At 34.4% G+C, this 61,776-nt stretch overlaps 1 protein-coding gene across 4 annotated transcripts; it reads left to right on the forward strand.

Annotated features, from left to right (window-relative positions):
* The first annotated feature begins 11,668 nt into the window (after positions 1-11,668).
* On the forward strand, positions 11,669-58,823 carry Sppl2a (signal peptide peptidase like 2A). 4 transcript variants are annotated; one of them, XR_013438784.1, is made up of 17 exons: positions 11,669-11,968; positions 26,818-26,937; positions 27,359-27,541; positions 28,013-28,102; positions 28,557-28,690; positions 32,672-32,823; positions 35,921-36,017; positions 36,488-36,589; positions 37,732-37,813; positions 38,356-38,430; positions 42,076-42,132; positions 42,323-42,376; positions 42,973-43,075; positions 47,425-47,502; positions 49,467-49,627; positions 51,272-54,528; positions 55,836-58,823. XR_013438784.1 is itself a non-coding variant. In XM_078049622.1 (16 exons), exons 1-16 carry the CDS (start codon positions 11,684-11,686, stop codon positions 55,908-55,910), a joined length of 1,848 nt encoding a protein of 615 aa, XP_077905748.1. In that variant the 5' UTR covers positions 11,669-11,683; the 3' UTR covers positions 55,911-58,823. The 4 variants fall into 4 exon arrangements, 3 of the variants coding, with proteins under 3 accessions (XP_077905748.1, XP_077905750.1, XP_077905751.1); XM_078049622.1 differs by lacking the exon at positions 51,272-54,528; XM_078049624.1 differs by lacking the exons at positions 42,323-42,376; positions 51,272-54,528.
* The last annotated feature ends 2,953 nt before the right edge of the window (positions 58,824-61,776 follow it).

The following is a 61,776-nucleotide window of genomic DNA, read 5'->3' on the forward strand; positions in this document are numbered from 1 at the left end:
TTCTCAGCATGGATTCTTCTAAAAAATAGACCATATATTATGTCACAGGGCAAATCTTAGCAATTACAAAGGAGTAGAGATACTACCATGCATTTTATCTGATCATAATGGAATGAAATTGGAAATAAATAATAAAATAAGAAAGAAAAAATCCTACATCACATGGAGAATAAACAATATGCTACTGAATGAACAAAGGGTTACAGAAGACATCAAAGAGGAAATTAAAAAATTCTTAGAGGTAAATGAAAACAACATATCGAAATCTCTGGGACACTATGAAAGCAGTACTAAGAGGAAAATTCATTTCATGGAGTTCATTCCTTAAAAGAAGGAAAAGCCAACAAATAAATGACCTCACACTACACCTCAAAGCCTTAGAAAAAGAAGAACAAATCAGCAGCAAATACAGTAGAAGGCAAGAAATAATTAAAATCAGAGCTGAAATCAATGAAATTGAAACGAAAGAAACAATCGAAAAAATTGACAAAACTAAAAGTTGGTTCTTTGAAAAAATAAATAAGATTGATAGACCACTAGCCACGCTAACAAAGAGAAGAAGAGAGAGAACCCAAATTACTAGCTTATGGGATGAAAAAGGCAACATCACAACAGACACTTCAGAAATATAGAAGATAATTAGAAATTATTTTGAAATTCTATACTCTAATAAAATAGAGGATAGTAAAGGCATCAATAAATTCCTTAAGACATATGAACTACCCAGATTGAGTCAGGATGATATAAACAACCTAAACAGACCAATATTAAGTGAGGAAATAGAAGAAACCATCAAAAGACTACCAACCAAGAAAAGCCCAGATATACAGCAGAGTTTTACAAGAATTTTAAAGAAGAACTAATACAAATACTCTACAATCTATTTCAGGAGATAGAAAAAGAGGGAGAACTTCCAAATTCATTCTATGAGGCCAACATCACCCTGATTCCAAAACCAGATAAAGACACTTCAAAGAAAGAAAACTTCAGACCAATATCCCTAATGAATTTAGATGCAAAAACCCTCAATAAAATTCTGGCAAATCGAATACAAAAACATATCAAAAAGATGGTGCACCATGACCAAATGGGATTCATCCCTGGGATGCAAGGCTGGTTCAATATACGGAAATCAATAAATGCTGGGAGAACTAGAAATTCATATGCAACAAAATGAAATTGAATCCTTTTCTCTCACAATACACAAAAGTCAACTAAAAATGAATCAAGGAAATAGGAATCAGACCAGAGACTCTGCGTCTAATAGAAGATAAAGTTGGCCCTAATCTTCATCACGTGAGGGCAGGCCCCAGATTTCTTAATAAGACACCTGTAGCACTAGAGTTAAAACCAAGAATCAACAAATGGGACAAATTCAAACTAAAATGTTTTTTTCTCAGCAAGACAAATAATATGTGAGGTGAATAGGGAGCCTACATCCTGGGAACAAATTTTTACCCCTCAAACATCAGATAGAGCTCTAATCTCTAGAGTATACAAAGAACTCAAAAGTTAAACAAACAAAAAACAAAAGCAAATAACCCAATCAACAAATGGGCCAATGACTTGAACAGAAACTTCTCAGAAGAGGATATACAATCAATCAACAAATACATGAAAAAATGCTCACCATCTCATCAGAGAAATGCAAATTAAAACTACTCTAAGATACCATCTCACTCCAATAAGAATGACAGATATTATGAAGTCAAACAACAATAAGTGCTGGCAAGGATGCAGGGGAAAAGGTACACTCATACATTGCTGTGGGATTGCAAATTGGTGCAGCCAATTTGGAAAGCAGTATGGATATTCCTTGGAAAGCTGGGAATGGTATCACCATTTGGCCCAGCTATTCCCCTTCTTGGACTATACCCAAAAGACCTAAAAAGAGCATACTACAGGGACACAGCCACATCAATGTTTATAGCAGCACAATTCACAATAGCTAGAATGTGGAACCAACCTAGATGCCCTTCAATAGATGAATGGATTAAAAAATGTGGCATTTATACACAATGGAATATTACTTAGCACTAAAAAATAACAAGATCATGGCATTTGCAGGCAAATGGATGGCATTAGAGCAGATAATGCTAAGTGAAGTTAGCCAATCTCTAAAAAACAAATGCCGAATGTCTTCTCTGATATAAGGAGAGTGACTCAAAATGGGATAGGGAGGAAGAGCATGAGAAGAAGACTACCACTAAATACGGAAGAAAAGTGGGAGGTAAAAAGAGGGAGAAGGGGAGTTGCACGGAAGATGGAAGGAGAACCTCATTGTTATACAGAATACATATATGATGTGATGAGAAAAAGAAAAAAAAAGTGTGACACATTAGATTGGATAGAGAGAAAGGATGGGAGAGGAGGGGAGGAATAGGGAGGATAGGAAGGGCAGCAGAATAGAATAGACAATATGATTGATGTATGTACATTCCATGTATGTAATACATTTTGTTGTCATGTATGACTAAAAAAAATAAAAATAAATCGTATGGTAAAAAAAAATAATGAGTCAATCTCAAACTCATAGAAGTTGAAAGAGTTCAGGGAGTAGTGGGGGAAAGGGGAGATGTTGCTCAAAGTTTCAGTTAGACAGTAAGTTAGTAAGTTCTGGTGATCTGTTGCATAGCCTAGTGACTATAGTTTAATAATAATGTATTGTATGGTGGTGCACACCTGTAATCCCAGCTACTTGGAAGGCCAGGGCAGGAGGATTGCAAGTTTAAGGGCAGCCTGAGCAACCTAGCAATACCCTGTCTTAAAATAAAAAAATAAAAAGGTCTAGAGATATAGTTTAATAGTAGGGAATCCCTGGGTTTAATCTCCAGTACCGCAAATGATGATGATGATGGTGATAATAAAAATGATAATGTATATTTCAAAATAGCTCAAAGAATAGATCTTTAAAATTCTTACCATAAAAATGATAAGTATTTAAGTTGATGGGGATATTAATTAGCCTGATTTGATTATTCCACTGTGTGTGTATATATAATTTATTTATTTATTTGTGTGTATTGAAACATTGTATCCCATAAATATGTACAATTATTATTTGTTAATTAAAATTTTTTAAAAAGAAAAGAAGATGGGATGCTTTATCCCACTTTGAGAGAAGAACAAAGAAATGAGATCTGATCCATTGCCTTCTTGGCTGAAAACTCCTAGAAATTCTTTGAGTTCTCAACTCTGGACGTATAGTAGTGAGCTTTTAAAATATACTGAAAGATGGGCACATTGGCATGCACCTATAGTCCCAAATACCAGGGAAACCGAGGCAAGAGGTTGGCTCAAGCCCCAATTCTTTTGAGGGCAGACTGGCTAATATAGAAAACTTCAGCTTTAAAAAAAAATTTCAAGTGTGTGTATGTGTGTGTTTCCTGGCCTTACTCCAAATCAAATTGGAAACTTTTGGTGATGAAGTCTGGGCAAAATATCATTTATTCTTTTATTGTTTTTTACAGCTTTGTTGAGGTATGATTAGCCTACAATAAACTGCACATGCTTAAATCCTACAATTTCGTGATTTTTATGTAAGCATGTATTTGTGCAAGTATCACTCTAATCAAGATAAAAATTTTTCCAAGATGTATCCCATCTTTCCTTTCATACCCATTCCTAGGGGAATACTAATCTTCTGGTTACTATAGATAAGACTGCAATTTCTAGAATTTCACATAAATGAAATCACAAAGTATACACTATCTTTTTGGTTTGTTTTTGTTTACTCAGATTAATGAGATTAACTATATTATTATATGCATCAATGATTCATTCATCTTTATTGCTGAGTAGTATTCCTTGTATGTAAAGGCTAAATTTTCATTCATCTGTGGTGCACTCTTAATGATTTTGCATTACTATAATTAAATACCCAAGGTTGAGTAGTATCAACCTCAGTTCTGGAGGTTCAAGGGTATGGTGCTGGCATCTGCTCAGTTTTGAGAAGAACCTCCTGACAGATGGCATCATGGCAGGAACTCCTGTGCAAGGAAGAGATCACATCATCGGAAAGAAAGGCAAAGAGGCTGGGAAGTGGCCATGATTGTTCTTTTATTAAAACTTTCTAGGGAAAACTAACTCCTGAGTCCCACAAGACCTACGTGAATCCTTTCTGAGGGCATGCCCCCAGTGACCTAAGGACCAGCCCCCCATTAAAGTTCCTCAATGCCACTACACCAAGGACCAAACCTCCAACACAGGAACCCTTGGAGCAAACCACACCTAAACCATAGCAGACTGTTTACAGTTTTGAATTACTACAAATAGAACAGCTTTAGGTCATCATATACACGTCTTTATATGGACATATAATTCTATTTCATATACTCTCACTTCTTTTGAGAAAAGATCTAGAAATTAAACAGGTGGATCAAATAATAGGTATCTGTTTAACTATAAGAAATTGCCAGTTTTCCAAAATACTGATACTATCTTACATTTCCATGAGCAGTGTATGAAAATTTTTATTCCTCCATCTCATTGTTAATACTTGGTGAAGTAAATCTCCTCATTGTAGTCATTCTTTCAGGTGTATGATATCTGTGTATTTAGTTAGTGACTAATAATGTTGAACATCTTTTCATGGGCTACATGTCCTTCATACACATTCTTTGATGAATTACATATTCAAATATTTTCTTCTTTTTTTGTCTTTTTACTGAGTTATAAGCATTCTTTGTATATTCTGGATTCAAGTTTTTTGTTAAATACATGTTTTGTAAATATTTTCTCCCAGTCTAGGGGAGCTTTCATTCTCTTAACAGTATCTTCCAAAGAGCCAAAATTTTTATTTTGGTGAAGTTTAATATATTGATTTTTATTCATTCTTTTATAGTTTTTTTCTTTTTGTATCCTACTAAAGAAATCTTAAGGTAACTAAGATTATTTATTGTCCTTTATTTTCCCTTAGAAAATTTTGAATGTTAGCTCTTACGTTTATGTCTCTAATCTATTTTGGATGAAGTTTAGAATATGACATAGAGGTGAGGATTGAGTTTCATTTTTTTGAATGAAGGTATCCAGTTGTTCCAATAGCAGTTGTTTGTTGAAAAATTATCCTTTTTCCATTGAATTTCTTTGACACCTTTCTTGAAAAAAATCAATTGGCTACATGTGTGTAAGTCTAATTATGGACTCCCTTTGCTGTTTTGGTAGTCTATATTTATACCAATACCACTCTGTCTCTATTACTGTAGTTTTAAGAAAATATTGAAATCAGGTGATTAAATCCTCAAAATTGATTCTTTTTTTTCCCCAAAAATTGTTTTGATTATTCTAGTTCCTTTGTATTTCTGTATAAATTTTGGAATTGGCTTGCCAGTTCCTATCAAAAAAGCTAGCTGTTGTTTTTATTGGGATTGCATTATTTTGAAAAATCTATTTAGAAAGAATGATACTGAATCTCTCAATCCATAATCATAGGATACTTCCATGTTTATTTAGGTCCCCTTTAATTACTCAAAGCAATGTTTTGTGGTTTTCATTGTCTTGATCTTGCACATCTTTTACTAAAATATTATTGAGTATTAGATTTTTTTTATGTACTGGTAAATATTTGGTATTTCAATTTCCTATTGTTTGTTGCTACTATATACGTATATTGATCTTGCAGTATTGATATGGTGAACTACATAACCTAATTTACAAATGTTGAACTAATCTTGAATTTTAAGGATGAACTCTAATTGGAATTGACATGTTTTTATTTTTATATTTTGCTGGATTCAGTTTGCTAAAACTGTTAAGGATATTTGCATCTATGCTAATTAACAATTTTGGTCTGTAGTTTTTTTTTTTTTTAAATCTGGTTTTAGCATTAGGGAATGCAGTTTTCATAAAATGATTTGGAAACATTCCTCCCTCTTAATTTGTTTTTTCTTTCCTTCCTTATATATTTGATGAAATTCATTATTGAGGTTAAATGGGCCTCGGGTCTTCATTGTGGGAAAGTTTGTTGCTGTTTTTCTTGTTTCTTTCTTTCTGTACTAGGTATGGAACTCAGGGGTGCTTTAAGTTGGCCTTGAACTTGGATCCTACTGCCTCAGCCTCTGGATTACCCGAGGTCACAGGCATGTACCACCACAGCAGGCTTGTGTTTTTTTAAGAGACAGGGATTGCTGTTTTGCTGAAGGCTGGCTCCAAGCCCCTATGATCAAGCAATCTCCCTTCCTCAGTGTCCTGGGTAGCTAGGTGCAGGTGCATGCCACAGCACTTGTTTACAAATTTTATTTTTTATAGATAATATGACTATCATTAATATCTATTTCTTGTACATTAGTTTTTTATATACCTTTATTTTATTTATTTATCTTTATGTGGTGCTGAAGATCAAACCCAGCGCCTCACACGTACTAGGCAAGAATTCTACCTCTGAGCTACAACTCCCAACCCCTAAACAATAGTTTTTGTCTTTCAAGAATATCTTCATTTCACTTAAGTCAGATTTATTGGCACAAAGTTGTTAATGATATTTGTTATTCTTTTAAAAATACCGTTAGGATCTTTAGTACTATCCCTTCTCTTGTTACTGATATTAGTAATATGTATATTATTCCTTTCTTTTCTCTGATCAGTTTGGGTAGCGTTTCTTCAATTTCATCAGTTTTCTTAAAAAGCTGGTCTTTCGGCTTCACTGATTTTTTTCTACCTTTTTTTTTCTATTTCATTTATTTCTGTTAATATATTTTTATTTACTTTTTCTGCTCATTTTGGATTCAATTTTCTCTTTTTTTTTACAATTTCTTAAGGTGAAAGTTTAAGTCATTGATTTTATAGGTTTATATATCTATTAAAAGTGTTAAGTGCTACACATTTGTTTTTAAGCACTTTTTAACTTTAGTTGTTTCCTGTAGTTTTTGATATGTCATGTTTACATTTTCTTCAAAATATTTTCTTAAATCCCTGTGATTTCTTCTTTTACTCATGGGTTATTTAGAAATGTGTGTATACTTTCTAATTAATTGAAGATTTTCCAGTTACTTTTCTGTTACTGATTTCTAATTTAATTCTGTTGTAGTTAGGAAACGTATTTTGTATTATTTGAACCCTCTTAAATTAATCAAGATTTGTTTTATGGCTAAATAATTTACTTAGTAAAGGTCCTTCTTATACCCACCAAACAAAAATTTTTTTAAAAGTAAGGGTCCTGCATACACTCAAATTTATGTGTTGTTGGGCTGGGATTGTACCTCAGTGTTAGAGTGCTTGCCTGGCACATGTGAGTCACTAAATTTTATCTTCAGCACCACATAAAAAGAAATAAATAAGATAAAGATATTGTGACTATCTACAACTAAGAAGTAAAAAATAAAATAATTATGCAGTTGTTGAGTGAAATTTTTTGTAAATGCCAATTAGATCAAGTCTTCTGTATCCTTAATGATTTTCTGCCTATTTGTTCTTTCAATTTTAGAGAGATATTGAATCCTTTAACTATAATTATGAATTCATCTATTTTGACTTCCAGTTTCATTAATGTTGGAGCATAGGGTTTGTTTTTATCTTAATTTCTCAGATTATTCTAATATGTAGCCAGACTTATAGGGAAATGCTATAAACCAAAGGTTCTCAAATTTTAGAGTACATTAAAATCACTTAGGGCTTATTAAAACAGATTGCTAGGCTCTAACCCCAGAGATCTGGGAGTCTGGGATCCAGCCCAAGAATTTGTGTTTCTTGTAGTTCCCAGGTGATGTTGACACCATTATCAGGGACCTGGTCCAGAGGTCATACTTTAAAAATTCTTGGCTAAAAGACAGTTTCTCTTAGAATGTTGCGTGTTAGAATGATCTAGAAAGCTTTGAAATAATCCTGATGTATAGGCCACATCCAGACCAATTAAATTCAGGATCTGAATCTGGGGGTGGGAGGTGGGTAGCAGGACTAGACCTGAGTATCAGTATCCTTTTAAGTTCCCTGTATGGTTCTAATAAGTAGCCAAGATTGAGAATCACTTTCTAGACTACAGTAATTATCCATTTGCCCAGGAAATTATTTGGGGCTTACTACCACTCTTTTTTAGTGTTCCTTGTGTAAAAACACTATTCAGGGACTGGGGCTGCAGCTCAGTGGCAGAATACTTGCTTAGTACATGAGGGCACTGGGTTTGATCCCTAACACCACATAAAAATAATATAATAAAGGCATGCTGTCCATCTACAACTACAAAAAAATTTAAGAATACAACACTCTTCAGTGCTAACAAACAACAGATTGTATGAATGATCTAGTGTGAAGAGCTGGGTACTAGGTTTCAGTTCCTTCTCCTTGGCTGTCAACCTGGCAGTTTCCTCTTTTGCAAAATGAAGCCAATATTTCTTATTCATTTCCTAGAAAATAGAAATTTCCTGACAACAAATAACATCCTTTTTTATCATTGGAAAAATAAATTCTATTAATTAAGTATATTTACAAATCAAACTAATTTTTTGTGGGGCTGGGGTTGTGGCTCAGTGGCCGATTCGATCCTCAGCACCACATAAAAATAAATAAATAAAATGAAGATATTGTGTCCATTCATTACTAAAAAAGGGGGGGGCTAGGGATGTGGCTCAGTGGTTAGGCTTCCCCTGGGTTCAATCCCCAGTACCAAAAATTAAAAAAAAAAAAAAACCAAAAAAACCCTAATTTTTGTTTTTTGGAGGTACTGGGGATTGAACCCAAGGGTGCTCTATCACTGAGCTACATCGTTACCATTTTTTTTTAAAGAGGAAAGCATTTTTATTTATTTATTTTTAGTTGTACACAATACCTTTATTTTGTTTATTTATTTTTTATGTGGTGCTGAGAATCGAACCCAGGGACTTGCAAGTGCTAGGCGAGCGCTCTACCAATGAGCCACAACCCCCGCCCACCCTTTTCATTTATTTATTTTTGAGACAATGTCTTACTAAATTGCTGAGGCTGGCCTCAAACTTGAGATCTACCTACCTCAGCCTCCTGAGTAGCTGGGATTACAGGTGTACACCACCATGTTGGCTCAAAATGATCTTTAATCTAATGATATTATTTTACTCTATAGTTTCTGAAGAGAAGAAAAATATTTACTAGAAAAATCCAGTTACTCTTCATCCTCTCTAATATTTGTAGGGAAATTGATGTGTAACAAATGTGTACTACAAAGAAACCTTAGTAGCCTTTCCAGAAGTTAAATCATTGAATGAGGACACTTTAGTGTTCCATTAACTCTTTCATTCTTCACTTCATCTTTCACAGGAACTTTGACCAAGGAGAAAGCATTCTGATAACAAGAATTATTACAACAGTGCTAACACTTTTGAGCACAGCCTTCTATTTTTCTTCTCCTTCTCTATCTCGTTCCTCCTTTTTCTTTTAATTTTCAGAGTAACTTTATTCACATTTTATAATTCATGAATTTTTTTACTTATTTATTTATTCATACTGGGGATTGAACTCGGGGATGCATAGCCGTTGGGCTACATCCCCAGCTCTTTTTAATTTTATTATTTATTTCTATTTTGAGACAGGTTCTTGCTGAGTGGCTGGGATTATAAGCATGCACCACTCACTGTGCCTGGCATCATGACATTTTTACAACTAATGAGGTAGGTAGGACAGATATTGGTGTCAACATTTTTTCAAATGAAAAACCTATGTAAAGAGAGACTGCACATGGAACTAGCCTGTAACACAGGCAAGTTCAAAATTTTTACTAATAAAGGTGAAGAAAAATGTAGCAGAAAACCCAGAAATCTTCAGATAGCTCCAGGAGTCACGTTAGAGACTTACTAAGCAATGGGCTACAAGAATAAACATTTCAAGGGAATATTTAGAGATGAAGTCATCCAGTTCATCAAAACCATTTTATAAAAGGGGAACTTGGTTTGCCATTGGAAGCCAGAACATATGAAGAGTCCAGATTGACAGGCAGGATTCCCAAGTTCTTGGCTTTACCATGACACTAGATTCAGACCAACCCAAGTAGCCATAACCTACATACATTTGCACTTCAATATTACACAAGTATTTCAAACTCACATCCAGAAGTATTTTGCCTCCTTCAGCTATTCCCTCCCTTTTTGTGCCAATCCATCTCAATAGATAGCCCAGGGAAGAATCCTGGGAATCATCCCTCTTTCTTATCCCACCTCCTCTCAGTTACCAAAATCTGCTCCAGATCTTTCAGATCCATCTTCTCCTCCCCATTTCTTCTGCCATACTCTTGTATCAGATCCTCACTCTGCGCTGCCTTGGTTAAGTTTCTACAGTTGTCTAACAGGTCTCCCTGCTTCTACTTCTTGCCTTGTTTTAATCCATTTGCCACCCTGCCAATCACAGAGAGCTTCCAAAACAGAAATTGTATGTCATTGCTCTATTTACTATTCATTTTCTCTCTACCATTCATAGGATGAATCCTAACGTCCCAAGCAGTCCCAGTCTACTGTGATTTGGCTTTTGCCCTCTTCTCACATTTCATCTTTCATCTGTCACAGCTTCAGCCAAGCTTAAATTTTGTAGTTCCTCCAATGCCACTTTTGGCTTTAACCCTAGTGTTTCACTGTTCCTGGAAGTGCCCCCCTTCCTCTACCCTTTGCCTTGCTAAAATTATCTCGCCCTTCTAGACTCAGCTCAGGCTGGAATCTTTCCTGGCACCCCATTTATACCTCCTTTTAATACTTCTTAGCACCTTGTGCAAACAAAAGAGTCACTATGAAGTGTGTTGGCTCACACATCTGTGTCCTTCATACTGGGAGATGGCAGTGTTTGGTATGAAATAGTCATCCAACAAATATTTGAGGATCTACTATTTGCCAGATTTTGTAGGTGTAAGGCATACAGCAGCAAAGTAAGGACACTGGTTGCTATCAAGTGGTTTGCAACATAATAAATGAATAAATGGCTGGATAAACAAAGATATGTAAGAGAATGAAAAATACTATGCAGAGAATTAAAATAAATCATGATATGAACGCAACTAAAGGCTTCTTTAGATTGGGTATGTCAGGAAGTTCCCTCTGGGGAAGTGACATTTAAGCTAAGTGAATGCCAACAAGTCATACATTGTGAGTTTTAGAGAGAAGGGCATTCTAGCAGAAAGGACTACTAGCGATAGGGCCAGAAGGATCAAGGAAGGAAGGAAAGACCAAAGAAGGACCATGCTTCTTAATGCACAGGAAAATAATGAAGATGGTAACGGAGAGGAAGGCCAGGGCCAAATTATGTAGACTTTCTAGGCTTCTTTTTTTTTTTTTTTTTTTTTTTAAGATGAGGACTCACTATGTTGTGGGCTCAAGTGATCCTCCTCCCTCAATCTTTTGAATAGCTGGGAGAGTAGTATGTATGGACTGCAGGTGCAAGCCACCATGCCCAGCCAAACTAGAGTTTGTATTTTATGCAAGCTGATGAAGAATGACATGATCTGATTTATATTTTTAAAAAGATCACTCTGGGACCATCGGGTAAGGAGCTGTCTGGAGGCTGGCTGAGACCAGTTTGGAAAAAGACAAACGTTGGTGGCTTGGATAAGGTGGTCGCAACCTTTGGGAGTGAGTGAACAATTGGGAGGTATGTGTGTGAGTTAGAATGGCCAGAAACTACTGATGGGCTAATGAATTAAGGATGACCCGTAGATCTGTGGCTCCAGGACCTGGGCAGTTACTTCCAGGAGAAAGGGCTTGAGAAGGTCCCTTGGCCTGCCCGGGGTCTGGCGGGAGTGATGGTCAGACAGCTGGACACTGGCACGCCCAGACCCGCAGAGCGTGGCCGGTCGCCGCCGGGACTCAGAGCCCCACGCGGGGCTTTCCGCGTCTCCCGGGCGGGGCCGGAAGAGGAAGTCCGCGCTGCTGTAGCGGCCCGGCAGCAGCCGCGGTCCGGGCAGAACACTGCCACTGAGGCACCCGCAGAGCGACGCGGAGGCTGCGTGCCCACCCGTACGATGGGCCCGCAGTGGAAATTGCCCGCTTCCGCCGCCGCCTTGATGTGGGGCTTCCTGCTGCCGCTGGTAAGTGGGGCGGGCGGGCGGGCGGGCGTCGGGCCTCCCCGGGGCGGGGCGGGGCCGGAGGGCAGGGGCGCCTTCCCAGCCCCCTCCGCCCGCCCCACGGCCCCGCCGGGCCTCGCTCCGCGCGCCGCGGCCTGCTTTCGCTCTTGGTTCCCCTCACCTGCCGCCGCTCACTCCGTCCTTCCAGCCTCCTTTTTATCCCTGTTTCTTCCATCACCCTGTTCCCTCCCGACCCATCAAAGATATCCGCGCAATCCCTTTCACGACGTTGACCTGGGTGCCTCTCTAATTTTCCATTGTGTAGGCATTTTTTTTTTTTCAATTGGCATCTAGGTTTTATTGTCTGGCCCATTTTACCTCCTATTAACCTCTTTCCCCTGTGAATAAAGGCCCCTGAGTGCTTAGCGGTTCAAGGACTGCGCTTTTAATTTAATTGCACTAATTCAGCTTATTTGGTTATTATTATTATTTTAGTTTTTCCTTACCCCTCTTAGTTCCTTCTTAGTCTTTGGGGGCCTATGTGATTCCTTTGTCAGGGTTTGTTTAGTTTTGTGTTGTAATAGTAATAATTTAAAATAACTTAAAATAACAAAGTAATGCCTTTAGTGGTTTTTCAGTTGTCTGTTTTAAAGGCATGAAATATCAGCTAAGAGAAGGAAAATACACACAATAAGTGCTCCCAAGTTTGTTTTCATAATTACAGAAAATAATGTTTTAAAATTAATCATCAAGTGATATGAGGTTCAGTGGGTGATTAGGGGGTCATTGTTCAGTGTTTCAGTTTTTGTGCCTATTGGCTTTCACTTAGGGAGTTTCAAGTTGAGAACATTTAAAGGTTATTTATATAAGATCTATATGCTGTATGTCTTTCTTTTCCATTAGAATGTGTAACTTCTCTGAGAGTATATTTTGTCTACTCTCCAGTTTAAAAGGTTAATAATTAGTGAATATATTCAAAATGAAAGTGCTTTAACGTTTATTAAGAAAATCTAAGCCACAAAGTGTTAAATGCCTTTGATGTATTCATAATTTTGCTAGGTAACATTAGAAACCCGAATGAACTTATAAAAATTGTCTTGAGGGAGTGCGAAAATACATTATAAAATGAATATCAAAGTAGCAGCCTTAGTCTGGGTTTTTGAGGTGTTTGCTGTGTAATCAGATCATATCTATCCAAAGGATAGTAATTTCAGAGAGTATGTAAATGTACACAAACTTATAACCTACATATAAAACTTAGCAAAGTGTGTTTGCACTAATTTTTATTTGAATTGTTTAAGCTGATTATATCTATATGTAGATATTGATATAATCTCATATTCCCACTATAGTTAGCCTAATAATACATCAATTCCTCATAAACTCACATTGAAATTCTTACCAAAAGCTCTGAACATCTCACCAGAAAAATATAAGGAGAATATTCACAATTTTGTGGGCTTCACAAACCTAAAGGTTATCCCTGTTCTAAATTGTAACTAGCTTGTGTCTCCCACACTCTAGATTTTAGGATATTTAAGATTGTACCTCTGTATGATATCTTACCATATTAATCTTGGGTTCTGTACTCTTCAGTCCCAAGATTGTTGTGGGAATTAAGTAACATTGTTTTTTACCCCACAAGTATTTGGTGTTCATTTATTATATGGTAGGCACTGTTAATGACTGTGAATAAGTCGACAAAATCTTTAAATTGTGAAGGTCTTTTTCAATTCCAGCTATTATTTTAAATTCTTTCTTGTTTGTTTGCCTTTGAATTTATTTTCTTCCTGAAGCTTCCTTCCTTCAATCCCCTAAAATGGTCTCTTTTCATTCCTTTTCTTTTTCTCAGCAGAAGTTCTCCTTCCTTCTTAATGAATAGCTAGTTTTTTCCTCCAGCACTCACTATCTGAAGTCTTTTACCATTTTCTCCCTGAAGCCCTTGTTTTTTTCTTTTTCCTAACTATAGTTGTAGGTGGCCTAAGTTCATTTGGATTAATGATGCCAACTCAGTCATTTCATTTCTTCTTTCTAGGCTTTTGAAGCTGGTTCTTCTTTCCGTTAGTCAGGGCCAACATCTTCATCTAGAACAGCACATAATTTTCAGAAACCATTTCCACTTTTTTGAAGAAGAGGCAGAGGATTTAGTATTGAAAGGCCATTAAAGATCATTTAATCTGCCCTCCTCATCTTGTTTTCTTCCTATCAGAGTGACCTCACTGTATATTTGAACTTAAGCTATAGCGTATTTAGCCATTTTAATTTTTTTATTTGGTTTGGTTTGGTTGGTTTGGTTGGTGGTCCTAGGGATTGAACCCAGGGCCTTGCACATGTTAGGCAAGTGCTCCATCATTAAACTAGATCTCGGCCTTTTTTTTATTATATTGAAATAGGATCTAGCTGAGTTCTCCGTACTTGCGTCAAACTTTCTATCCTCCTGCCTCAGTGTCCTATGATTACAGGCATTTCCTGGGATTACAGGCATGAGCTACCACACCTGACTTTTATTCTGATCATCTTAGAACACGTTAAACATTTAGGTCTAGAAATAAAAAGAGTTCCTAGTGGGTGGTTAATTCTGTCTTGACCTTGCCATAATTCTGTTACATGCTTTTCCTTCCCCAGTCCCAATTATTAGACCTTTATCTCACAGAGTCATAGGGTATTTTTTCAGAGAGAACAAGTGATGTTTAATTTGTATCTGTTTTTTAAAATTGCTTCAAAGTTCTCTGAAGAACCTTCAGTATTTCTCATAATGTTTTTCATCAAAATTTTCTCTACTTTAAAGATTTTGAAGTATTACATAGCTGTTTGAAACTACTTAAATGAGGTGATAATTAGGAACCCAGGAAGAAAAATCTCTCTGAAAATTTACATTCTTGGGCCGAGGATGTGGCTCAAGTAGTAACGCGCTTGCCTGGCATGTGTGCGGGGCTGGGGATGTGGCTCAAGTAGTAATGCGCTTGCCTGGCATGCGTGCGGGGCTGGGTTCGATCCTCAGCACCACATAAAAATAAAATAAAGATGTTGTGTCCACCAAAAACTGAAAAATAAATATTAAAAATTTCTCTCTCTCTCTTTCTCTCTTTAAAAAAAAATTTATATTCTTTTTGTACACTATCCCAATTCAAATAATTTTAATTAATTCTTTCTTTTCTGTCCTCTTCTCCCAACCTCCAGGGGAAAGATGTTACTCAAGCAGTCAAGTTACTCAAGACATGCTAAGCTTCTGTGCTATATAATGAATATGAATATGGCCCCTCCCAAATTCATATGCTGAAGCCCTAACCCCCAGTGTGAGGGTCCCCAGGGTGGAATCTTCATGATAGAATTAGTGCCCTTCTAAGAAGAAGCTCTGAGCATATTGTTCTCTCTCCTTAGCATGTTAAAACATAGTGTGAAGGTGGCTATCTCCTAGCCAGGAGGAGAGCCCACCCTAGAAACTAATCCTTCTGGCACTTTTATCTTATACTTCCAGCCTCCAAAACTGTGGAGAAAAAATAATTTCTGTTGTTTATGTAACCACTCTGTGGTATTGTGTTGTGGCTGGGTGAGCCAAGACACCTTTTAGTGCCAAGAATGAGTACTCAAAGGTACTATTGTAACAAATATCTAAACACATAAAAGTAACTTTTGGAGTAGATAATGACAAGCACTGGAAGAATTTTGAGGTGCGTGTAGAAATATGAACAAAAAAGTCCATTCTGATGAGGTCTGAAGTGGAAATGAGGATCATGTTATTGGACTGTAGATAAAAAGCAGCCTTTGACAAAAAGAGCAAAGAACCTAGCTAAGATATGTTCTAGTGTTTTGTGGAAGGTAGAACTTAGCGAGTGAAAAAATTGAACATTTTTTAAAATTTTTATTTCTTACATACATGACAATAGAGGAATACATTACAATCATAATTATCCATTCACAGCACAATTTTTTGTATCTCTGTATATAGAGTATGTTCATGCCAAATTATGTCATTATACATGGGCTATCTTATTTTTTTTTTGCATTACAATTCTTAATACACTTTTATACCACAATTTATCATATCTCTTTGTATTATAAGGTATGTTGATAAAAATTGAACATTTATATGAGATTTCTTATTAAAGTAATGAAGAAATAGGTTGCTTAATCTTGATTTCTTATAGTAAAATATGAAAGGAGAAGTGAATTGAAGAAGGAATTATTAGCCGGGCATGGTCATACATGCCTATAATTCTAGCAACTCAGGAGGCCGAGGTAGGAGGATTGCAAATTCAGAGCCAGCCTCAGCCACAGCCAAGCACTAAGCAATTCAGTAAGACCATTTCTAAATAAAGTACAAAATAGAGTTTGGGATGTAGCTCAGTGGTTAAGTGCCCTGAGTTCAATCCCAAGTACCCTCTCCAAAAAAAGAAGGAATTTTTAAGCAAAATGGAACTAGAACTTGAAGATTTGGAAAATATTTAGCCTATCCATATTTAAAAGTGAGAAATATATTTCTGAAAAAAACACAATGTAGTTGAACAACCATTTGATGAAGAGTTATAGGATTATATAAGCAGAAATACTGCTGGTTTGATCTGAAGGGGATGGAGACAGAGATGAAATGAAGAAAGACTGTCACACATTTTGTATTTGACAAGACAATGCAATAGAGCTATTTGGCTATGAATGTGCTATTTTACCAGAAAAGGGAAAAGTGAAAGTGAAGGCTATTTAGAGATCATTAGGTCTGTCACCTTGGTTTCAATAGGTCAGATGTCTTCTACGCAGAGTCTTTGGGGTGCATAACAGCCAGTGAGTCATGAGGTACCTGCCTTAAGTTGTGAGGCAATTCCCTGCAGAACTAAAGAGTTAGGGTCATCCTAGAGAGCCATGGCCTGGAAGGTGGGATATCAAGCCCATGGATTATTCTTGAACCTCAAGACTTAATAGAACTTGCCTTACTCAGTTTGGGACTTTGTCAATACCTATCACCACTTCTTTCCTTCTATTTTTTTTCTTTTGGAATGAGAATGTCAATTCTATGCTGGTACCATCTTTATATTTTAGAAACAAAATTTTTTTTTCTTAGTTTCACAGGTTCAAAACTGGAGCATAATTTTACCTTGGGATGTATCATACCTTGATTCTTACCCATATCTGATTTAGATTTAAATAAGTCTTCAGACTATAGGCTTTTGAGTTGTGTTGGAATATATTAAGATTCGGGGGGCTATGGAGATGGATTGAACATTTTTTGTCTGTAAGAGGACAAGAATTTGGTAGTTAGAGGTGAGCTACTGTTAACTGAATTGTAACAAATTCCAAATTTGTTGAAATCCTGACCTCCGATGTGACAGTATTTAGGCGTGTGGCCTTTGGGAGATAATTTTGGTTTAGATGAGGGTAGAACCTGAGCCCTCGTGACAGGATTAATGCCCTCTTAAGAAGAAATACAGATAGTTTAGTCAATTTCTCTCCTCACTATGAGGACCCTGTGAGAAGATTGCTGTCTCCTAGGTAGGAGAAAAGCCTTCACCAGAAGCTGACTCTGCTGGAACTTTGATCTTAGAATTCCATCCATCAGAACCATGAAAAAACAAATTTCTGTTGTTTAAGCCACCCATTCTACAGTTATAGTAGCCTGAGCTGTCTGGTTTTGTCACATTCCTCCTTTTACTTTCATGTTCTTCATGATTTTTCTCTTACCTTCTTGCATCTGAGATGTCTGAATTTCCTCATCCTATTGTCTGCATTCTAATTCACTCATGGCTGTGTATCAGTAGTGTAATAGCTACATGTAAATCTCCTTTGAAATGCAAAATAATTCTGAAAAGGCTCATGAAGATTCTGGCTTGTCTCAGATCATAGAAATTCCCCCAAAATGGGACTAGACTCAAGTCTTTCAACATGTTTTCCACTGAATTATGCAGTTATAATTTTTTTCTGAGTCTAAAATAGAACACAAGATTTATATGATGAATTATGAATCTTATTTAGAAAAAATTTAAAGCTAGGAAAAGTTATGTTTAAGTTTGATTTTTTTATTTTTTCCTAAAAAACCACCAGAAGGAATAGGGATGTAGCTTAGTGGGGGATAGCTTTCCTGGCATGCAGAAAGCCCTAGGTTTGATTGCTAATACCATAAAAAACAAATAAATAAAAACACCTGAATTGGATCTGTTTATCAAAAGTTAGGCCAGAAAGTCTCCAGGTATAGTCTCTTCCCTTCTCCTACAATGAAAGGAAGGGAGAGAGGGAGGAAGAATTTTATTACCTTTAATCATTACATATACCCATTACAGTAATGCTTATTTGACGTTCTCTACTGTCTCCTGTACACCTCATAAACTTCAGGGTCTTGAATGAATGAATGACTACCTTGTCTCTTCCCCACACCCTAGTACCTCTTAGCCTTTGCATTACATGTTTCAGATCCTCCAAATGCAAGAAATGATCCTAGCCTTGCTTTTCCCATGGCCCACAGACTATTCTGATTCCCTGTAAATTTCTATTTGATGCCTTAGCTCCCACTCAGCCTCTATTTAAGTAATTAAGATTATGCTTAATATTCTGTGTGTCTGGGTCTGGTCACTTTCAGTGCATCATTTTTATAATCCTTGAATACTGGAAAAAAGACTGGAAACAATGTAAGAATGTAAGTTGGCTAGATTATATAAATTATTAGAGAGGAAAGAGTGATCAGAAAGTTATTTAGGCCTGATTTTAGAATATGTGTGATTCAGACATAACAGTCCCAACTCTACTTTTTCTCTGAGTTCCCTTTCAATTCTTTTTTTGTTGCTATTGATTTAAAATGAATGTCTTTGTAAAAGAGAAAAATGTTTGTAAATAAGAGGATACTTCCTACATTTAAAGAGTAATGGGTATATAACTGTTCCTTCTCTGCATTTACCAGTAATTATATTGCCACTTTATATATTCTTGTTTAGAAAATAGATTTTATTTGACATGAACTGGGTATCATTTGAGATTGTGAGAGTAGTAGATAGCTACCCTAGAGTGGTACACCAGGACCCAGTAGTATGTACTGAGGAGTTTTAAATGAACACATAGAAGAAATGGAACCGGAGGTTGGAGTATAGCTCAGTGGTAGAGCACATGCTTACCATGCACAAAGTCCTGGGTTCAACCCCAGCATAAAAAGAAAAGAAAGTAATGGGGGAACTGTTTGCCAAAATACAAACTTTGGTTGTATCAGCTAACTGCAGATGCAGTATCTCTCATCTTTTGAAAAAATTCTTAAGAGCACTCTTGTACTGTCTAGAAGACTAATGTCTTTCATTGTTATTCATAATAAACTCTTTAATCATATACTTTAGACCAACATCAGAGCATCACCTGGAAGCTTGTTAGAAATGCATAATCATGCTAGAAGGAAGCATGATTAAGACCCACTGGATCAGAATGTACACTTTAATAAGAACATTAAAGTTCAGCAAGCATTGATCTGTATACTAAAAAGAAGGAAATGGTTACACAAATTGCTAAGTATAATATTCAAGAAAAAAGAAAACCATACATAACTAATCTGGCAGAGCTTTTGAGGAAATTAAATATTTACAGGGGGAAAGGTTAATAGCTTAATATGTATCAGGTGAAAATTGGAAAACATGTAGAGTCCTGGAAGAGCTAAAAGATGGCATGGATAATGGAGTAGGGGGTATTATGTTAAATATAACTAGAGAATTGTTTTTAATCTTCACAATAAGAGTATAATTTCTTGACTTGTATTTCCTTTTGTAGCAGCTTTACTGAGATATAACCCACATACTTTACACTTCACCCATGTAAAGTATATAATTCAGTGTTAGTATATTCACAGATATTTATAACTATAACCATAGCCAATTTTAGAACATTTCATCACTTCAAAAAAGACACCCAGTAGGTAGAGTACAGAGGCTGTTTAGAGCATTTAAATGGTTCAGCATAATACTATAATGGTGGGTATGTGTCATTATATATTTGTCCAAACCCATAGAATGGATGTGTAGCTTTCAATCACTGTAACAAAATAGCTGAGAAAAAATCATCTTGTAAGGAGGAAAGATTTATTTTGGCCATAGTTTTATAGGTTTTAGTTCATGGTCCTTTGGCTCTATTACCTTTGAGCCTTGACAAGGAAATATATCTTGGCACAGACTACACAACAGAAGAAATTGCTTATCTCATGGTGGTCAAGAAGCAGAAAGAGAAGAAGGGGCCAGTATCCATATATCCCCTTTAAGGTCATGCTCCCAGTGACCTAATGTTCTTCCACTAGACTCCTCCTCCTAATAATGCCACAAGTTGGCAACCAAGCCTGTAGCATATATGGATCTTTGGGGGACATTTAAGATTCAAACCACCCAGCAGCTCAGGAGACTGAGGCAGGAGGATTGGAAGTTCAAAGCCAGCCTCGGCAATTTAGCAACGCCCTAAGCAACTTAGTGAGACCCTGTCTTAAAATAAGTAAAAAGAGCTAGGGCTGTGGCTTGGTGGTTAAGTGCCCCTGGGTTCCAGCCCTTGTACCTCCCCTGCAAAAAATTCTAAATCATCACATTTTGCTTCTGGCCTCCAAAGGTTCATGTCCCTCTCAACACAAAATGCATTCAGTCCATCTCCAAGAGTCCCCAGTCTTAAATATTCCAGCACTGCTGAAAAGTTCAAATCCAAAATCTCCTCTGAGACTCAAGGCAAACTCAACTGTGAACCACATACAGAAATTAGAAAGGTACATATTTCCAAGATACAGTGGCAGAGGATAAACAGTCCCATTCTACAGGGAAGAATAGGGGCATAGAAAGAAAGGGTCCCATCAGGGAAAATATTAAATCCTCTAGGTCTGATTTCAGAATCTGGGCACACAGTAGCATACATGAGCTCTAAAGGGCTTGGATAGCCCAGCCCCTGTGACTTTGCTCCCTGCAACACAAATATTCTCTTGGGCTAGCTCTGCTCTCAGCCTGCAGTTTCCTTAGCAGGCATTCCACATTCCTGGCCTATCTTACTTCGTAAAGTCTCCATCTCAATCTTCAGCTTCTGTCTCACACCTTTATGCATTACCCTGTCAGGCTGCTTGCAGAGACCCTGACTTTACTATACACTACCTAGCCTCCCAGCCTTTCCTTTGAGATTTCAGTGGAAGATTCTGTGATCTTGTTACTCTTGTATTTCTCAATGCCAGCAAAACCAGCACCATTTGGGCAATGCCAAGGTCTGTTGCCAGTGGGAGCCATACCTAGATTGTCTTGAATCATGGCTGCAGCGTGTCCTGACTGCTGAACTGTCAAAGGTCTTGAATACAAAATGAATCCTGAGGAGACAGTCTCTAGTGGCCCTGTGCAAATGGGGTACTCCAAGGCTCACTTCTCAGGTTAAAGGTTTATGCTTTTACACCTTTGAGCCTGTGATGGTTTAGTTCCTGCTGATTTCTGAGATGCCCTCCAGGCATCTTTGCTATGTAAATTATTTGGCTGCTTTTTAATGATACTAAATCTCCCCGCAGTTTTAAACACACTTTTCTGGCCAAACTTCAAGTTTTTCAAATCTTTCTGCTCTATCTTCTACTCCCAATTCTAAATATGTATTTGGCTAAAAGCAGCCAGTAATACCCATGGCACAGTCTGCAGTGCTGTGCTGCTTTAAAACTTCTGCCAGATTAATTAGTCCATAACTTTTAAACTGGGTCTTCTACAAAGTCTCAGGGCACGGACAACATGTAGACCAGTTCCTTATCAAAATGTAACATAAATGACCTTTCAGTCCAATTCGCAGTACAGTCCTCATTTCCATCTGAAACCTGTGAACCTGGCCTTCTACCTTTCTGTCGGCATTATGGTCTTATGAGCATTCACCAGAATTACCAGTTAAGCTCAGTTTACAGCATTTTAAGCTTTCTGTTTCCTGCTTCTCCAGACTTTCTAGACTCTTCCTGCAGACCAACTCCAAAGGCTTCTGAACCACATAATCAGGTATAGTTAACACCAATGACCCCACTTCTTAGTATCAATTTTCTGTGTTAGCTTTGACTGTGACAGAAATACCTGAAAAAAAATCAATTTATGAGAATAAAAGATTTATTTTGGCTCACAGTTTCATAGTTTTCAGTACATGATCATTTCGTCCTGTTGCCCGTGGCAAGACAGTACACCATGGCAAATGAATCTGCTCACTTCATGGTGGTAAGGAAGCAAAGAGGGAGTGGAATGGAATGGACTGTGGTTCCAATATCTTCTTCAAGACCATACTCCTTCTGACCTAGCTTCTTTCCATCTCCTAAAAGTTTTCTACCTCCTAATAACATGATAGGTTGGTAACCAAACCTATATAGCAATATGGGTCTTTGGGAGTCCTTTAAGATCCAAATTATAACAATGAAAAACAGCACGAGTGAACCCTAATGCAAAGTGTGGACTTTGGGTGATGATGTGTCAATGAAGATTTATATCTTGTAACAAATGTAACACTCTGATGGGAGGGATGTTGATAGTAGGGGAGGCTGTGTTTGTGTCAGATAAGGGCATATATGGGAACTCTGTACTTTATGTTTAGCTTTGCTGTGAGCCTAAAACTGCTATAAAAATAACCTTATTTAAAAAGTAAGAAGCTCCATACCCTTTAGCTGTCAGTCTCCACGTTTACATTTCATCAAGCCCTAAGTAACCATTAATCTTCCAACCATTAATCTTTTGTATTTCTTTTGCATCATACAACTACTTGGCTAGGTGGTAGATGTATTATTAGTAATAATTACCATTTACTAAGAACTTAATATCTGCAAATAATTGCATAATATATCTTAATCCTTATGACAACTTTATGAAATCCAGGTGTTTATTGTCATCTCAAAGCTGAGGATATTGAAACTTAAGGTAAGTTAAATGACTTATAACATAGCTAGTAAATCGTGAAACGGGCATTTTATCCTAGGACTCTAATTTCAAACCTCAAGAGTTTTTATTTTTATATTAAAAAATAACATTTTATCTATAATGTTATATATTCTATAACATTACCTATCATATTATAACATAATATCTATTGTAGCAAACTGAATTTTTAGAGCCATGCAATATGTATGAGAAATTTTACCAAGATATTTAAAGATGTAGTGGAAATGCTCAAGTTGTATAGGCCTACTGATGCTCCACATTCATTATTAACCATTTTAAAATTATATGTGTTTATACCTTCATATTTTATATTAGTCTTCTACTAAAATTTGTTTTACCTTAGTAATTTATACATCAATGAGATTTGCTTTTATCATTGACAAATTTTGTACACTTACTTATAGAAAAGATAATAATCCCTCTATAGCAGTAAATCATACTCAGTTTGCACATCTTTGTTCTTCCTTGGACACTTAAAGATTTTTTAAAAATCCTTTAGAGTTTTGTTTGTATAAAAAAACAAAATATTATAGTTATATAACAAGAGGTAGTTTATATTTAGCAGTATGGAAAACCCAATACATTAAATTTTAGAAAAGCTACAGAGCAGTATGTATAGCATGACCCTAATTTGTAAACAAATATATATGTATATATTTATCTTAAATGTTTATGTATAGTTTTGGAAAGATACAAAAGAATGAGTGTGAGGATGAGAGGAAGAAACTTTGTGTGTACCAAATTGTTTTGCCTGAATATTATTCCTTTTATTAATTTCTCTTCTTCTAATCATTAGGGGTTTTGTTTTGTTTTATTCTTTTGTGGTGCTGGGGATGAACCCAGGACCTTGCATAAGCTAAGCAAGTACTCACTACCCCAGCCTTCTCCCTTGCCTTTGCCTTTATTTTCCTCTCACTTTTTCTTTTGATGTGTGTGTGTCTCCTCCACACAGATTCATATGTACAGATATATATATATGCATATATATTTATATTTATATATATACACACACATACATATAAAGGGGCTTTTAGAGAAGTCATTATTTACATAAAAATAGGATTACAATATAAATGCCTCTCTGAAACTTGCTTTTCTTACTACTGGACATTATCTGTTTCTAGAGATAGATCTAGATGTTTCCCTTAATAACTGCATTCTATAGATACTGTTATGTAATCATTCCCTTGCTGGTCGAAGTTGTTGATTTACTTTTTGCTAAAGTGAATAATATTGTAGTCAATAACCTTATACATTAATCTAATCTGTGCATTTATTTACCTATAGGATATGACTCAGGATTCTATATATTTTTTAATGAATACTAATTATAAAAAGATTATACCATTTCAGCAACAGTGCGCACAGTTAAAATCCAGATCCTGATCTAAATATCTTTCCTCTCTAAAAGGAACTTGTGGAATGGCTTTAGCAGATAAAAGACAAAGTCAGCCCAGGATATCTTATGCCAAATAAGCAAGAAATCCTGAAAAACAAATGAGGTCTTCTAAAGAGGATATAAAGACTTAAATAAAAGAGTTAGCTCACTAAATTTGGGGAAATTTGAACATCAAACAAATAATTTTAATTATACTGCATTGAGTTGTTTTTAAAAAATGACTCTGGTGATACTGAACAAAGGTGATAGAGGGGAACAATAAAGCCCTTTTAAAAATATTAAGGCTAAGCAAATTGTCACCTGTCTGTAATCCCAGCTATTTGGGAGGCTGAGGCAGGAGGATTACAAGTTTGAGACCAACTTTGGCAGCTTAGTGAGACACCCTGTCTCCAAAAAAGAGCTGGAGGTGTTAGTTCAGTAGCAGAGCAATTGCCTAGCATATGTGAGGCTCTGGATTTGGTCTCCTGCACTGTTAAAAAAGAAAAAGAAAAACAGGAGAAGAATACTAGCTCATGAATAACAATATTAAAAAGACATCATTTGCCATTTGCCATTCCTAGTATAATATATAAAAATTTTCAGGTGAAAATTTTTATATATTATATCATGAATGCCAAAACCCTGGAGAAATGATGTTGGACACATGGGGCACAGATTGGTCACTTACCAATCACAAAGGGAAAAAAATACTTTTTTTTTTTTTTAAAGAGAGAGAGAATTTTTTTTTAATGTTTATTTTTTTAGTTATCAGCGGACACAACATCTTTGTTTGTATGTGGTGCTGAGGATCAACCCGGGCCGCACTCATGCCCGGTGAGCACGCTACCGCTTGAGCCACATCCCCAGCCCGAAAAAAAATACTTTTGCATTTTAGAAATTCTGCAGTTACTGTCTGAACCTGATAATCAAACTCAGTATCCCTAGTGTTATGGGCCATTTATTTTTGGATGCAGTTAAGAAGTGCCCAATTCACTTATAAAATATTCTTCCCCAAAATGTTTAACCTAAATCTAATCAACTCTCATGTATATCTGCAGATATAGATAGACTCATAGATAATTCTACTATATGACCTTAGGTAGGTTATATTAGTATCTTCTTTAGTGTCAGAACCCTCACTTGTGAATCAATGGCATTGAATCGGATAAATGTAGCATGTAGTAAAATAACATTAGTTCAGCTCATAACATTCATGGCTACCAAGTATATAGCTGAATAAAAACTCTCTTTTCAACATCTAATTACTCTTGTGTAGTTTGATGTTATGTCTCAGAAATTCCCTGTATTTACTTAGAACTAACAGCAAATGAAGCCCTGAGAATGCCAAAAAGTCCTCTAATCGAAAATGTTCAAGCAGCATTTCAGGTAGGAGAGCATAGATTAGAACATCTCTATACTCATTAAGAATAGTTTGAAATGGTTTGACTTGTTTGAAATTCCCAAGGTCAAAAATGGTCAAACATCAGTAATTTCATATGATTCAACCTATTTGTGCATTAATGGCAGAGGCTTGATATATCATCTTTATTTGTCAAGCACTCTTTTTTCTTCCTTATTGTTTTAGAGAAACATTTACTCACAGAAGGAAAGAGGAAGAACCTGTACTGATCCAAGTTTGAAAGAATTGGTGATGTGGACTGGTATTCTAAACATTTTAGGGTATTTCTTCATTTCATAATCTCTCTCGGGGCTGGGGATGTGGCACAAGTGGTAGCGCGCTCGCCTAGCATGTGTGCAGCCCGGGTTCGATCCTCAGCAGCACCACATACCAACAAAGATGTTGTGTCCGCCGAGAACTAAGAAAAAATAAATAAATGTTAAAATTCTCTCGCTCTGTCCCCCTCTCTCTCTCACTCTCTCTTTAAAAAAAAAAAAATAATAATCTCTCTCGTCCCTCATCCGTACATACTATAGTTATTCTTTTCAATCACTTTTAGCCTTTTCTTTCCCTTACTTTGAACTTTGGATTGGTCTTTTTGGATAGGGAGCTGTAGAATTTTGAAGACCTGAATAAAAATAATTTACATCAAATTTGAGCTGGTTCTCTTCTCAAGAGTACTTATAATAATGTAACTTTTTAAAGGCTAGTTAGTAGTAGAATGCAGAAGGTAAGATAGGTTGAGGGATTTAAAACTTTTTCTTCTGGGCTGGGGTTGGTGGCTCAGTGATAGGACGCTTGCCTTGCATGCATGAGGTTCTGGGTTCGATTTTCAGCACCACATAAAAACAAATAAATAAAAAATAAAGATATTTTGTCCATCTACAACTAAAAAGTTTTTTTTTTCTTCTATACAACATGAACAATTAAGTGATAACTCAGAGGAGATTGGAGAGGAAAGTTTCAGGCTGTGAGGCAGGATTGAAGTTATTACCTGATAGCAAGAATCCTCCCTGGAATATGATTGGTATAACCTGTCTTCCTCAAAGAATGAGTTCTGGGCAAATGTGGATAGTTTCCATTTTCCCAACCTGTCTTTTTATTCTCTAAACCAAGAAGAAATAAATTCATTGGAAGACTTAGCCTCTTAAAGAAATGTGGTGAAACCTGTATGTAAACAGCTTTATTAAAAGCCCAATTATTGCCAGTGTGAAAATTATTATTTGTGTCTTAGACAGCTGCCCAGGAAGCAGTCCTGCATGCATCTGGAAATGGCACACATTTACCGTCTAAGGACTACTGCATTCTATATAACCCTCAGTGGACAGTGCTTCCAAGTACCCTAGAAAATGCAGTAAGTAAATCAGAGTTACTTTTTATTTAAAAAAATAAAACTATTGAAAAGTGAAAATGAGTGATAATTACGTTTTAGCGTGTAAACTAATTTAGATACAGGGTCATTATTAATAATTATTATTTTATTGCCTTTGCTAAGTGTTTTTCTCTCTATGAGAGAAGCAAGTTGTGTAATTTTAAAATACCTCCAAACCTCATTGTTTGTCATAAAATATTTCTAATTAAAAAGAGCACTTTTTTGTTCTTAGTGCTGAGGATGGAATTTAGGACCTCATGCGTACTGAGAATATGATCTACATCACTAAGCTATACCCCAGTGCCTAAAAGAACACTGAATTAAATTGATACTGGTGTTTATCACTGAATGCCTGTAGGTAATATGTGATATTTGTCATGTTAAAGACATTTCTTATTTTCAGACTTCCATTAGTTTGCTGAATCTGACTACTACACCACTGTGTAGCCTTTCTGATATTCCACCTGGTGGCCTAAAGAACAAAGCAGTTGTGGTACAATGGGGAACCTGCGATATACTTGAAAAAGCCAGAATTGCACAAAAAGGAGGTGCCGAAGCATTGTTGGTTGCCAATAACAGTGTCTTAGTAAGTTTTAAAACTGTGGCTTCTTTGGAGCTCATGACATGAAATTTTATAGGAATTAAGTAACTTTTCTTGTGTGTGGTTTAGAGACTGATATAAATAATCTGATGGTAGGATTCTTTGTCAGTAAACATTTGGGATCTGATAGGCATTTATTTGAAAAGTTTTGTAGTTTTCTATTCTTAGAATAGAAAAGACTGTGTTAGGAATGTGTATATACAAACACACATATGCATGTGTATGTGAATATGGACCATACACAGATATCATATATAGTATATATTAGCTTAAATTCACGTTAAAAAGATTCATTCTATTTTGAGAACTCATAATGTTAAGAAAGAATTCCCCAAACTTTGTTTTATAGCTAAATAAAGATATAATGTTTACTCTTAATAGAATAGTTTGTATCACTTTTATTCTGTAAATATATTAGTAGTTAATAAGTTTTCATAATATGTATTTTTCTTTTAGTTTCCTCCCTCAGGGAACAGGTCTGAATTTGATGATGTGAAAATACTGATTGCCTTTATAAGTAAAAAAGACTTTAAAGATATGAAACAGGTACATTAGTAATTATAAAGTAGCTGAAATTTATAAATGGTATAACTCTTTAATCTCTGATACTTAGTTTTGATTATTATCTATGGTGCATTTGCTAACAAGAAGCTTAAAAGCCTATGAAGTCTTTATTTGGGAAGTACTTGCCTCTCATTTGACACAAAGTGTCTCAAAGGCTGGCTTTACAAAAAATGTTTATTTGAGTTCTATTAAAATCTCTTTGTGTCATTTTTTTGTATCTTAATTTTAAATCCCTGAACAAAATGATTATATGAAACATTGCACTTTTGAGATTTATAAACCAAAGTATATGCTCATATTTTTGGCTAGAAAATATATTATGTTGTCTAGTCTTCTTGACTGATGTACAGTGTCCATTCCAAAATGACATGTGGAAGATTGCTGCCATATTCCATAATAGAATTTCTGTGTTTTAAATGTCATTTTTGCCTTTCAGACTTTTGGAAGTGACATTACAGTAAAAATGTACTCTCCATTGTCACCTAACTTTGACTATACTATAGGGGTTATTTTTGTAATTGCTGTGTTCACTGTGGCATTAGGAGGATACTGGAGTGGACTAATTGAATTGTAAGTTTAATTAAACTTTTATGTTTTGTGATAAATGGTTTAAAATATTGTAATCATTTTATTTTAACCATATAATGACATTTAAAATCTTCCCCTGACTTCAGAACATAGTGACAATAAAACCAGATTTTTGTTTGTCCTTATTTAAAAAGGACATATAAAGTTTTCACTGAGAAAAAGAGAGTCATAGTTTCCTGTAACTCTTCTGTTGAAAGGGAAACATTAAAGTCACATAAAAAACCCTCTTTTGGGGACTGGGGTTGTGGCTCAGCGGTATTGTGCTCGCCTAGCACATGTGAGGCACTGGATTCGATCCTCTGCACAACATAAAAATAAATAAATTAAGGTATTATGTCCAACTACAACTAAAAAGAAATGTTTTTAAAACCCTTTTGGAAGGTACTTACCTCTCATTTGGCACAAAATATCTCAATTCAACATTCACAAAGGATATTCATTTGTTTTGAATTCTGGTAAAACCTTGGGTCTTGTCTTCTATCATGTCTTATTTGTTTTTTGGTTTTAGTTTTGGTTTTAGTTTTGGTATCCACCCAATGTAAGTAATCTTACTTACATTGGGTGGATACCAGGGATTGTATTTAGGGGCATCAACCACTGAGCCACATCCTCAGCCTTATTTTGTATTTTATTTAGAGATAGGGTCTCTCTGAGTTGCTTATTTAGCACCTCACTTTTGCTGAGGCTGGCTTTGAACTTGAAATCCTCCTGCCTCAGCCTCCTGAGCTACTGGAATTACAGGCATGCACCACCACACCCAGCTTATATATTTAATTGTCTCTCTCAGGAAAGGTAAAAATACTTAATATTCCTAATGTGCCTATTTATTTACACTGGAAAAAAATAAGCAGAGAAGAAAGGAAGTTTTTCAGTTAATTCTGCCTGAGTCATCAACAGTAGGGCTTCATCATTGTACTTATTGATTTAGGAACTCTAAGGATATTAGGCACATAAAAATTCCAAATGTACATAAAATTTGGATTTTCCTATTTATTAGTAACCTAAACACAATCTTCATACAGTTTTTGTACCTTTGGCTCTAGGTTAAAACAGACAATACAGTATAGAAGGATCAGTTCATATTTGTAACTCTGAATGAAAACCTATGCTAAGAGCATATTATTTTACATATAAAGGATAATATATTAGTTTTTGAATTGGTCTATATAGGTTTTATTAAAAAGGGCTTATTTGTAATTACATGAAGCTGAGCTTATTTGCAATTTCTTAAATACTAAAATTTAATTAACTTATATTTAGAGGGAAATCTTAAGAGTTTAACATGTATAGATTGATTTTATATATTTGGAAAGCTTGTTTCAACATATATCACATTTTTAATGTGAATAAGCATGGTTTTTTCATAATTTTCTTCATAAAGTACAGTATGTAATATTTCTAAGCTTTCTAAAATCATCTTCCATATTATTTGATGAAGCTTTATAATTTTCCAAAAGCTACTGATTGATCAAACATGTTTTACTATTTTATATAGATTCTCACTGTACTTCCATTACTATGTAAATTTTTTCTTTTCTAGAGTAGTATTTCTCAAACTGTAGCATGCATGCTGACTATTGGATATCTTGTTAAAATCCAAATTCCAATTTAGTATGTTTGGGATGGGCTGTAATTCTACATTTTTAACAAGTCTCCAGTGATTTTTGCTTGCCTATGGACCATACTTGGAGTTAGCAAGTTGTGTTAGTTAGCTTTGCAACTGTATGACAAAATATCTGAGACAGACAGTTTAAATGAAAGAAAGATTTATTTTTGGCTCATGGTTTCAGAGGTTTTAGTCCATGATGATTTGGTACTTTTGTTTTGGGCCTGTGGCAAAGCAAAATTTTATGGTGGGACATACATGGTATAGAGGCCCAGAAACAGAGAGAAAAAGAGAAAGAAGTGGCCAGTCCCAATATTAACCACAAGGACACTCTCAATGACCTAATTTCTTTCTGTTAGGCCTACCTTCTAAAGGAACTACACCTCCCAAAAGCACCACAGGCTGGTAACCAGGCCTTCATACATGGCATTTCGGGGGTACTTAAGATAGAAACAATCTTACTTACATAGGTGTCAGAATAGACTCCTGCTCATGAAAACTGGAGATTGAAGAGGAGTATATATCAGCTTCTGTATTCATGAAACATGACAGTGGTTGGAAACAAAGGACTTGTTGTGTTGAGTAGCCAGTTTGGGAGAGATGTCCCATACCTGCAGGATTATGAATTTTAAAATCAAGGAGGCTGATTCTAAGAACAAAACAAAGCTAGAAAGAAGTAAGTGTATGAGGGGGCTGGCCATAAGGAATAAGGGAATCTGCATCAAGGAAAAAGTTCTATAACAAGAATTTTTAAAAACATACAGACTACCATTTATCAAGTAAAGACAGAGAATGAGGCTTAGGGAAGGGAAAATTTACCAGAAGAGGACCACATAACCCAAAATTACTCTGCCAAATGAAAGATGTACCTTATGCAAAAAGGAAAGATGCCTTAGTTCCATAGAAAAACTTTTACAAACCAAGCACTGTGATGCACATCTGTAGTCTTAGCTACTTAGAAGTCAGAGGCAGGAGGATCACAAGTTCAAGGCCAACCAGAGCAACTCAGAACCTGCCCCTCCCCCTACAAATAAAAGGAGGGTCTGGGAGTGTAGCTCAGTGGTAGAGCACTTGCCTAGTCTTGGGTTCTAATACCAACACACACACACAAAAAAAAAAAAAAAAAGAAAGAAAAAAGAGAAAAAGAAAGACTTTTAGTAAAGAGTTAAAATCTTATTAGAATGAGATTGTGGTACTCAAGTTTTATAACCTCAGTATGACACAGAAGAAAGGTTATCTTCAATTATTGCACATGGCCCTCAAGCTGATTGAGTACAATGTTTTTGTTTTTGTTTTCAGAAAAGGATTATTTATTAAGGGAATACAATGTTTTTTTAAAAGTGAATTGTAATATTTTAATGTGATATAAATCTAGTATAAGCTTTGTTCCAAGAAAATCTTTTTAATACACTGAATATGAATGTATAAATCATTATTATGATATATATGTGTTCTATGATAAAAATGTCTTTACATTTGTTTGCAATGACAGATACCAAAGGTTAGCAATACATACCACATTATTGAAATTTGTGTTAATGCCCTGTCATTCAGTTCTACAATTCCAAGATAGGTACTGTTGTGTCTTGGTACCAACTCTCTCTTTGCCCATTTCCGTGGCACCCTCCCTGGAGTCACAGGGTGGCCATCCCAGTAAATAGTTTTCTAATAAGAAAGTGGTATGCTGGTAGATAAATAGTTGCAAATGTGCAGTTTGATAAAATAAACTTTAATTTTTTTTAACCTAAAGTTTGTATTGAGTCCAGACTTAAGAGCAGGACCAGGACACATCCAAGGGGAATTAGAGTTTAATAGAACAGTATTGAGGGGATTAGAGCTGGGAAAGTATATGGTAAGTTCCATGTAACTGGGAAGAGGCAATGAAGTTGATTCAACAAATGATACTTGACAAATGACACTTAACTACTCAGCAAATGATATACCTCCTTTCTCTATCTCAGTTCCCTTCCTCTACTGTGTCCCCAAATATTAATAAATTATCATCTATTTAACAGTTTTGCCTGGGAGGGTGGCTGCTTTTTCAAAAGTTAGTGGTTAGGAATAGATCCTCTCTGGAGGGTAGAATTATGTTGGGGTTTTTATAGTTAGAATCAAAACTAAATTGGGGTAGATCTTGAAAATAACTGTACTTCGGTGGGGAAGGGGTGCTGGGGTTGTGGCTCAGCAGTAGAGCACTGGCCTGGCATGTGTGAGGCACTAGGTTTGATCTTCAGCACCACATAAAAATAAATAAATAAAATAAAGGTATTGTGTTTAACTACAGCTAAAAAAAAATTTTTTTTTAAATAACTGTGCTTGGTAGAACTTTGCCAAAGTTCCTATGTTTGTTTATGCAGGGAAAACTTGAAGGCAGTGACAACGACTGAAGATAAAGAAATGAGGAAAAAGAGGGAAGAATATTTAACTATCAATCCTCTTACAGTTGTAATATTTGTGGTCATCTGCTGTGTTATGATGGTCTTGCTTTATTTTTTCTACAAATGGTTGGGTAAGAAATTATATTTTATGTTTGCTACTTTTGGTATATATTATTTTCATTTACTTTGCCTGATTTATCTATTTGTTTAAAGCATTCTATCTGAAAAAACTTTAGTCAACAATTTGGGTATTTTGCCAAAAGTGCTCCATCTCTATTACTCTGAGATATGAATACTTGTTCATAGATGACTTGAAAGAATGGCTCTGATTCCTGAATTTCCCTTTCTGCAGATTAGAGATGATAGCCCATTATCCAAGTTGCAGACTAAGGATTTCATGTTGGCTATATTTAGCTACATGGAATAAAAGATTATTAAAATTACTGATTTGTTGCCTCTGCTTACTCCCAAGGTGTAGTTTATCCTTTTTTCAATTTGCAAATCAAGATGCTGTATTGCTTAGATTTTGTTTTACTTACACAAGCAGTTAGGATCATACCATATATGAAGACACAGAGGTACTTGCCTACATGGTCTAGAAAGTAACTGGTACTCTTTTTCCTTTAAGAAGGCAGGTGTAAGAACTGAATGAAATAGCTTGCTCTTTCCCTAGACAAATCATATTAGTGGTCTGACAGGGTGAAAATTTGCAATTTCTGGCCAGTATACTGTACAAATAGGAGGAAGACCAGGAAAAAGGGGAGTGTTCCTGATGAAAACTAGCAAAAACCCTTGTAAAAACCAGTAAATGCTTATTTGGAGATGATCAGTATAAATTTCTGGACCAGAAAACTGAGGCCCTACTATTGATTTCAGTTTATTGTTCAGTTACTCCTGAGTTGCGGCAGCAATTTAAAAAGTAGGCAGGACGGATATGGTGGGATACCTGTAATTCCAGTGACTCCAGAGGCTGAGATAGGAGGATCATAAATTTGAAGCCAGTCTCAGCAAGTTAGTGATACCCTATCTAAAATAAAAAAATTAAAAGGGCTGGGGCTGAGATTGTGGCTCAGTGGTAGAGTACTTTTCTAGCAAATGTAAGGTATTGGGTTCGATTCTAAGCATCACGTAAAAGTAAATTAAATAAAGGTCCGTTGGGGCTGGGGATGTGGCTCAAGTTATAGTGTGCTCACCTGGCATGCATGCGGCCCGGGTTGGATCCTCAGCACCACATTCAAACAAAGATGTTGTGTCTGCCGAAAACTAAAAAATAAATATTAAAAAAAAAAAATAAAGGTCCATCAACAACTAAAAAAATTTTTTTTTAAAAAAGGACTGGGGATGTGATTCAATAGGCTTAATTCCCAATTAAAAACAACAATAAAAAAAACTAGCCTGGTAGCATTCCATGATTAATTAATTCCAATGATTAAAAAATAATCATTGTGAGTATTACTCATTTCAATCTGTTGCTGAGAGATTGAGTACTAAAATTATTTTTATATTATGTTGAGATTGAGCAGCTGAGTTTAGTAATCTTATACCTGGCCTTCAATTTTTAATCTTTGTCTGTCCCTCAGTTGATACATCAATGGTTTTTGGACAGGAAAGATATTCTCTACACTATCTTAAAGCACATTTTAATTTTCGGTAAGAAATTTTCTTAAACTCACTGCTATTTAAAAAGTTGATTCTGTTTATAAATGTAATTTCTGATATAGGAAGATCATTCAGCTTTATAGTTACTCTAGGACACAGGATTTAATTATGACTCTTGCAATACCTTGAGTCACGATGTTGCAAGTTTTTGTTTTCTCAGAATTGTTCCTATGGCCAAAATTGCTGCCATTTCTTAATATACTAACTGAGTTGTACTAAATTGCTGAGGCTGTCCTTGCCATTTTATATTAAAAACATTGTTTTAACAAAGCGCTGCTCAAAGATGAGTTATGTTAACCAAACTCTTCCTCATACTTAATCATTTTCTAAGATACAGTACAATATTGAATGAAGCATTCAAATTCACCAAGAAGCATGATTTCCACCAGTGTGTTAAAATTTGGGATTAGGCAATTTTGATAGACGGCTTACCAAAATCAGCTTGGCAGTCTATCTTCCTACTCACATTACCACACATAACCAATAATAAAAATAATACCATAAAATTTATTTATGTGCTAGATAATATTCTAAGCACTTCATATATATTAGTTATCTAATACTCACAATAATCCCAAAATAGGTATTATTAAATTTTACATTTCAGACATGAGAATCAAGGGACTAAAAAAGTGATTTATCCAGCATCACCAGTCAGAAAGTGGCTATTCCTAAATTGCAGTGTCTAGACTAGTCTTTTTCTCTTACAAATAAAGCTATAGTTTTGTGAAATTAAGTAGAATTCAAAAAAAATCAGGTGCAATTTTTGTTTGTATTATGAGATTTTTGAGGAGGATCAGCAAAGTTTTATATATATACATAATTTTTTTTTTGTACCAGAGATTGAGAGCCACATTCCCACCCCATTTTATTTTTTATTCCTGAAACAGGGTGTCACTAAGTTTCTGAGGCTGGCTTTAAACTCAATCCTCCTGCCTTGGCCTCCCAGGTCACTGGGATTACAGATGTGTGCCATCATGCCCAGCAAATGTCTTTAATTTTAAATAATTCTCAAATAAGTATGAATAATATAGTAAAACACTCATCAATCTTAACTACCTGAGTATCATATTGTAGCAAAGAATTTTGTTTAAATCTATTTGGTTTTACCACAGGTCAAGTTATTATAGATGAATTTTCCATAGGAAAATGTAGATAACATGGTTTGTGTTTATGGCAAGTGTTCATTTCCATCTCTAAGTTGCATTTAAAAAAATGTTTCTTAGTAGCTTATTAATTCTTCTATTCCTTACATTTAATTAAATATTCATAAATATCTATACCTCACTTCATAGAAACCTTTAACATATATCACTTTAATTATTAAATGATAAAAAATGCAGGGCCACCTTCAGCTCCTTAAGCAGTCCTATCCATGTATAAAGGAATGTAAAAACACATAAAATACCCACTCTTAAAATTCAAGAACTAAATATATTTAGTTTAGTAACTAATTCAGATACTAATATATTCACTGGATTGAAAGTATCATAATTTAGTAAAGAAGCAAAAGAATTAATATTGCTTATATATTTTCTTCTCACATTACCTTCTCTTGTTTTTTTCTAGTTTATGTTATGATAGCAATTTTCTGCATAGCATCAGCAATGAGTCTGTACAACTGTCTTGCTGCATTAATTCATAATATACCATGTGGACAATGCACGTATGTATCTCTCATGCCAAATGTTGTTATATTATTATTTGTAATTTAATATTATACATAGAAAAGTAAGAGTGTTATTTTAAAACCTGTGTAGTCCAATCTGTGTTGGATCTATGCTGTTTATGTTTAAATTAAATTAATTAAAGTTATAAAAAATAAAAAAGTTATATAAATAAAAAAGTTATATTAATTAAATTTTAATGTTATATTTTTTTAAACTTAAGTTTTAGTTCCCCAGTCTCATACATTTCAAGGATTCAGTAGCCACATGTGGACAGTCACCACCACAGTAGCCACATCACCACAGAAAGTTCTTTTTCACTAACTATTACGTCTCATTTGTTTAAAGGCTTCTGAATTGTTATTTCAGTCACTTCTTGTGATTGGTTAATATTTGGTAATTTTTTATACCAAGTGAACATTGTACATCATTGGTAGCATAAACTAAAATATTTTAATCTGTGTTTTAGGATTACTTGTCATGGCAAAAGCATTGAAGTGAGACTTATTTTTCTCTCGGGACTATGCATAGCAGTAGCTGTTGTTTGGGCTGTGTTTCGAAATGAAGATAGGTATGAATACTCACTGTATTTGATTTTAGATTTAAGGATGGATTATTTTGTAACTTGCCATAATACTTATTCATTATGATTATTATAGAATTTGTTTTCTTTTACATTCACATGGTGAACCTAGGGGCACTTAACCACTGAGCCACATCCCCAGCCTTTTTTTTTTTATATTTTATTAGAGACAGTGTCTTGCTGATTGCTTGGGGGCCTTGCTAAGTTACTGAGGCTAGCTTTGAACTTGCAGTCCTCCTGCCTCAGCCTCCTGAGCCAATGGGAACAAGCTACTTTTTAATGAGCAGATCTTATGCTAATGATTTGAGTTTATATAGAGAAGAAAATGTGAATTATGATCAAGTACCTCAACTTCAAATATGTACTTAATTGTGATATAGCTACATAATGGGGTATAATATAATTCTAAAGAATGAAGATCTCTATGAATTGATATACAGTGATTTCAAGATATATTTTTAAGAGAAAAGAGCAAAGTACAAAATAATATATATGGTTTGGTACCTTTGATGTTAGATAACATGAATAGGATGTACAAGATACCTGTCCATTTGCAGAAAGAAGAGGGTGTAGAAGACATCTGTCCTTTGCAGGAAGAAAATCCAGAAAAATATATATATACTTAGGTTAATTTAATGACATACTAAGAAAAGTAATGATGATCTAAAAGATTTAATGTTTTAAAATTCAGAAAACAATGTTCATAAAGTTTTAGGTAGCTTCATGTATGATTACCAATTGATAATTTTGTATGTCAATTTCTGATAAAGTTGCATAGCTCTCACTTCCTTTATGTTCAAGCTGTTTGAATGTATACTAACACTAGTGTCCTTAGTAAACAGCTATCTTTCTAGAAAGAAATGTATGTATAAGCTCAAAGACTTATATACATTCCCCTGAAGTAGCCTTTCAACTTTTTCTTAGTATAATGGTATTCTTTATTCTGCTAGAACAGTGAATTACTAAATGGAGAGGATAAGCGGGGGTTTTTGTTACTGTCATACTAGGTGTTTAATAATCAAGCAGACAAACCGTAGCTATTGAGTAATATTACTTTAGTGATCTGTTTCTTTGAAAAGTTTCATCTAAACAGCAGGATAAAACAATAAGGCAATATCTTTTGATTCTAGGTGGGCTTGGATTTTACAGGATATTTTGGGGATTGCTTTCTGTCTGAATTTAATTAAAACACTGAAGTTACCCAACTTCAAGGTAAAGTGTATTACTTTGCTAGTTAAAATATTTTTCCTTTTAAAAAAACAACTTTATTAAGATATTATTTTCAAACAGTAAATACACCCATCTTTAGTATACTGTTTGTTGAAATTTTACAAATGTATAACTTTATAACCACCATCCCACTAAAGTTATAGAACATTTCTCTTTTCTTTTCAAAAATCTCTATCATGCCCTTTTGAAATTAATCCTAATCCCCAGGAAAAGGCAACCACTGATTTGTTAGCTAAAATATTCATGGATCTAATGTGCCCAGTTCATAAAATCCTTATCAGACTAAATGTCACAGGGAAACATTTCTTTGATTCAGTGATTTTTTTTAAACAAATGAGATAAAGAAGAAAAGGATTCTAATGTGGATTGTAGAACAAAAGTACACATATATTAGTAACTAAAATATATCTTTAAAAACAGCATTCAACGGTGTTTCATGTGCTTATTTATATTTGCAAAATAATTTGATCTCTTAATGTAGACATGGGAAATTTGATCTTTAAATTTATTTCTTTCCTCAACAGTCATGTGTGATACTTCTAGTCCTTCTCCTCTTCTATGATGTATTTTTTGTTTTCATAACACCATTCATCACAAAGGTATGATCATTTTTTAATCCATGAAGAAGCGTGTTAAAACATGAGAATCTTAAATCTGCTTATAGATTATTGACTTTACAGATGTTTTCCACTAAGTTCCAGTTCTTTTTTAGAGAATTGTCACTGAAATACCCTCTTTTAATAGAGGGTATTTTAATAGAGGGTATTAATTTTCAACCTTTAATTCTTTATGTTAGATTTTTTAAAAATCTTCTGATGTAATAATGAGAATGTTTGCATTTTTTCTTTCTTTTGAAAGTAATTTTTCTTACATAAGTTAGTAAATATCTACTGTAGGGAGTATAGTCAGTAAGGAGGGAGGGAAGAAGAGAGAGAAAGAGAGAGGGAGGGCAGAATGGATAAAGGAAGAAAGGGAGTGAGGGAAGGAAGGGAGAGAAGGAAGAAGGCAGTGGGGAAGTATGGAAAGAAATGTGTCATTGCTAGTTTAATTTCCCAAGTCCTAGCTCTAAGAAAGAGCAGTGCACTGGAAGTCTGAAAGCCTAGAGTTTAACTCTGTAACTTTGTAACCCTGGGTAAGTGACTTGGTCCTTTCTGCCTCCATTTCCTAATTCATTATGTGAGGAAGTCTTGCTAGCTTTCCACCATTCCATCTTTTGGTTGCAACTGAAAGAACCCAACCTAAGCCTAAAAAGGTCCCAGGTGTGTGTTTAGAAGCTAGGATAGTGTTGACTCCAGGAGAAAATAGACCCATTGCCACAAGCATCCTTTTAGCCTCTGTCCATTTGTCCATTCTCTTAGACTGGTTGCCATGACTGGCAGCTCATAGGTCATATATTCTTAGCTTCACAACTAGTTCCTCAATAAAATAAGAAGTATTGGGTATATATAGTTGTCCATTATTTTTCCGGTTTTTCTACTTTGACCCTTTTCCTGTCTCATGAATATGTTATTATTTATTATTTAGTTTTCTACAATTTCTCTGATTTTATTTTCTATATCATCTCTTCCTCCTTTATCACTCTTACATATTTTGAATTTTATGTGTACTTCTTTTCTTCCCCTCAGGTGGGGGTGGTTGGTTATTATTATGGTTCTCATTCGCAATGTGGGGGATGCAGCCCAGGTTGCACATACTAGGCAAGCACTCTACCATTGAGCTACACTCCCCAGCCCCTACTGGTTCTTAATCATTTTTTTTAATATTCTGCCATCTGTGAAATCACTATAAAAATCTGCACTTCTAATATTTGCTTTGATGGCATAAGGACAAATATGTGCCCTGTGGGAAGCTAAAACTTCAGCTAGGTTACAAATAATAGTTAACTGTCTTAAATTATCACTTCCCACACTGTTTTACTAGCACATTTCCATGCCTTATTGATGAGCCATTCGATTCATTGACTTCATTGAGCAGTAATAATCTAAAAAAAAAAAAAGCATAGAACTGGTATTAAGGATGATATGTAAAATTGGTGATTTGTTGAAACACTTCTTCAGGTCTTTCTAAAGCTGTCCTGATTTGTGTAAATTTATTTGGTTAAAAAATGTTTTTATGGGATACTGCATCAGAAATATTATAATGAAATTGTAGCATTCTCTCTGCAAAGTCTATAAGTCAGCAGATAGTCCATAGTTATAGGACCCACAGTATAATACACAGTGGATATTGTTAGAAACTATAAGTAAACTTTTTAAAAATAATTTTCCAATTTAACCTTAATATCACTTTATGAATGCCAAACATGTCTTCTAGCAAATGATTTCAGTTCCCTATGTATACAAGGTTTCAGAAATGTGAAGGTGTAGTATAATAATAAAGGTGTCTTTAAGCCTTCTCTCTTATGTGCTTAAGAAAATTTTCATGTTCTTTTTTCATCTCAGTTCCTACTGACTAGGAATGTGATTTCTAGCAATTTGATACAGTGGAAAAAAAGCTGAAGTGATCTTTGGAATTCACTATTGTAGATTTACATTAACTCTTCTCAGTCTGATTTTTTTTTTATTAAGGCTATAGACAGGTAGTTCAAAATGAAAATCAGATAATTATTTGCTTATTTTTGTAGTATTCACTGTAAATTTGAAGAATTAAATATTCAGTATTCTAAACATGTTCTTGACCCATGTATTACTAGACTTTCTAGTGAGTTGGCAGGAACATGTTCTTGACCCATGTATTACTAGACTTTCTAGTGAGTTGGCAGGACAGCTGGCTGTAGGTGTATAGTCATAAGAACCTGTCTTTTTGTAAAATTAATTAATTTATTTTAATTAGTTATATATGATAGCAGAATGCATTTTGATTCATTGTACACATTTGCAACACAACTTTTCATTTCTCTGGTTGTACATGATGTAGCATCACACCATATGTGCAGTCATACATGTATCTAGGGTAATGATGTTCATCTCATTCCACTACCTCTCCTGTCCCCATGCCTCCTTCTCTCCCCTTTCTCCCCAAGAGCCTGTCTTACTTATTGTTTTTTCATCCACCAGCATATACCCTATAGTATCTCTCATATAGTATTTCCTCATATCTTTGAATGTATGGAGGATGTCCATGATGATCTTCAACTAAATGTCTTAAATAGCAACTAAATAGTGAACCAAAGTAAACCTAGCTAGGGATTTTATCTTTCTACTTGGTTCAGGTTATTAGTGAGGTCTTTGAAAATACTCGAGTGATTTCTCATTTGCACCCCACCCACTTGGAAAATATTATAGTTAATCAATCACATTTTCCTAAAATTCAACATTTATCTTTCATCTACCAGTTTAGCTGATATATTTATCATACTGTGAAACAGAAAGTAAGAATTTTATGCATCTAACCTACTACAAAATGTTTCCCCTCTTCACAATAGACCTGACTATCAGAAGAAAACTTTTAAATGAACTCCTCACAGAGAACACATAAAAAGACTTTAGCCAGATACAGGGAGGGAAATTCATCTAAGGTAAATGTTTTGATTGGAACATAGCATGCAGAACTGAAATTGGACAGTATCAGGCTGGAGAAACTCCTCAGGTTCTGTGGGGTTGGGTCTTTTCACATTTGGCTTCATTGTTTTGTTGTTGTGAATAGTCAGAAGGTCAAATATCTATTTATTCAAATAAAGTGGTCTATGTTTGTTACAAAGCTAAAATTAAGAGATCTTAGTATGGCCCTCTTTACTGATATTGCTGAAAATGAGTAAGAACATAGTATATAATATAAATACTATGTATATAATGTAAATACATAGTATATAATATAAATACTAATCTTTTATATAATGAAAGATTAAAATACTTGAAATTTATAACCCATTACAAATGTTAGATATTAATATGTCAGTGCAATCCAGAGCTCATGGTAGTTTTGAATAATCTGTGCCTGCCTTTTTTGTTGTTTTTGTTTCTCCAGTTTCTGGTAATTATTGAGTTTAATAAAGTGTAATAGTGTGATTTTTGTTTGTGATTAGTTCAATTTTTGCTGTTTGCACACAGAGACTGTTTTGAAAAAAGCAGTCTATAGCTCATTTTCAATTACTTTACTTTAAGCCATATACCATAATGTGTAAGTCATTCGTAAATAGTGACAAATTGTTCTTTTTTATTAAATAACTTCTTTAAATAAATAAATAAATAAGATTAAATAAATAAATAAGATTAAATAACTTCTTTAATCTTCCTTCTCTTTAGAATGGTGAGAGTATCATGGTTGAACTTGCAGCTGGACCTTTTGGAAATACTGAAAAGGTAGAAATGGCAACTAAATAGAAATTCCTGTCCAGTGAATATGTGTATTCAGTTAACTTTTGCCTTCCTGTGTAATTCATTGGTCATGTAGTGCATGTTAAGGTATTATAAACTTATTTCTCACAAAATGTAGCCCTTTTCTTAGTTATTCTAGATTATTAAATACCTATTGACTTGGGTTTCATCCTAGAATGTTGGAAACTTTGAGGAAGCCACTGCTCAACCCTCAGCTCCCCATGAGAAAGTAAGGACTGTATTTCAGATATGTTCATTGGACTTTAAATCATACCCTCTGAGACAAGACTTTTCTTTGGGGGAAAAAAATCCAGATTTGCCCAAAAAAAAAATTATTTCAAATTCTGAGTCCTATTCTTGGTAAAAACGAACAAAAAAAAAGTTAGATGTGGGTATAGTGGACTAATATGCTTAATCCTACAAGTATTGGATTTCATTTTCCCAAAACTATAAGTTTATATTTTTCAATTTTTCTTTACATGTAGAGTTTGTTACACATATATGTATGCATACACACATACATATATGCATATATCTACTCATACATATTTTTTATATATATACATATATATATAAATATATACACATACACATGTATGTGCTTGGTTTATGTCCTCTGATTTCATTTTTTTTTTCAATGTCAGTTTGAAAATGTTCTTCATTCTAATGTCTTTCCTTTCTGAAAGAAAGATTGGGAAGAGGTTTATTGGTGGTTTTCCTTCCTGTCTTTCTTCCTTCTTGTTTTCCCTTTCTCCCTCCCTTCCCTCCTTTCCTCCCTTCCTTTCTTTCTTCCTTCCTTCCTTCTTTCTTTTTTTTTTCCAACAGTTACCAGTAGTCATCAAGATACCAAAGCTGATTTATTTCTCAATAATGCATGTGTGCCTCCTGCCTGTTTCATTATTGGGTTTTGGAGACATTATTGTACCAGGTAAGTGATTATAACAATTTTAGTAAAAAATGCTGATGGTTAAAAAATCATCACATGTACAGTATCCGTGAAAATTTACCTATTCCATATTAAGTATTTTTGGCTGTTACTGTAGCTACACTCAGTAACAAGGTAGGAAAAAAACATTTTGAGGGATATAAGATAAAGCCCAAATAGTAAAAATCAAGTAAGATCTTCCATGGCTGAAAAGTATCTTAAAGCAAGCATCTAGGATTAGTTTAACCTTCCCCAATAAAGTATATTTTGTGACCCTATTTAGGAGTTGGATATAACAGTTCCAAACATTTACTTTCTATTACTTTTAGTTTTTAATAATAGTTATGTTTTGGGAAATAGTTTAATTATACTACACAAAGTCATGTTCGAGAGGAGAAACAATAGAACACCATTTTTATGGCTTTCTAACATAAAAAGAAAGTTTTTAGGGAACTCACTCACCTTATCCTTACAGATATCGGAAATGTGCCTTATTGTCCTTATTGGATTACTTATTGAATTAACTTAATCCCAGACAAGTTATGATACAGTTTAGCTTTCTGTGCCAATAGCTGCTCTTGCAAATATGGTGAATGTCCCTAAAACTTGCGGGACTTATATAAGAACTATGACAAGCAACAGTCCCACTAAGTAATACAGTACAAAAAAGGCAAAAATTCTCTGCCAAGGTACAGCAGTATTAGGACTGGAAGCAGAGTGGCCAATTTTCTGAAGGCTAAAACTACCAAGATTGAGATGAGGCATGAGTGTGTTGAGCCCATCTGTGGGTCTAAGAGAATGCTGGCTATTAAGAGATTGTGAACTGGGAAAAGGCCAGTGATCTAGGTCTAAGATTCATCTCTTGTTTATTATGAATAAAATCTTGAGATTATATTCATAAAAATAATATAGTTTAGAAGTAATTAATAGTATTTATCAGTTGGAAGTTCATCCTTTTTTACTATTCTTCCAGTCTTCTTATGCACTAACTACCTGTGAATGAGTAAAAAATACTGGCTTTCTTTTGCAAAAGCCCTTCTGTTTACCTACTAAAACTATGCATATGTGTATGTATGGGTTGTGGGTACAGACAGGAGAGAAAAGCTAGCAATAATACCTTATGAGTTGACATGACGAAGTCCAGTATAGCAACTTAGTTCAGTGAGTTTTCATTCATATTATCCATAAGGAAGGGAATGCATTCTATTGAGTAACCTTATAGTTTCTTGAATATCTTTAAACTTGATATTTAAATATATCATTTTGACTTAGTGTCATACTAAGTGCTATAAGATTTTATGTATAAATTTTGGCATAGAATTGGTAAAAATATTATATAAATATCACATTCTTTCAGTAAATCTCAAATACTATCTCAAACAGAAATATGTCCCTAGGAGCAGAGTTATTGACAGTGATTCAATCTTAAGAGCTGAATTCTAATTTAGGAGGAGGGTTGCAATTTTTTTTTAACACATAGAGATGTGTAAACAGCAAATGTAGTAAAACGTAACAGAGAACTTGTTTTATTAGTTATATGACAGACTAAAGCTAATTAATTCAAGCAACCAGTAAAGATAGTCTAGTTATTCTATGTTTTTTAAGTGGTTGAATGTCATTCTGTTGTTTTATAAAGTATTTATTTAATAAATACAGTATGAGATTTCTTCTTTGGAGAGGTTCAATAAATTTCTTATAAGAAATGGGTTTGGAATAAATTATGTCTGCATATTTTCATGTTTACAAATGAAAGCTTGTATTTCATTGTTGAATTTTTCATATTAAAACTCCAAATCATTTTATGGTACCAGGAAGGAGACTTTTTTATTTTTATTTATTTTTTATTATTTTTTTTATATATTTATTCTTTAGTTTTCAGCGGACACAACATCTTTGTTTGTATGTGGTGCTGAGAATCGAACCCGGGTTGCACGCATGCCAGGCGAGCACACTACCACTTGAGCCACATCCCCAGCCCTATTTTTATTTTTTTATTTTTTTTTTTATTTTTGGTGGTTGTGCTGGGCACTGAACCAAGGGCCTTGTACATACTAGACGAGCATTCTACCAACTGAACTATATCTTTAGCCCAAGGAAACTTTTTTGATCCCAGTTAAATTGCCTTCCTTGATGCCTTTTAAGTATATTTTTAAACATACTTACATATATATTATTTAAATTGACAAAATGTGTATGTATTTATTGTGTTTATATTTTGAAATACATATGCATTATGGAATGGCTTAATCAAGCTAATGAACATATACATTACTGCACATACTGGTTTTTAAAATTACTACTAGTTTTATTTTGTCTACTTTCTTTAATTCATACACCATCACATACTAATTTTTTTGTGATAAGAACACTTAAAGTCTACTCCTAGCAGTTTTCAAGAATATAACACAGGGCTAGTAACTGTCATTACCATGTTGTACAATAAACCTTAGCTTTATTCCTCCAATTTAAGTGAAATTTTTAACCTTTCAGCAATATCTCACCCCAGCCCCTGTTAACTCCCATTTTACTCTCTACTTGTATAAATTCAAGATTTTGGTTGGGGGGGGGATTTTTTGTTTGGGGGAAATTTTAGAGGGGGGTGTGAATACCAGGGATTGAATCTGGGGGCACTTAATCACTGAACCACATCCCTAGCCCTTTTTATTTTTTATTTTGAGGCAGGGTTTTGCTAAGTTGTTTAGGGTCTCACTAGATCTCTGAGTCTGGCTTTGAACTTGTGATCCTTCTGCCTTAGCTTCCTGAGCCACTGGGATTATAGGCATGTGCCACCACACCCAGCTAAACTCAACTATTTTAGATTGAACTTGCAAGTGAGATCATGCAGTATCTGTCCTGTGCCTGGCTTATTTTGCCTAACATAACATCTTCCAGTTTGATTTATATTGTCACAAATGACAGAATTTATTTCTCTTTAAAGTATTTATAATATCTCATTTTTTTCTATATAGCACATTTTTTATCTGTTAATTCATTAATGCACATTTAGATTGATTTTACATCTTGGATATTGTAAATAATGATGCAGTGAATATGGGAGTACACATGTCTCTTCACGTACTGATTTCACTTTCTTTATTATACACCCAGTAGTGGAATTGCTAAATCATATGATAGTTCTGTTTTCTATTATTTGAGGAACATCAAATAATCATTTTTTATAATGGCTATACTCATTTGTATTCCCTCCAATAGTGTGCAATTCCCTTTTCTCCACATCTTCTCCAACACTTATCTTTTCAGTTTTTTATGTAAGCCATTTTAACAGTTCTGCAGTAATATCTCATTGTGGTTTTGATTTGCATTTCTCTCATGATCTGTGATTTTGGACATTTTTTCATCTACCTGTTGGCCATGTATATCTTATTTTGAGAAATGTCTATTTAAATCCTTTGTCCTTTGTTTTGTTTTGTTTTTTGAGACAATCTCTCTATGTTTCTTAGGTTGGCTTCAAACTTCTGGGCTCAAGTGATCATACTGCTTTATACCCTCCCAAGTAGCTGGAACTATAGGCACATGCCACCACATCGGCTTCCTTTGTCCATTTTATTTTTTTTAAATATTTCTTATTTTTTAGAGTTTGTTGGACACAGTACCTTTATTTTATTTATTTATTTTTATGTGGTGCTGAGGATGGAACCCAGGACCTCACACGTAAAGCCAGCACTCTACTGCTGAGCCACAACCCCAGCCCCTCCTTTGTCCATTTTAAAATTGGGTTATGTTTTCTGATCATTGAGTTTTGGGAGTACCACATGTATTTTGGATCAACCTCTTATCACATGTATGATTTTCAGTATTCCTATACCATAAGTTATATTTTCACTCTTGATCATTTCTGTGGCTATGCAGAAGCTTTTTCGTTTTATGTAATCTCACTTGTCTATTCAATATACTTTGTAGTGAAACATTTAAAAAATTTTTTCCGTAACATGAAAGAACAAGTAATAAAAATCATGTTTTTAAACACTGTTTAATGGTTTAGAGAATCTTTTTTTAACTTTTTTTTTAGTTATAGATGGACACAATATCTTTATTTTTTATTTTTATATGGTTCAGAGGATTGAACCCAGTGTCTCACGCATGGTAGGCAAGCACTCTACTTCTGAGCCACAACCCTAGCCCCTAGGGAATCTTTTTAAAATATAGCATTAAATTTTGGAAATCAGTATATCAAACTTTTCCAGAATTTGAGGTACTTTAATGATCTCATAATGCAAAAAGGAAAGTGAAATATAGAACAATATATATTGTTCCCCTTAGTTAATAATTGAATTTGTGTTACTGGTGTTGTTTTAAAGAAATAATGTGGAATTTTTATTTTTGTTTTTTAGGCCTGTTGGTTGCATACTGTAGAAGATTTGATGTTCAGACTGGTTCTTCTTCTATATACTATATTTCTTCTATAATTGGTAAATTTTGTTTCTTCTTTATATATATATATATATATATATATTGAATTGGGATGCCTGAAGAAAAGACAAAGATCTAAAACTTAGGAGTTCCAAATTCTAATTATTTGCCATAAATTATTAATATATATTTTTCTATCAAAAGGGATAATTATACTTTACAATTTATATCACAAGGTTTTGGTGGCTTAAAAAGAAAACTAGATGTATAATGCTTATTAAAATACCTGGCACACAAATAGTCAGTAAATTGATTATTACTAGATTTTTTAAAAAAGGTATGCAAAGTTTGTATTTTAATTTATTACACAATAGTATCTCACCTGGAACAGCAAAAGGTAATTGTCACTTAAACCTCTACTTTTATTAATGAGAACAGAGTTAATAAAAGAAAGTAAGCCAAAATATACCCTACTATTTCTTAACATATCAAATGGATATCTTAAAGTTCACACACCAAAGCGCTTTATGCTTAAGTAAATGATCTGCACCAGAGCCAGTTAGATGCTGTTCTAGCAAAGTTTTCAAGTCTACAGTGGAATTAAATCCAGTAAACTAAAAATGTATATTAATATAGTGGGCTGGGGCTGTAGCTCAGTGATAGAGCACTTGCCTCACATGTGTGAGGTACTGGGTTCGATCCTCAGCACCACATTAAAAATAAATAAATGAATAATAAAGATTCTACTCTCCCCTCCAAAATACTTTATCATTTATTTTTTTTAAATATATATTAGTACTAGACAAGGATGTTTGTAAGAATTAGTATCCTGACAACAAGAAAGAACACCTAAGTTAGAGATAAAGAAAAGAATATACAGGAATAAGAAAGCTGGTCTGCAGTCATTAATTATGGTACTCTTTTTTTTTTAAGAGAGAGAGTGAGAGAGAATTCCAATATTTATTATTTAGTTTTTGGCAGACACAACATCTTTTGTTTTGTATGTGGTGCTGAGGATCGAACCCGGGCCGCACGCATGCCAGGCGAGCGCTACTGCTTGAGCCACATCCCCAGCCCCTAATTATGGTATCTTAAAGACATTAATGGGTTAGATTTGACCCACTAATGACCATGACAGGCTAAAGAACACATTGAGGGGGCTGGGGATGTGGCTCAAGTGGTAGCGCGCTCGCCTGGCATGCGCGCGGCCCGGGTTCGATCCTCAGCACCACATACAAACAAAGATGTTGTGTCTGCCAAATACTTAAAAATAAATATTAAAATTTTCTCTCTCCCTCTCTCTCACTCTTTAAAAAAAAAAAAAGAACACATTGAGACAGATTATAGGAGACTTTATCAATTCTTTTTTTAAATTATTTTTTAGTTGTAATTGGATGCAATACCTTTATTTATTTTTATGTGGTGCTGAGGATCAAACCCAGGGCCTTGCATATGCTAGGCAAGCGCTCTACCCCTGGAGCCCAGCCCCAAGGCTTTATCACTTCTGCCGTAAATCTGAGCAACCTGCACCACTTCCCTTATCCTCCATTTCCTCATTTTTAAAATGAGTAACTAAACTGTCTGCAAAGGTCCTTCCAGCTCTAATAGTCCGAGAACTTATGTTCATAAGGAAACCATGAATCGTTATGAAAATTTCACATAATGTTTGGTGTGTGCTTATTAAAGAAGCCTAGGAAATATGTATTTAGTATTTGGAAAATTTTTTTCAAAGCAACCCTTGCTTCCTATAGGTACAGATTGAATTATTTAAAATGTAAACAACTCAACATTCTTAATAACGAGAAACAATTGGTACTTTTTCTTAAGTTATTATATTTTTCCAATTTTAAATTTTTCAAAAGTTCTATAGACTGTCTCTGCTCATTACTATCTAGGAAAACAGTGAAATTATGATAGGAAGTCATTACAAAAGTGTTCTCAAAAATATTTGAAGAACTATAATGGAGGAAATCTACCTTTGGTAGCATGTAGAAATAACTAATGCTTGATATTCTTCTTGCAGCCTATGCTGTTGGTATGATACTTACATTTGTTGTTCTGACACTGATGAAAAGGGGGCAACCTGCTCTTCTCTATTTAGTACCTTGCACACTTATTACTGCCTCAATTGTTGCTTGGAGACGTAAGGAAATGAAAAAATTCTGGAAAGGTAGCAGCTACCAGGTATGTGCTTATACTTAATAATTCACTAAATTTAGCTGGAAGAATATATATGTCTACCTGCTGCAACATCAGTTCTTATCTCTCATTGCAATCTAATGCCAAAAACCTAGTGGGTAACTCAAGACAAAACTACCATCAAACCGTGGGAGGCATCAAAGAAAACAAGATGGCCAGTGATGAAAATAACAAGAACCATACATAATTCTATAAGATAGTAGATGTTGCTCTCACTAACAGCCCCAAGTTCAAATTCTAAATTGAACAAAGATTTTGTGTCAACCCTAATCAAAATATCCCCATATTGTCTTCCTTGTCTTGTTTTACCTCACAGTTAATCAGTAGTACCCCTAATGGCAGAAACTTCTTGGTCACAGTTCTTGAGTGTTTTCCTCTCCCTCTCTATTCTCACTCATTCACTGTGAATGCCAATGACATTGTCACATTTCTGTCTGCATCCAGGTCTGTCTCCTGCCCATCAGACCCATTTATTCAACTGACTGTTCTTTCTTTCTTTCTTTCTGGTGAGTCTATAAGTACTCTGAAATGTCCAACACTGAATTCACGTCCAGCACTTAACATGTCCAATATTGAATTCATCATCTTCTTCCCCAAATCTGTTCTGTCGTCCATTCTTTCAACTCTACTTTCTATGCCTCTCCTCATACTGAATCTATCACCAGACACCAATAATTTTGCCTCCAAATTTCTCTTGACATTGTTGACTTTACTTTAATGTGGGTTACAAGACTCTACAGACTCTCACCCTTGCTTCCTTCTCCAGATGTCACCTCCTGTAGCTCCCCTAACCTCCCTCAACATTATAGCCATCCTGAACTTCAGTTCCTAGCATGTGCCATACTCTCTCCCCTCCAAGCCTTTGAAGATTTGGTTCCTTCAAGTTGAACACATGACTCAGCCTTAAAGTTTCAACATAAATTTAACATTCTTTAGAAAACCTCCCCCAAATTGCCTGTGGCCCTGTCCTGAATTCACAAGCACTAGATGTCCCATTTCTAGATTCCATGGCACCTTCCATTACCAATAAATTTATCACATTTTATTGTTAGTGACTACTGCATTCCCTACTAGACTTTGATTTTCTTCCTTTCTTTCTTTTTTTTTTTTTCTTTTTGGTACCAGGGATTGAATCCAGGGGTGCTTAACCACTGAGCGACATCCTCGCCCTTTGTATTTTTTTATTTTGAGAGAGTCTCGCTAAGTTGCTGAGGCTGGTTTTTGAATTTATGATCCTCCTACCTTAGCCTCCAGAGCTGCTGGGGTTACAAGCATGTGCCACCATGCCAGGCAAGATTTTGATTTTCAAGGAGCCATGAGAATAGGCTTTTTATAACTTATTCCTATCTCATAGATATGCTCAATAAACATTTACTAAATAAAGAAATATAAAACTACTTATAGTATTCTATAGGCTGGATGCAGTAATACCTATAATTCCAGGGACTCAGGAGGCTGAGGCAGGAAGATTGCAAGATTGAGGCCAGCCTGAGCAACTTAGGGAGACTCTGTCTTAAAGTAAAAAATAGAAAGGGTTGGCGATTGTAGCTGAGTAGTAAAGTGCCCTGGCTTCAATCCCAGACACTGCTAATGATTTTTCTGTCAATACCAATGATTCTTTTTTACCAGGGAAAAGGAAAAAAAGAGCAGGGTATTCTCATGCACACCAGCAGTTCCAGCTACTCAAGAGGCTGAAGCAGGAAGATCACTTGAGCCCAGTTCAAGGCCAGCCTGGGCAACACAGTGAGATCCTGTCATAAATAAATAAATAAACAAATAAATAAATAAATAAAGGCTAAGAGGTTCTTTGGGGGGATGTGGCATTCAAAGATTAGTAGTAGAATATGTACTGCAGGATATACTTTTATTTTTTCTTTTTAAATCTTTAAAAATAAAAAATCTGTTCTTGCTTAGTATGTGTGAGTTACTGGATTTAATCCTTAGCGCACACTCAAAAAAAACTGTGTGGGTGTCATCTTCATGGAAAAATTAAAAGTTATTTTACTAGCTTAGTCAAGAACCTTGTGGCCATAAACATATTCTAAGTAGTTTAATATAAATTGAGACAACAGCACTGTGAGGTAAGCAACACAGGTATTATTTATCCAAATCTCAAAAGAAATTACAAGATTTAACCAGAAGAATTCTAAATCAGTGCTTTTTCCAATTATAATAGCCTGTGTTAACTATCTCTTGTTAGATAACAGTACAAATGACACTATAGACCAACCACAAGATGGACATGAACTTTGAACTGTTTCTTTATTGATAGAATTTTAGCCACTCAGAATTTCTCTCATTTTGTTCATGAGACCACTGATACACAGGCATAAGGATGGATGGAGGAGGGAAGTTTGCTGTGATAGGGCAAAGCAGAGGTAATTGCTCCACTAAGTGCCTTCACTAAGGGTTCGGTGCGATGGTCCTGACCTCAGTAGATAAGAGTTTCTCAACACTTCTTAATTTCAATGCAAACAGACTTTACTGGAATATCAGGAACTTCCATAAAGAAAAAACCTTAAACATAACATTTTAGTGTCAAGGTTTTGTTCTAGGAATTTTAAAGAAAGGCCAATCTTGACCCATTTAACCTGAAATGAATGCTCTATTAATGTTATTTAGGCATATCTGCATGTTAGAATATTTTTTATGTGAAAAACCTTAGGACTATTAACTATGAATGGCTCATGTCAGTCTCAAAATTAATTTCTCATTTTAAACGAAGTTTACTTCATAAGGAGTTGGGACAACACATCCAGTATTGTCAGGACAGGGCCACAGGCAATTTGGGGGAGGTTTTCTAAAGAATGTTAAATTTATGTTGAAACTTTAAGGCTGAGTCATGTGTTCAACTTGAAGGAACCAAATCTTCAAAGGCTTGGAGGGGAAAGAGTATGGCACATGCTAGGAACTGAAGTTCAGGATGGCTATAATGTTGAGAGAGGTTAGGGGAGCTACAGGAGGTGACATCTGGAGAAGGAAGCAAGGGTGAGAGTCTGTAGAGTCTTGTAACCCACATTAAAGTAAAGTCAACAATGTCAAGAGAAATTTGGAGGCAAAATTATTGGTGTCTGGTGATAGATTCAGTATGAGGAGAGGCATAGAAAGTAGAGTTGAAAGAATGGACGACAGAACAGATTTGGGGAAGAAGATGATGAATTCAATATTGGACATGTTAAGTGCTGGACGTGAATTCAGTGTTGGACATTTCAGAGTACTTATGGACTCACCAGAAAGAAAGAAAGAACAGTCAGTTGAATAAATGGGTCTGATGGGCAGGAGACAGACCTGGATGCAGACAGAAATGTGACAATGTCATTGGCATTCACAGAGTGAGTGAGAATAGAGAGGGAGAGGAAAACAGGACAGTCAGCCTTTTCCGTGAATTTCTCACATCAGAAGAAGTAATGTTTCTATAGGGTTATCATTAAAATAATGCTGATTTGGAAATATTAACTATTTTTTTTCTACAGCCCAAAGCTAGTTATACTATATTTCTTTTCACCCTTTTCTGAAGTGGTTCAAGAACTACAGGACTCAGTTCCATTGGTTCAATTTTACTCAAAGCCTTAGTTCTAATTAATGTAAATAAATATATTTTTCTCTAAAGAGAAAAATCAAGCAGAGTCATAATTATTTTGATGTATGTAGAACAATTAAGAGGAACCATCTTAGGGGATTTTTGTTTCTTTATTTCTAATATTAAATCAGTGAAGTTAGATTTATATAACTTCCGGTGGGCTATTCTACTCTGGGTAGATAGTAAGTTTTCAGTTTGTTGATGTCTAAGAAATAGTGAGTTTGTCTCTGTTAAATGTCATTAGTACTTTACTTATTTTTAGAAGTCACAAGCTGTAACTGAAAAGTCAGAGTACAGAGATACTTAGAATGACTCTGCTTGAGGATCAACAACTCCAGTTACCTACTTCAGTGAGTTTTGTTAGACTGTTTCTGGAGATTGGTTCAATTCTAAGTAAGTAGAGCTATCAGAAAGTGCCAGGTTAACTGACACAATTTCAAGGGACACCTTTCCAAACTACAAATTGCCTATTTATAAATATTATGAAAATTTATACCATTTTTGCCAATTAACTTTATTATCTATGTTGATGTATTACTAAAAGCTTACTTTAAGTTTGCTATTTGTTTCTACACTGGTTTTATTGAAAATTCAATAAAGAAACATGAATAGGGGATAGATATGCTTACTTCTCAAGAAATTGACTTTGAAAAGTGTTTTACTTCATGTTTCTATATTTAGTGATAAGATTTTAATGCTGGTGAGGTACCTGGGGATTAGGAAGAAGAGACATTTTATAACATAGAATATGGAAGCCCTTATTTCTTTAGGGATGGTTGTTAGAGTAAGCAGGTCTTGTGGAAGAAAGACTTTTTCCAGCATTCATACTTTCAATGCTGCTTCAGTTTTCTCTCCCAAGGGATATGGATATATATATATATATATATATATATATATATCTCACATGTTTTTCCTTTCCTTTCTTCATTTAAATTGTGACTAAAATGAACTGTTCATGGGCTTGGGTCAAAGCTTGCATAGCTTGTGTGAGGCACTGGGTTAGGCTCTCAGCAGTGCATATAAATAAATAAAATAAAGGTCTATTGACAATGAAAATAATTAAAAAAATATTAACTGTTCAGCAGTTTCATCTTATATTTCAAATAGTGAAGTGGTTAATACGTGTTACCTGTCTTAATTTGGCTTTTATTTATTTATTTTTAAACACCACAAACCTGGAAATATGTAAGAGAATAAATAACTCTGAACTACGGTATTATAATTCCAAACTTTTTATTGTATTTAATTTTTTGTTTGTTTGTTTTTGTGGTACTGGGAATGGAAAACAGGACTTCATGCATAATGGGCAAGTGCTTTCCTACTGAGCTACATCCCAATTTCTTTATTCCCCCTTCTTCCCTATAATTCCTGTGTACATGTAACTAAATTAATCTGGAGGTGCGGGGGGGGCACCTTTGGCAAATAAGGACCACAGAACTGACTGGGGACTTGATATGACCCAGAGAATTGACAGGTCTGGGCTTTTTAAGTTGTCTCCATTGGTTGAGACATTGTCACTGAAAGCCTCAGCTCATGTTGTATTCTGTTTATTTGGCAAATCCAAAACCCCCACTTAGAAAACCCCCATTTCTTACTTTTCAAAAAAAACTTAGTGTTCTAAAGCTTTTAGAACCAGTTTACAAAAATAGTGTATCACATTACTAAAATTTAATCACTAGCCTAAAAGTCTTCGAGGATCTTCACGAAAAACAAAGATTTTTTTTTTTTTTTTTAATGTTGATGGTGGTGGGGGATCAAATCCAGGCCCTTATGCATGCTAGGAAAATGCTCTACTATTGAGTTTCATCTCCAGCCCAAAGACAATAAATCCTTTTTTTCTATTTTTAAGTAGTTTTATCTTAAGAACAGGGTAAAAATTGCTGAAAATGTTAAGCAATTTCTTCTCCTTTATTCCCAAATATAAAACGATTTTTATGGGAATATGGGCAGAGCTGAAAAGACCAACTGAGAAAAGCTTAAAGGTAATACTTTTAAAATAGTCTATATAGCAAACATAGTCTTGGTTTTGTTTGCAAGTATCATTTGACCTTTAAGTGCCTGCAAGTTTGTTTTTTAGTAGAAATTTTTGTTATATAATGTTTCAAAAATTCCATGTATCATTCTTAAATTATCTTAAGATCAGTTCAAGGTGTCAATAAGATTACACTGTCCCAGAGCCAGTAGGTATTCTCACAGTGACATCTGGATCTAGTTTTAGATTTTCCATGTATAGGGGTAGATAAAGTGGAATTATGTCCTAGAATAAGCATCAGAAATATCTTCCTTTTGTGGTGGAATTTTCATTGCCATGAAGGGCAGTATTCACGTTGCAAAATGAAAGTAATAGAAGGTCCAAAGAAAACAGTTATCAAATTGGCACTGAGTCACATGTTTAGGCTTCCTGAAAAATTTGTTATTACCCTAACCATCTCCTTATGAGCATGGATATTGAACCAGAACAGTATTACAAAAGGAATGTTAGTTCCATGGAGCCCTCTGTGTATGCCCACTGTGTCTTTTATAGAAACTAGGAATCCTTTTGTTGAATTATTGAATATAGGAGGCAGGTTAAAAGTTTTCATATTCTGACAGCTTTTATTTATTCATGCCTAGATGATGGACCATCTGGACTGTTCAACAAATGAAGAAAACTCAGCAACTACTGATGAACAGATTGCCCAACAATAATATTATATGGACCTGCAATAATGTTATTGATTTTCTACAAATAAGAGTTTGACTTTTTAATTCAATTCCTGAATTGACAATCCAAAAGCATTTTCAATGATGTGTTTGCAAATATATATTTTTATGAGCTGATACAGACAATTATTTCATAGATAATTAAAACGCATTTACTTTTAATTATGTTAAAGTTGTGCCTTCGAATTAAATAAAAGTATATGGTCTGTGTAATTTCTAAGATGTATTGTATACAGTATATTTTTCTAAAAAGAATTTTGATTAATCCCTGTATTTTCCTTACTGAAATATATTTCTTTCAACTCTAATGATAGATCAAAGTGTAACTATCAAAGCAAGATTTTTTGTTAAAGGATTAGACATATTTTATCTCCTCTATAAAATAAAGTATTTAAGACCATGCAAGAAGGCAGATAACAGTGAAAATTAGGACCTCATATCATACCAAGTTTAGAAATATATTATTTGGGAATAAATATAAACATTTTTATACTTTTTCTAAAAATTACAACCCTTTTTTTAAACTTGAGAAACTAAATTACTTCAGACTGCAATGTGTGTTAGAATATTTTTCCAGATATAGAGAAATATAGAAGTTATTTAAAGGACACAAAAACTGAAGTCTAGTTTGTAGTGGTACACCATTATTTGAAGATGTAGCTGGTATTTCTGATCTTTGAAATTTGGTTTTGCTGCTGTTAAGGTTTGATCATTAAAAAAAAAATTCTGATCCAATTATATATTAATATATGTGGCTCACTATGTGTAACATCCTTTCCCCTCCCTGTTACCTTTTTTCTAATTTTCACTTTTTCCCCATAAATAACAACTATTAACCTTGGAAGCATACAAGTACAAGTGTACTTTTGTATCTCAATTTTTCCACCTACAAAATGAGTGGGTTGAACCAGTTATTCACTCTGTAACTTCCAACTTGGAAAAATCTTTTTTATCATTCTTTGTAAAATCTCAGGTGGGGCTTTGAACATTTTCCTGGAAATGCACATTGTTTTTCTATTTTCTTTTATTTTCTCTAAGAAATTTCTAAATGACAAGAGATTGCAAAAGCAACAGGATTTTGCATTTCTGTGAAATAATACACAAAATATGTGAACAGACGCCAGGCATGATGGCACACACCTGTAGTCCTAGATGCTCAGGAGACTGGGGAAAGAGGAGTATTTGAGACCAGCCTGGACAGCATAGCAAAATCCTTTCACATTAAAAAAAAAGTGAAGAAATCTATTCTCTCATTCTAAGACCAATTTAACTTATTAAAAGATAAAATTAATGTCTTTCAAAATGGAACAGACCTTTGATGTTTGCGTTAAATTTAGCATTAGATGCTTTTATTTGTTAACTTTTGCTTAGTAAATTGAAAATAGAGAAACTCCATTTATAGTCAACTCTTCTTTCTACTTAATACAGTTATGGGCCCTCTTATTTATGACAATTTATAAGTAAGAATTGATCTTAATTTTGCCTTTGTTTTATATCAAGTTTGGATTTTTTCAAAGGAATCTAATTTATTTGGCACATTTGATAAAGAGAAGAACAAATTAAGTGGCATTTTAAAATTCTCACTATATTTTCATTTATAATGTCAATAAAATATTTACCAAAATACAGCTTTTTAAGCAAAATTATCCAAACTTTATGATATTCAAAAGCCTCAACTATATACTATGAAAAAAATGCTTTTTTAAAAAACTACATTGAGGTAAGACAATTGCTTGAAATAATTTGATTTCATTAACTAGTAGTTAATATTTTAATTTCTTAATCTAATTTTTACTCCAGGAAAACATTAACTGAAATATGAAATCTGACTTATTGGATACAAAAACTTACGTAATCATTATTTATTAAGGAAGTAAAATCTTGTTCTAGTTACCTATTAAAAGCTTATTTATTTTTTCGGTAATGTACATATTAACTTAAAAAATAAAAGCTTTTTAAACAACAACAAAAAAGCTTATTTATGGGCATGGTAGAGCACTGGCCTAACATATACAAAGCCCTGGGTTGGACCTCCAGTACTACAACCAAAAGGAAGAAGTCTTACTAAATAGAAATAAGGAAAAAAATCAGTGCAGATGCCTGTAATCCCAGCTGTTTGAGAGGATGAGGCAGGAGGATTGCAGTTTTGAAGCCAACCTGGGCAACTTAATAAGACCCTTTCTCAAAATAAAAAATTAAAAGAGCTGGGGATGTAAAGGTAGAGGACCCCTGGGTTCAGTTTCCACTAACACACAAAAAAAAGAAAAGTAAAGTTTTTGGAGTCTCTCCACCCTCAATGTCAACTTTTTATTGAACTTAAACTGTCTCCCTGGCAAACTAGTTCAAAATAGTTATTTAGACCACATATAGGAATATTTTATTTTGGGAATCAAAATGAACAAAGCATAGGGAAGATGAAAATTTGGCTTTAAAAAGTTCTATCATTTCTTCTTGTGTTCTCCTACCACCAATAACTTTTAAGAGGAAGAGATGCTGGGTTTTTCCAAATGTGTCTGAACAACAAGATATGTTATACTTATTAATGTTTACTGTAAAAAAAAATTTACTGCTAGAAAGTCCCTATGAACATTTTTGTGACTTATCAAATAGAACTCAAGTTATCTCAGACTGTGAGACTGATTATTTTTCTATCAGTTTAAGTCAGCAAAAATAAATAGGCTTATGAGGAAAGACCTTGTTGGTATCCTAATGTATTTTATTTCCTTCTAGCTTGTAGATTTTTTTTTACATCAACAATTCCTTGTAAGAGACTGCGGTTTATTACCCTTTTGATAGAATTTGGGCCCCTTTGCTATTGTCATTTGTATATTTGAGCTACATGTCTCTAGAGATTTTGGTGAATGATACATTTATAATAAATACAAAGGAATTTTCCAATTTTCTTCATTCTTTCAATTTCTGCATTAAATATAACCAAAAAATATTTTTATATTTAACTAAAAAATATTTGAACTAATTTATTAAGTTTGGCCTCCAATTTTAGCCTGATAGCCAGATGAAATTTCAGAAACATAAGAATTATATTTCAGACTAGTGGGAGGTACTGGTTTAAAGAGGCTTTATAGTTTTCCATTGGTAAGATTAAAAGTTGAATTTATTCAAGATGATGATAAATGATCAATTTTACAGTTCAAAAAATTCATTTTCAGTGCCCTGTTTACCTTAGAAGATAATTCTAAAGGGGGTTATATGAGGGTAATGCAAATAAAATGCTGACTATAAATCACTTTATGCTTCCTGGAAGAAAAATACTCTGTGAATTTCAAAAGATCTGAGTCAAATTATTCAACTTTGAAATATGAGTATTGTGTTTGATCACTGAATTTTTAAGGTAAAAAAAATTGATAGTAATATATAGGCCTTAATATAGCAAAGACTGGAAATATAAATTAACATGTTTAGTGTTTCTATACTTAGGACAGCCTTTATATATGAAAATGTTCATTGGGGGTTAAATTATTTTAGTTGTACCTTAGTGGCAAATAAAGTACAACTAAAATAAAGCAGAATTTTAATGTCATCATGTGGTACTTTGATTAAACAAAAAGTATTGTAAACAGCTTTTCTATTCCTTTGAAATATACTTATTTTTAAAATATCTATAGTTCATCCACTTACATTGCAATATTTCCCAGTAAGGCAGACAAGTCAATGTAAATTAGTTGGCTTTTGCCTATTGTTTAACCTTCTGTTGTATTTTGCTGAAATGAGAACCTTATGAAAAAGTAATGTGGTTTGCTATTATATACTTTATTTGCTAGTATATACTTTATTAAGCACTCAAATTTTTTTTACACTTTGATATGTAAGTGTCAATACTTTTATAACACTACTAGGCTTTATTTTCTAATGGAACATGATTTCAAGTTTAAGATTTTTTGAAGTGTTAATTTACCAGTACCTTAAAATTATTCATCATGTGCCAATACTGACAAGAAAAACATTTTTAATGTATGGAATTCACTATAGTATTTAATAAATTCTATTTTAAAATAAAAACTGAATTTGTTTTATTTTATGTAGTGAAAAATAATTGAAAATGAACCAAAAGTTTACTAGATCGTGTTTACATATAACAACTCTTACAAAATAGTGTGTTTACTTAGGTCTAACAAACTGCCCTTAAAATCCACAATCTGAGGGTGGTGGGAATTTATATTGTTACATATTAGCACTTAATAAATATTTACTAATATATGTATAGACTTTTTAAAAGAAAGTATTAATCAATTGTGAGGAATATTCCTGGTGTTTGCAGCTTTGCAAATGTGTTTCCACAAATTACCAAATTCCTTATTGCCATTGTATTGCCTTTTTTTTTTTTTTAACCTTGGTATCAAATCCAGGGCCTCACCCATGCCAGGCAAGCATTCTACCTACCACTGAGCTATATTCCTAGATGAGATTGGCCTAAATATGTGTCTATGGTTTATCTTGATGGCATGATGAGAAAGTCCTTTATTTCCCTGCATGCCCTGATGCAAAGGAACCTTATTTCATCCCACAGACCCATCTATCTGCAAAGATACAGAGGAACTGTATCTAGGGAGTGAAATTATAAGATGGCGGGGCACAGGGATGAGAAGGAGATTTCTTTCTCCTGTATTATCTTGTATCTTCTGCATTTGCTATTACATACTTTATTAAGCATTCAAAATACAAATGATTATACAAAATATTAATCATTCTACTTTTAATTGGTGTTCATGCTATCTGCTGGATTATTCATATTAACACAAAGTTGTGTTGTGCTTTTGGCTCTTGTGTCTTCACGAGATTTTAAGGGAGACCTGAGGTGTAGTGAAGGTGTAGGAAAGTTTAGTAGAAGAGAGAAGAAGGGCAGGGGCACTCTCAAGGGAGAAATGGATCATCTAAAGAATCAACAACTCACTTCTTTGTGAACTCAGTTATTTTAGAGTAGGAGAGAAAATTTCCAGAGGGTCCCACTTGAGTACCACCTCCTAGCTCTTGATTGACAGTTGGATTATATCAGATTTCTAAATCCTTATTGCATATGTCATACTCTGAGGGTCTAAGTGAAACACAGAGGTGTGAAAATTTATAATTACAATAAGATTAAATAATGTGCCAACAATCTGAAGGCAACTTTGATCATCTTGGATTGCACAGACTGATTTTATCTGGAACTTTCTTTTGCAGACCTTGAGGCTATTGAGTATTCCAGCCTCCAGTTAGGGCAATCTGTCTTCTTATCAAAGGAGGAGTTTAGGCAAACACTCGTCAACCCTATGAGTAATGTGTTATGGGACTATTATCTTAAGTGATAGCAGGACCAGAATGACTGTAAGTTGTTTCTTTAAAAACATATTGACAGCACATAGGCTCAGTCTTTAGAATTAACCCCTCATTTTCCATGTTCCCACTGCCCATCTCTACCTGTTCATTATCAATATCATTTTCTTTTTTAAAAAAAATTTTCTAGTTGTAGATGGACATAATGCCTTTATTTTATTTGTTTATTTTTATGTGGTGCTAAGTATCAAGCCCAGTGCTTCATATATGCTAGGCAAGTGCTCTGCCTGAGCTATAGCATCAGCCCCAATACCATTTTCTATACAGTGAGCCTTATAAATAACCTAATGTGTATGGTAGGTGTGAAGAGAGAAATATTTAACCAACCGTCAAAATTTTTTTGTAAAATAAAATTAATTTGTCTAAAGTTACATTTATTGCCTTGAAATTCATTTTTTGCTAGAAAATAATTGTAAGGTTTTTGCTTAGCATCTGGACAGCCATCTTCAGTGACAGTTTCCATTTTAAGAAAAATTTGCTTTCCCACCCAAGGGCATTTCTGAGAAAGTCTCACCAC

Source organism: Ictidomys tridecemlineatus, chromosome 5 (genome assembly GCF_052094955.1).
Source record: "Ictidomys tridecemlineatus isolate mIctTri1 chromosome 5, mIctTri1.hap1, whole genome shotgun sequence".
Classification (NCBI taxonomy): Eukaryota; Metazoa; Chordata; class Mammalia; order Rodentia; family Sciuridae; genus Ictidomys; species Ictidomys tridecemlineatus.

Bases quoted from the DNA above. Each gene is read 5' to 3' on its own strand.
- Sppl2a (XM_078049622.1), top strand. From the start codon at position 11,684: ATGGTCAGACAGCTGGACACTGGCACGCCCAGACCCGCAGAGCGTGGC. The intron at 27,542-28,012 runs GTAAGTTTTAAA...TTTTTCTTTTAG, and splicing joins TTGCCAATAACAGTGTCTTA to TTTCCTCCCTCAGGGAACAG. The intron at 49,628-55,835 runs GTATGTGCTTAT...ATTCATGCCTAG, and splicing joins GGAAAGGTAGCAGCTACCAG to ATGATGGACCATCTGGACTG.